This window comes from Gavia stellata, chromosome 18, assembly GCF_030936135.1.
Source record: "Gavia stellata isolate bGavSte3 chromosome 18, bGavSte3.hap2, whole genome shotgun sequence".
Classification (NCBI taxonomy): domain Eukaryota; kingdom Metazoa; phylum Chordata; class Aves; order Gaviiformes; family Gaviidae; genus Gavia; species Gavia stellata.
The window spans coordinates 4,459,721-4,520,668 of record NC_082611.1 but is presented as its reverse complement, the minus strand read 5'-3'; the positions used below and the strand labels follow the sequence as shown (position 1 = coordinate 4,520,668).

Genomic DNA, 60,948 nt, shown 5'->3' with positions numbered 1-60,948 from the left:
GGTCTCGGAATACTGTGTGAAAACCTGACCTTCCTCCAGTCGTCTTTGGGGGAACGGGCGCAGCTCCAGAGGCAGAAACACCCCTCAGACACCTCCATTCTAGGAACACTGTGTACATTAGCACTCCCAGCATTTGCTCTCTCTCCCACCAAGCTGAGCCAGCACTCAAATCAATAGGGAGAGGGGGGAAGAGGAGGAGGAGTATCTCTTACACAGATCCCTCCACTCTGAGGACAGCTGTGCTTTGGGTTTCTTTTCTGCAGCAGCTCCCACAGCAGATGCCTGAAATGTCAAGATCTCCCAACGGCACCAAGTGTTTACACAACAAGACGGGGGTCAGAAGAGAAGAACAACCTTTATATTCGCCTTTCCCCACCAGCTCCGCAGCCAACGTTATTTTTCTTCCCGAATATAAACACACAGACCGGGATGCCTGGAACGAGCGGGTGAAGAGAGCCCACGGAAAGCGGCGCCGGGAAACTATACCTGGGGGTCCCCCGCCCTCTTTTCCTTAAGGGGGGACACACACACGGGACTTCAGCAGGACCCCGGGGCCGGGAGAGAGGCGAGGGCCGCACCGGGGCCAGCCACTGACCCCGGGGGGAGAAGGGAGCGGGGCCGGCCCCGGGGAGGGGCAGAAGGGACGGGGGGGACCCCGGCCTAGGGCGGGGGGGGACCCCGGCCCTGAGACGAGGACACGCGAGGCAGGACCCCAGCCGGGGGCAGCGACCGCCCCCCCACCGAGGGGGCAGGCGAGGCCCAGGGGACGAGGCCCAGGGGACGAGGCCCAGGGGAGCCCCGGCGTGAACCCCGGCGCCCGGAGCGAGCCCCTCCCCGCCGCCCGGCTACCGCCGCTCTCCCCCGCCCCGCCCGGGACGCAGAGACCGCACCAAGCCCGCGGGGGAGGCCCACGACCGGCACTCACCAGGCCCGTCCGCCCCCGCGCCACCCCTCCGGCCCCGCTTCATTTAGCCGCCGCTGCCCGGCTCCTTCCGGCCTGCCCGCGCCACGTGACCGCGCCGCCCCGCACCATAGAGAGGAGCGGCGGGGAGCGGAGAGCGGCGAGGGAGAGACGGGCGGCCCGAGCGGTCCCGTCTCGGCAAACCTACCATAGAGGCGGGGAAGGGCGGTCCTCCAGCGGCACCGCCCCCTGCCGGCCGCCCTGTGCTGGCGGGGAGGGGGCGGGGCCTGATGGGAAGGGGCGGGGCTAGCAGCTGCACGTGGTTGCTGGGTGGGGGTGCTCTGCGGGGAGGGGGCAGGTCTGCTATGGGGGTGCTTCTCCATGGGGGGGTCAGGACCCCCCTGGGGGTGCAGGGGCAGGTCCCTATGGGGGGGCTGTGCCGGGGGAGGGAGCCAGGTCCCCTATGGGGCGCACGTCCCCTGGGGGGGTGCTCCGCCGCGGGGGACAGGTCCCCTCTGGGGGTGCTCTGCCATGGGGGGGGCAGGTCCCTATGGGGTGCAGGTGTGCAGTCCCGCTGCGGTGGTTAAGCTGCTGGAAGGGAAACCGGGGCACACGGCCCAGCTCGGCCGCCCTGGGAGCCAGACCCCGGGGGTGACCCCCCGCGAGGGCTCTGCGGCCTTTTGGAGGTGTTAAGGTGTGGGTTTGGGGTGCAGGGGGGCTCTCACACAGACCCCCGGGGCTCCCTGCGCCCTCGCTGCCTGCGGACCGGGGCGGGTTTACTTCCCCCATCACCAGCGCTGCTCATTCAGCCCGAAAGCGTGGGTGAAGCCGGGAGCTTTCTGTCTCCCGTATGCTGCTCATAAGGACTCAGACTGGTCCGTGGGCTCTTCTCGCCTCCCTGGGACCCTCGAGCTGCCTCCTTCCCAGCACCAACCCGGGGGGGCTGGTTCCCATCCCAAAAGCCACCTAAAATCCATCCACCCTCATCCCCCCCTGCCTGGCCACGCGACAGAGCAGCTTTGGGGACAAGGCACCACTGTGAATTTTTGGTGACGTTGATTTCTCCTTTGAGACATGGTTACGGGGAGCTGAGCCCCCCCGGGGAGGGCGAGGGCTGGGCCACATCTCGCTCCCGTGAAGCCCGAGGTCAACCCAGCACCACAGACCTGGAGAGACCTGGGAGATGGGGAAAAATAAAAAAGAATAGTAATTAAAACCAAATCTCACAGAAAATGATCGGTCTGCAGCAATGCCCGTTACAGAAGGAGCGGGGCAGGTGCCCAGGGGCAGCGGGAAGGCTGGTGGGCACCTGGGGCATCCTGGCACCCCCGTCGCAAGGGCAGAGGGACAAATCCCACCTCCACTGAGGCTGGTCCCCCTCCTCGCTGTGTGCGGGGAAGGCAAATGGCTTTTCCAGGCAGCGCCGGGGAGAGCTGCGCTCACCGGAGCAGAGAGCTGCTGCTGCCGCCCCGTCCCGCTGCCGGCCCACCGCCGGGATGGCTCAGCCGGCAGCTCCCGCGGATTTCCTCCAGAAGAGCTCCCAGGGGCGGCTCTCAGCAAGAGAGGATGGAGCCATCACGTGCGTCTCGGTGCGCTGCCACCCTGAAAATGCCACCACTCAGCCCAACGCCTCTTCCGAAAGTGCCAGCGACCTCTTGGTCACCTCCATCCTTAGCTGCATCCTGGCCACCACGTGTGCGGTGGGAGTGGTGGGAAACATCTACGTGCTGGTGGTCACCACTGTCTCCACGAGGTGCACCAGCTGCATGTACGGGTACATCGTCACCTTGGCCCTGGCCGATCTGTACCTACCCACCATCCCCGTCGTGGTCTGCTTGTACTTCGTGGGGGACTGGCACTTTGGAGACCTGGGCTGCAGCATCCTCTTCAGCCTCAACCTCCTCACCATGCACGCCAGCATCTTCATCCTCACACCATCACGAGCACTGAGCGCTACCTGGCGCGTTGTCAGGCCTCTGGACACCCTGCACAGGTCGAGGGACCACCGGCGGGTGGCCACCTGCCTGGTGTGGCTGGTGGCCTTCTTCCTCACCCTCCCCACCACAATCCCCATCGACCTGCCCACCAGCCGCCGTGACGGGGGGACCAAGCGTAGGTGCCACGCCACATGGCAGATGGGGACCTACAAGGTGTATCTCATCGTCCTCTTCAACACCCGCATCCTCGCTCCAGGCGTTGTCATCCGCTGCTTGTACACCGAGCTGGCTAGGACCTACTGGAGGTCCCAGCGGGCTCTTGTTCTCAGCACCGAGGAAACCAGCTGATGTCCCAGGCAGAAGGTCCCGTGTATCATCTTCAGCATTGCGGAATAATTGCTGGAGGTAATTTGGGAATTAAATTTATATTAAAGGTACAGCATTGAAGAAATCTTCAGGGTGGAGTGTGGCGAATACGCAAGGAATCCATCCCCCAGAAGTTCCCTAGGCAAGCTTAGATGTTGGCAACACCGGGGGAGTTTGGTGCGCTGACTCGAAGAGAAACTACACGGAGGGTGGAGCGGAGTGAAGACACCGCGGCCAGGCTCTGTGATAAGATGGGAAATGGAAGGTACTATGGAGCTGACAAGCTGCATATTTACCACCCTGAGCTGCATATGTACCACCCTGAGCCAACAGTCTGTCATTTTTTGACAAAATACTATCCTTTGGGTGAACTTTGCTCATTATAATCTCATTATAATACCAGAAAACACACTTCCATCCCAAAGCTACCCACCTCCAAGGTGCGACCACCCCTCACTGAGCTTGCGCTCTGAATTTTTCTTAGTCTATACCTTTAAAAGCAGAACGAGAAACTTTTACACCAATTACAGTAGAGCTATGTATGACTAGAGTCACTCAAGCTCCACCTGTAAGGACAAATAATATAAAAATGGCTTAAGAGAGGGAGGATGCCAGGGAAGATACCATCGCAGACCACCTTTGACACCTGGGATCAGTCGACGGGCTGAGCCTCTCTTCCCCCCCACAGGGACGCCTTTGGGTAAGATTCGAACACTTGGTTATACCGAGTGCTTCCCCGGGAAACTTAGAAATCTCTATAGAGTCGCTTTATAACTTAACGCGTTTGTAGCCAGGCTATATTACTCGTATTCTTGGTATTTGCACATGCTTTGCAAGCAGTAATTTTATCACCGGCAATCCAAAAGAACTTGTTGCTTCAATAAACTGCAGCATTCACTAATCTAGCCGTGAGAGTTCTCATTGAACGCCACCAAATCCCTTAAGTGTGGCCGTGCTAGTTCATGGAACACGACTAGACTGAAAGTGTATGGTGTTACGAGTGCATCTGTAATCATGAGAGTTCAATACATTGAACGTGACTGGACTTGTAACACAGAAAAATTGGGCATCACTCAGAACCTAAGCCTCGCCGCCCCCAGCCCCTCTGACATCTGAGGACAAGCTGGAACGCGAGGGGGTTTATTTTCTGCCAAATTGCCTTGCCCTTTAACGCGACAAGCATCGTGCTCGCTTACTGGGCTCGCTTCACGCCCTTCTGGCTGCGGCAGCTCTTCAGCATCCCTTGGTACGAGCAGGGGGACCGGGGTGGCACCGCCGTTGTCTCCATCAACTTCCTCGTGACCTGCCCAGCCTACGGCAACAGCTGCCTCAACCCCTTCCTCTACACGCTGCTCCCCAAAAACCACAGCGAGTACCTGCAGAGCCGGCACCGGGCTGCCGTCAGCCTGCCCGGCCCCCGGAGTCGTCCCCCCCAGCCATCGCCCGGCTCCCCAGGGGCTCTGGAGAGGACGGGTGCTCCCTGTGAGAGGTGGGTGCCCACGTTCTATGCCGGTGGGCGTTTGCGTTCAGCCCTTCTGCCGGGGGACACAGTGCTGTTGCTGCCTGGGTGAGGCTGGTAATAGATACTGAGTACAGGAATAAATAAAAGGATAATATAGATATTGAGTACAGGAATAAATAAAAGGATAAAAGTCGGCTCCCCCGCAGCGGAGCAGCTCTGATCACCGACCTCACCTTGCGCCTTTTGCTAAATGTCTTTCTCGCAGTTAAGTTTTTATCTAGGAGCTCTATTGAAAACTCATTTATTGCCAGATCAGTCCGAAAAACAATTTCCTGGAGGGAATCGGGGCTCCGGGTTCCCACTACAAGTCCTCTGGAAACCGCTTTTCCGGATCGTTTCAGCCAAACCCTTGGAGATGAGCCGTTTGCCGAGGGCTCCTCGCGGACCATCCTCCCACGCTGCCCACGTGCCACCACCGTCTGCCCCATCCTGCAAAAGGGGGATGAAATTTCAGTCCTGCCAGGGGTGCTGAGGGAGCGGGGAGCTCCCCTTGGATCCTGGGGTGGGTTGACCCTGGCTGGACATCAGGTGCCCACCAGAGCCGCTCCGTCACTCCCCTCCCTCAGCGGGACAGGGGGGAGAAAATCCAAGGAAAGGCTCGTGGGTCAAGGTAAGGACAGGGAGAGATCATTCACTAATTGCTGTTGCGAGCAAAACAGACTTGACTTGGGGAAATTAGTTTAATTTATTACCAATCAAATCAGAGTAGGGTAATGAGAAAATAAAAACTGTATCTTTAAACACCTTCCTCCCACCCCTCCCTTCTTCCTGGGCTCAACTTTAGTCCCGATTTTCTCTACCTCCTCTGCACCAGCGGTGCAGGGGAATGGGGAATGGGGCGGCAGTCAGTTCCTCACACGTTGTTTCTGCCACTCCTTCCTCCTCAGGGGAGGACTCCTCACACTCTTCCCCTGCTCCAGCGTGGGGTCCCTCCCACAGGACACAGTTCTCCACGAACTTCTCCAGTGTGGGTCCTTCCCACAGGCTACAGTTCTTCACGAACTGCTCCAGCGTGGGTCCTTTCCACGGGATGCAGTCCTTCAGGATCAGGCTGCTCCGGCGTGGGTCACCCATGGGGTCACAAGTCCTGCCAGCAAACCTGCTCCAGCGTGGGCTCCTCTCTCCACAGGTCCTGCCAGGAGCCTGCTCCAGCACAGGCTTCCCACAGGGTCACAGTCTCCTTCGGGCATCCACCTGCGTCGGCGTGGGGTCCTCCACAGGCCGCAGGTGATCTGCTCCACCGTGGACCTCCATGGGCTGCAGGGGCACAGCCTGCCTCACCATGGTCTTCACCACGGGCTGCCGGGGAATCTCTGCTCCGGCACCTGGAGCCCCTCCTCCCCTCCTCTTCACAGACCTTGGTGTCTGCAGAGTCGTCTCTCTCACACATTCTCGCTCCTCCCTCCAGCTGCAATTGCGTAGAGTTTTTTCCCCCCCTTTCTTAACTATGTTATCCCAGAGGCGCTACCACTGTCGCTGATGGCCTTGGCCAGCGGCGGGTCCATCTTGGAGCTGGCTGGCATTGGCTTTATTGGACATGGGGGAAGCTTCTAGCAGCTTCTCACAGAAGCCACCCCTGTAGCCCTCCCCGCTACCAAAACCTTGCCACTCAAACCCAATACAGATTTCCACCAAAAAGCAAAGGCGTAAGGAGCCCCAGCACCGGGGGGGCCCCACTCTGAGCAATGCATGTGGGTGCTGGGGGACCCCACCCTGTCCCCCTCCCACGGCCATCGGTGCTCGTGGAGGTGAAGCAGGTGACATGGAGCCACCCAGGACGTTGGATTTGCCTCCCGGCCAGTGGCTGTCTCAGGCGGGGACCCCGTTACGGGGCAGTGCCGGGAGGCGGCAGGGGCTCACGCAGGAGGTGGGCTCAGCCCACCCATGGCTGCAGGAGGTCAGCCCCGGCCCCCCCCAAAGCCCAAACACGAGGCTGTGTCAAAGGAGACTACAGGCAGGCGGTGACGGTCGAGGCAGCCCACGTCAGAGAGCAGGGATCAGCCCCTTCGGGTGAAGGACGTTCGCTTGCCCCCCTCCTGCAGACCCAGACCAAGGAAATCTATGCATTGAAGCATCCAGCCCAGATCTGCGTTGGGCAGACATGTCACCGTCACCACCCCTTCCAGATCCGTACCGAGATACAAAGCATCAGTCTCACACGTCCTCGGAACGCTCAGGAAAATCTGCCCAAGCCAGGCATCACTGGCCACCCCCTCTTTGGGATCAGCGGGGGCCGGACACTCTCCCGGACCCGACCCCTGCGGGACTTCGATAGCAGGTTGTGCCTGGATGTGTCCGAGATGGGAACCAGGGGAGACAGCTGGGCACATTTCATCACCATCCAGTTAAAATTTAATTTCCAAATCTCCCGGACGAAATGCTTTAAACCAGCCCAGGAAGGTTCAACGTACCTTAGCTCTCTGACCAAGGTTACCTCTGCAGAAGGGACAAGGCTGGGCCAGCAAGACTCAAGTTTCTTGCTTATGTTTTCAGCCTCATCACCACATCCAGAAGGTTGTTCTTGGAGATCTTGTCCTAAAACCTGGCCAAATACCATGACCAGTGCCAAGGTCTCCCTGCCCCTCAGGAGCATTTCTCTCCCCCCTCCCTGCACAGGGACCACTGTGACTGAGCCATATGGCTTCCAGCCGCAGCCTGACCTCCGTTCCAGGTGCCAGCTGCTTCTGGATCTGGGACAGAGATCGGCAAACTTGGCACGACTCTCCCACGGCCATCTGCGAAGCCATACTTACCCGCCCCTGAAACACCGCCCTTCCACGGGCCATAAAAGCCAGGTCGTGGTGCAAGAAAACATCTGTCCTTCTCAACCTGCTGGTGCCTATCCTCCTTCCCGTCATCTTACATCCAGCCGAGAGCTCTCCAGCCAGGCAGATTTTCTTTTATTGCATGTCTGTGCAACACAACAGTGTCCTGGTCCCACGTCAAGGGCTCTTACTCTCTAGAGGGATATAAGCAATACAATCACGCTGCGGCCAAGGCTGGGAGATGGCCCACAGAAGAGGTGGGCATTGTTCACATCATCCATCCAGCAACTAATTGTGAGATTTACAATAATTATATACATTTATATAACCCTCTTCTGATCTTGTTTGATCTTGTTTCAAATTAGCAAGATCAGAAAGAGAGGCAGCATCCTCTCCTCCTGTCCTCCATCTCCCTCCACACGTGAAAGGATTTCATCTGCCATTACCTAAAGACAAAGCTTTGGGGGTTTAGTTCTACCCCAAGCCACCTGTGAAGAAAGGCTGAAAAGGGAAGCGAGAGGGAGGGTTTAGCTAGGCATCAAACTGTAAAGCACCATCAGAAAATACAGAGAGGTTTGCTTGTGAATTAAAACCCATTCTGCCGTGTCTTTTTAAAGCACATAACGGTGGGCAGGGGCTGTCTTTCCCCAAGCAGGTAGAGTGCCCAGGACACAGAAGCATCATCATAAATCAGAGAAGAAATTGCCACTACGAGACCAGTGCTCCTGCTCATAGTTTGGCTTTGTATGTCCTGCAGAAAGAGGCAGAAGCTGGAAAATTTAACTTGAAGAATTTAATTGACTTGCCAAGCTTCATAAAAGAGACAGTCAATTACTTGAGCTCTGCAAGATTTCTTCGGAGAAATATTAATTTCTTATCATGTCTTCAAAAAGCTCACATAGTACAGATGTCCTACAGCAACCCCTCTACAGCATACCACAGGCACTGGGGCAGGCTACAGGAATCCTCTTTTCTCTTAGCTATGTCCACATACCAACAGGATACCAGAAATCAGGAATACTTCCCAAAAAAGTATTTATTAAAGAAAACAGAAAGAACCGGTGTTTGACACAGCACTGAAGGACTGACAGCATTTCTTGCTCTGAACCATCAAGCAGAAATTCTTCAATCCCTGCTGCCGCCTGGAACGAGGGCATGGGCAAAACCAGCTCCGCAGTCATTCGCTCATTATGTATTAGTGCATTTGATCATATTATGAAGTTACTCAAAGAATAAAAAACATTATCAAATTATTCCCCCCCCTTTTTTTTAAAAAAAATGAAACAAAATATACACAGATTAAAGAAATCCGAGCTTTCAGCTTTAGAGAGGGGAGGCTCTGCTGCAGTGCACACCCCGATACCCAGCACTGTATGATCACTGCCAGCACTGTCCTCAGACTCGTACCTGTCTTTCTCCACTTGCAAAACACTACTAACTAGGAAAAAACCCCAAAAAAGAGGAAAGCAGAGAATCCATCAGCATTAATCAATCTTTCTCCAACTCTCATTATAATTTCTTCCCTGAAAACTGAGAGTTTGGAAAAATAACAGGACAAATAATAAGGTAAGAAGGGAAAAAGATAAAGGTTGGTAATTAATCAGTTAAAGAATGAATGAAAAAAAGCATTCTAACTGCAAAGGAGGAGTTTTATCTGAGCAGTCCCTATAAATCTGTTAAATCAGTTACATTTCCACACCTTGCCCACTGAATCAACTACCACAAGCACAATCCCACCGCAGAGGTGCTGGTACTCAGAACAGCGTGAGCCAGTTTTGGTAGCAAACGCTGATGTTCAATATTCATGAGCCCAGTCACCGCTAACACCAGGACAGCTTCATCACACAGAACTCTGGGTCTGTCAAACAAATGACTATTTTCTTTTTAACCTTACTCAGTATTTCGTAATACTACAGCATTTTTAATGACAGCGTTTTGCTGTTGCTGCCTTTAACACTCTGCCTTTATCCTCCACCCCCATCTCCAGCTAAGCTAAGCACAGCTCTACCACACTCTTTAATTAATAAGTGTATCAATTTTCCCACGACTTCCATAAATATTTTAACAAACAAAATGGTGGATACCAAGAGTTTAAAGTTGTGAGTTTATTGCATATGTAACAAAAATGAACATGACCTCCTGGGTCCAGCCTACTATACAATCACTGTTTATTCCAGCTGGTTCCATAACCACATTAAATAGAACTAGTATTTCTTTAAATACTTTGATTTAGACATAAAATGAAACATTAGTGTACAACTTTCACAAAATAAATCTGCAATAAAAACAGTGGGAAGAATAACAAGGATAGCAGCAATACTTAAACATGACATTACAAAATAATAAATTAAAAAAATACATTATAAAGTGGTTGAGGAACAAAAAATTAACAAATTAAAAACAGATCCATACTGTGTTTCTGGGAACTTGCTGTGCCACCCGGCCCTGAACCTGGGCGCCGGCTCCGGAGGGCCCGGTGGCTGGATCACTAATTTACAAAATCTATTGGATTTCATAACCACCTCGACTTGAACTAAGTACATACTGCTGAGCAAACGCTGATTTCACCATCCGGAGCTTCGAGCAGCCTTTTTGAAGCAGGGTCTCATCTAACATAATGCCCAAGTTAACGCTAACATTCATAAAACAGTCTCGTTTCCTCCCGATTTAAAACACGAGCGAAGTGGTGGTTTCCTACATCCCTGAGCATATAGTATAGGCTGATGAGCAGTATCAGGGCAAGCACTGAAGGTCTGTGCCAATGGACCAGCTTTTAGGTTTGCCTTTAGGACAGGAACAAAAGACACACTGTACCTTGTATTTCCTTCAGGTCAGATCCAAGAGTATCTGCGTACAAGGTGGAACGTGTAATGACAAAACGAACACCAGACTTGATGTTATTCTTTGGGCAAGTTTGAGAAGTACCAACCAGTTCAAGTGCTGGCAGACCAAGTGGGAATGAACATACAAATTCAGACAGCTGAGGTTATCCGAACAGCTCCCGAGACCTCAGAGAGTCAATGGCTCAAGCCAGGCAAACTCTTGTTTGCATTTCATCCTCCCCTGGCCTTGAAACCGGCCACGGGAAGAACAAGCCATCGCTTAAAACCCATTCTGCCTCACTTCTTTCTTCCATCTACCCAACCAGCTTTAAGGCCTGCCTCAAATGCATGTACAGAACAATACAAAAAGATGTCTTCCTCGTCACTGAAGTGGCACAAAATTGCAAAGACAACACGATGGGAGAGGTGGTGAAGCTGTTTAAAAGAGAACTGAAATAATTAAAAAGACAGTGCCCTATTCTCATTACCGTCAGCATGGAGGAGGTACCTTGACAAGGGCTTTTAAATACAGCAAAAAACAGACGGACTTTTCAAAACAACAATCCTTGCCTATTCTTATTTTGTGCATTCAATAAAACACTGACCTAGCAAAGACATTAGGAACTATCATATGTCAACTGTGTCATTGACATAAAGCTACTTGACCTATAGATCTCCAAATCAAGGGCCTTTACCTTCACCTTGCTTGGTTTTCACTGAGCCAGTTGTGCTGTATGTAGAGCTTGCGTGATAGGATTTTTGTTATCGGTGGGCTTTAGTATCCGTTTTTTTTAAACTCTTCTAGTGAAAAATCCACATGAGACTGCATGCAAAGCTTTTGGGCAATAATCCATTTTGCGTTTTTTCCTATCTGACTGGTTTATTGCACATTCAAACGTACTGAAAGGATTAAATACACTCTATGAACAGGTACGACTTCACAGCCATTTTGAAGAGCCAGGGCTGTGGGGATTCTGCTACTCAGCCCAAGACCGTACAGACGCTTCTCTGCAGACAGTTGCATTTCCCCTCTTTTCTGCAAGACAGTCGCATAGTTTCACTCACATCCCAACAGCCAGTACTGCAGAAACTGGTCCCCAAGTGACAAAAGATTCCTACAGAACATGGGTCTAAATACGCCTCTCCTGTACAGTCTTGCCGGATGAGCGCCTTTAGCCACCCCGTGCAAATCTCACAATATGGTACAATTTTACACCTCCAATGCAATCCTTACTTCCAACAACAAATCACAAGAATTATGGTCAATGGAAAAAAAGAAAACCACAAACAAACAAAACAGAGAAAGATGCTGGGGTTTTGACAAGTGTCTACTTTCTGTCCTATCACAGTTTAAAGCTATTATCAAATTCAATTAAAAAAAGACAAAATAGAAGTATTCCAGTAGACTTCTAAAAACGATCTCTTACCCACAGCTGAAATTCAATGCACTATTCCATGAACATAACATCTGTTAAATGTTTCAGTAATGAACCTCTCTAAAAATCAGGCTTGCCACAGAAAAAAAATCCTATACAAGCAAGTCTGCTTTACTTAAGTTTAGACATGTTTGATACATAACTGGGTCTTTCTGAAGCTGTGTTATTTGTTAAAATACTGTCTCATCTTGGTGTGCAAACTGGAAGAAATGTTAGTGATTCAGGTATTTGATTTGCTTTTGTTTCCCCTGGGCAGTCGTTTTAGCAATGTGTTAGAGAACAAACCTTTTAATATTAGTTTCAAATATTTGAAAAAATAGCCTTATATGGCTCTCTGGAGAAATTTTCATCCCTACAGAACTGCAGTCATAAATTCTTCCAATAGCTTTCCATAACATGTAAAATGTACTCACTGTAGAGTCACCCTTTTACCTCAACCTCCAAATAAACTTCTCCCAAGGCCAAAAACTTCAGAACAGAACAGAAGTCTGCTCTGTCAACCTAGCTTTTAGCGATTTCCATGTGAGTCTTAGAATTTGAAGTCACACAAACACATCTCGGGCAGAACAGTGGCACAGAAATCACAGCTTTAGGACTGAATAGATTTTTATCCTCTGTCTCCTCCTTACAAGGCTTCTCTGCGAGGTACTTACATCTGAATGAACTATGGAAAGTAATTCTGCAGGAGGAAATAATTGTTTTCATGTGCAAAACAATTAGATTTCAGCCAGGGCAACCAAAAAGAAATCATACAATACCATTTAAGCTGTCCCACATTCCTTGACTTTTCTCACGGTGAGCCACAGCTTCTACTGGGAGCTTCCTGCTAAGGCAGAGCTTGGATTTCTTTACCTTTCAGTTAAATGTTCATGTGGAGGTATTTTCTGCTAGGAGTTTACTTTTTAAACAGGTGTTTAAAATGTGCAATGCAAATTCCAGTGCCAGTCAGACACTTTGCACCCGCCGGACTCTACAAGGGCTCAAGCTTGATTTAAGACAAACTAACCAGGTACACCTACCAGTTGCAAGTCCTCAGCAAATCAAGCTCATTCTTAATTACACTTTGATTCTCCTATTTAAAAAAACCCACAGGTCACTGACCCTATCACAATATGTGTTACAAATCTAGCAGAATATCCTGTGTAACCAAAGCCAAATGCTGAACTTGGCTGCATTTCATTTTATGGGGGATGGAAGAAGAGGGAAGGGGTTATTGTAACAAAGGGGAGAAAATAAGAGTTGGAAACCACCAACAAAAGCCCCTACCCCCACCCTCATCCACCAGTGGCGGAAGGGAAACAGCCCCATCTCTAAGTTGTCCAGAGTTCCGATGCTTCAGACAGCTTAGCAGGAAGTTCACAGCAAGCTTCTTCTAGCTTTTGATTTGGTGGTCCATGAGCTAGCATCTGTTTCCTTTGGTTGCTTTTTCACTCCACAGCAAACCCACATGTCTCTTCCACAGCTGTCAACAGCTTCTCATAAAGCTTCTCATATGACTCATAAGGCGGAATGTCAATCCGGTTAAAGCTAGAGGTAAAACAACAACACATTGCAGCATATGAATCTAAAATATTTATTGGGAAAAAAATTTCTAGATCAGCTACATATAGATAGAATCTGTAAAAATCAAAGTCAGCCTCAGCCACTTCAGTGGCCAAAGGAGACAAGATAAACAACTGTATTTCTGCAGCAGGAATGCACGACTTAATCAGGCAGCGTTTGGGAGGAGGAGGCAGGTGGCAGATGCAGGAGACTTGCAAATAAAGCAAGACATCAGACAGGCCTACTCCCTGCTCTGCCTGCAGACAATCTGTGCCACTGCTGAAATGATTTCCTGTCTCTGACAGAGTGAGACTTCCGTACAAGAGCTCAGTTCTGTGCCTATACTGTACCAACAGCACATTTTTCCTACATTTCACATCTGAAAACTACTCTTTGTAATCCTGCATGAGGACTCATTGCTGTGAGTCATGAATACTTGTGCTGAACACGTAGAAATAAACTCACAAACCTCTCACTATCCAGAATAATCAAGTCTGGGATAACTGAAAATCACAGATGGTATAGAAGACAAATCAAGCTATAAGAAGAGAAGTCGATTATTTTGCTGGCTGCAGAGTACAGATATTTCCAAGCTAGCAAAGCACACTTGGGAGTCATCTATGCATATCACATGGCTAGTCCATACCCAGGACAAACAGAGATGACTCCTTTAAACCACTGCAAAGGAAAAGCAAGCACTGACATGCAGAATGTTTTCATCTTACCAAGTGTGGGCTTTTGGAAGGTTGTCTGTGTTTGCATCTATTAAATGGATGGTAAACAGTCTGGGTCCTGCAGCGCCTGTAGAACCTTACAGACAGACATTCTAGTTAATGCACTTCAACAAAACATCATTCATGCACCCAGATTTTGCTACTTACAAAAATGCAAGAGAGAAAATTACAGTTCCAGCTGCAAACATAAGTATGTCATAGGCTAAATCTGTAGATCAGATTTGCAGCTGATGAAGGGATGGCAGAAGCAACAGAGCTGTTCATGACAATTATTTGCAGACTAGTATTTTGCTAAATTTTATATTAACAAAGTTGCTCCTTCAAAAATGAAAATACCTAAGTGCAAGAAGGTTTTCCTTGTAAAACTGAACTACATATTTTGAACGTCAGTTTACTGTCAGTTAACAGATGGACCGTTACCAGGAGAACCACAACAGCCTAGGACACTCCCACCTTTTCCGATAACAAAAATTGCAATTTTCAAGAGCTTGTTTTAAAGTCTAATGGTTTGTTGCCAAACAATGAAGGGAATACAATTTTCATGCGAAAAAGTTGTTCAGTCAGCTCTATAATCATGTGTGTGCTCGCATGCATTATTTTAACAGTCCACAGAATTGTAGGAGACTGATAAGCCAGTATTGACACCAAAGTGCTACACGATGACAGATTGACCAGCTTGTATCACTATCAGCAACGGCTAAAGTGTTCGCCATCAGCAGAGCTGCTGACAAATGAAAAACCGCTCTTGGGATCAAAAGTTTGTAAGTACTTGAGTTATCCAGTAATACACTGATATTCTACAAGGGGCTAGTAAATACCAGACGATTTTTATCTTTCTCCCACCACAGATTAACTCAGCCTCCACATCAGTCACCTTGTAAAGCCTTGAAACCTTGAAGTGGGACACGCGTCGAACCCGTCACAAACTGCAGCAGCCTTGCCCTCCTTTCTTCATCAAATGTTTCCACTGCTTGCCAGAACCACTTCACAATATTGCTATCTGCCATGCAGTGCTTTAGACGTGTGTTTGACTTCCAGTCGTTCAGGTCTATCTTATCCAGGCCTCCTATGATTAGCTGTTAAAGGATTAGAAAACACTTGAACATTCACAGTCATTTCAGGTTTGCAGCTATAAATACATACCTCCAACCATTTCATGAAGCCTAGCATTCTTTACGTGCTTGAACCACCTTTCTGGTGCACGGTAACACTCTGAAACAGTTTGGAACAGGCAGTAAATCTCTCCAGTTAAACTGGAATGAAACTGGCCAAAGAGTACGCTTACCAGAGACAGAATTTTCACAAGAAATGAGAGTCAGAAGCCCATTCAAGACCTGCTTTGTTAAATCTATCCTACCTGGAAAGTACAGCGTATCTTTGTGAGGGTACAGCACAGACTGGGAAGAAGGCATGCCATCTGCTGCGCTACACAACATCACTGACCTGATGCAGGTTTGTCCTAGAGGTGCCAATACCAACTACGACAGAATCCTGCTTGGTTTATGGTAACATCCTAGTTGGTTTATTGCCCCACAACAAACTACAGAAACTTTGCATCTGTTTTCTGATGTCGTGTGTGAGAGGCTCTGACACAGACCAGCCATATTACTTCAGTCTCTTTTCCAGATGACACCAGGTTGCAAAATACTGTAAAAGGAAGTCACTGCTGGCCATGAATCTAACCACCTCCCCTGGCAACGACAAATAAATGGCAGAGAGAAAACGTCATCCCTCAAAACGTGTGTCATATTCTAAATTTCCCATAATATTCCATACTGAGGATCACATTTCTGAACACTACCATTTAGCAGCTGCCTTTTTGTGCCACCAAGACAGCACCCACTTATGCTCATTTACATTATTAGGATGGTTGTGACTGTTCTGACACAGACAGTATTGAAATATTTAATGGATTTTTAATCTGCCTTTTCAAGCAGCTAGCAAATGGAATGCAATAACTTCATGGGATTAATCAGTATGCATGAACAACTAGCACGAAGCTAATGCTTCCAATACCACAAATGGTCCATATTCCACAGATTGCCTTATTTTTTAAAAAGGCAAACCCAGACAAAAAATTGCTCTAACAGGAATTCTTTTAAGAGGTAGCATTCTGCATCTCAGGATTAAATGAGAAAAGACAAATTCATTTCTTTTCTACATGCTCTACACTTCTATTTTAGTCCCTGTAAACCATGCCCTGCGTGAATATAGAAACAGCCATGAATGAAAACAGTTACTGGAGAAAAACAAGTTCTGGGGTAGATAACACGTTAGGTCTTGCCAACAATTCCTCAAACTTGCAGTACTCCCTCCCTGCTCAGACCACCTGCTTTGAGCGTTAGTCCTCGGTTAGGCAACATGGTGTATTTGTCTTTCCCTGTTTAAGTAGCCCTCTCAATAATGTTAACTCAAAGAATGTCTAGAATAAACCAAAAAGAGTTTGGTTAACCAAATACACAGCTTTCTGGTATGTAAATTGGAATAAGTTTAGTGGGTTTGTTTTTTGTTTGCTTTGTTTTTTAAAATCAGTGCTTGACTGGGATTCAAACAATTTACAAAACAATATTCCATGTGGATAAAACATATACCTCAAGTTCCTTCTGGTCAAAAGGCTTAAGCAGATGTTGAGGAATAAGTTCATTAAAACCCTTCTGCAGAGCCAGGAACTGTGCCTCTATTCCTCTCATAAATCGCCAGTTTACATACAACCTGGGGGCCAAAAGGAAGAGTTAGGGATGATGAGCTAGATAGGACTGGCCTTTTCATAGCAGAGCTGGAAAAGGCTTGTTTTACAGAGGAACTTGTTTTAATACACACATTTTGTATTATGAAAGAAGTGCTTATCAGTTCCTTTTCCCATCAACAATTAATATACTGCACCATCAACAAAAAAACAAAGTACAATTCACCACTTCATCTTCCCAGGTCTCACAATAGGGCATTGTGTGAAAATGCTCATGTCATTTAGGACTCAGGTATTTCCCCCCAAAATACTTATTTCATTAGTTTCGCTATACAAAAAAATTAATCTGTTTACTACCTTCTTTCCACTACATTTGCAGGATATATTTTTGTTCTGCAATACCTGACATATTCTTTCTTGTTCTCTTCTGTCACTGGAATATTCCTGCCATTTGGTTTGAGTTCGTGCTGTAAAATCCGCCCAAAGGCATTGTGTTCCACACAAAAAGTATGGTCCAGAACTGGGGTGATATCGTTCTCTCTGGCAATGGAAAGATAAAAGGTAAACCTACTATTTTTGTTATTTTGATAGCTCTCAGTGGTGATGTTGGCATTTTGCTATTTGAAATATTAGTTAGTTAGTTATTAGTTAGTCTTCAGGATAAACCTAGTACTATCTACCTGCATTTCACACCACTAGAGGAATATTGCCACAATCACCAATTTCTGTATAGCTTAATGCATGTTGAAGAGCTTGACCAGATATGAGTCACCCATCTAATTCTAGTAGTATTCAGGATGAATGAATGAAACTCTCTATACATAAACACACACATATACATACAGTAAAAATCTGATTTGCTGTCATGTATCGGTGTGACACACAGAAGAGATCAAATGCAGGGAAAAGAAATCGAGATAATGCAAAGCAGTGCTGAAGAGTCCCAAAGCTACACCAAATGTTAGATCTTGTTCTGAACCGTAAATGTACAGAAGCCCAAATTAATCCCATTTATTTCCTTTTTAATCAAAGTTGGCTTTCTTTTGCAGAAGGCTCTACTTTCCCTCAGAACCCTGTCCTGAGTTTGGATTTTGATACTGTGATATTCTACTGCACCCACACAATGTTTAATGATTTAGTATCTGCTTTGCTGCAAGGAGAGCTAACACAGAGTTTGCAATAAGAACTTTTCCTCAAGTACCTTGAGCTTTCTGACATAGAAGCAGTAGTTTAATAATTTTGTACATCTCCCCTATTACGAGACTTTTGCAAACATTTTCTATTAAGCATTATCTCACTATTGCCAACATACTCTACCCCACCTTCTCTACAGTGAGGCAATAGATAAATACAGTACTTACAAGATCCAGACTAAACTTTTGTGTAATTCTGGGTCGACAGATTCCAGATCGGAGAGCTGAATGGGCTTCCCCAGAAGCTGTTTGTAAAAGGGAACCGTGAAACCCCCATTGATATAGTGTCCATGGAACACAGCCAGACCCATTATCCGACCAACAAAATGGAAATAAGACAAATGGTCCTGCAGGGAGAGGAGAGAAAATCAGGCAGCGGGAGGACACTGACATCTTGTGGTTATGTCTGCGCCATCAGCTTATGTTCAGCGCAAGTTATCTGGGAAAGAGGAGCCACCGTTTTTCCTCATAACATAACCAAGAACAGAAGCATTTAATGATTAAATGTCTCAAACAAGTATCTGTGCACTACCTGACTAATAAATTGGATGCAAGTCCTCCAGACTTCTCAAAGGGCTAAACTTGGGAAAAGAAAATCCCCACAATCCAAGATACGACAATTCCAAACAAATTAGTTTGTTCTTTGTTTAACCATCAAAATCCTTTTGCTCTTGAGGAAGCAGTCCATCAGCTCGCTTCCTTCATCTCTTTCATGTTGTTTATAAACTGACTTTTGAAAACTGAGGCATAACTCCTATGGTTGAGATTCTTCCAATCTATCTCCCCCATCTTACAGAGCAAATGTCAGAGAATGTCATGTCAGGAAAAATTCCCCTGTACTAATACAGAATTGCTGCTCCTTTTAGGGTCTGCATCAAAACAAATCCTCCAGTAAGAAAAAAAAACAAGCACAGCAGCTTATGGGGAAAGGGCAAGCAAGGCATACAAGCCCCTACAGGCAAACACTGCTTAGGATGCAATGCTGTTTACACAGCCACCTGCATTCACAGTGAAGATGAATTTCACCTACGTATATCTTTTCAGAATCACCATCCATCCCAGTCAGTACCGAGGAGTCTCAAAGAAATCAGATACTTATCAAAGGATACCTCCTCTCTCATGTTTTTAATTTCTGAACTAAAGCCCTCTGTTTCATACTATGTCAACATAAGACTCATTAACACATTCTTATTCTGCTTTACCCTTCAAGTTTACACTCCTGTCATGGAAGAACAGCTGTAACAAAAAACTGCAGGGGACCTCTGTTAAAATAGGTACGTCACTCAGAAGTTAATACTTACAGGATTGATAGAAGAGTCTGGATTGATTTGCAGCATGTAAATATTATCTGTGGAGTACTGGAAGAGTCCGTAATAGGGATTCAACATTTCATGGCACAATAAATACAACCATTCCCTGGAGGGGGGTGGGGGTGGTAGGAGGAAAAAAAGAAGTATTTTAGAAGGGTGCAACTTCCACTTAAGTTTCAGACAATACAATTATTGTGAATCATCAAACTAGTCATCAGTTATGAAATGCTTATTTCAAACTCAGATCAGCTTGCACTGCCCTCCATTTGCAGGCCACAAAGGTATGCTTAAAAACCTGTAAAGCGTCTTACTCCAATCACAGGCAGACTTGGTTTAGTTTAGAAGTACTGAAGGGATTAACATCAACTAGAGAAGCTATAGCAAGCTGTTAGGAAACAGCATTACACTCCTCACCTGTTCCCTGAACACTATTAGAGACATGCTTAAACAAATTGAGTCTGAACAAGACCCACTTCCAAAAAAGCTTGACTTAGTCTCCAAAATATCTGAACTCTGTACAAAGAGATCCGCTCCTCTGCAACCTGTATAGTATAGAGAAATATTGAAGACCTCGGTTGTTTAAAATCAGTTCATAGAAAAACTGTTTTTCTGCAAATGCTTGCTGACTAGAGAATCTCTGCTTTCAGCAGAGAACCCAGAAGGGGTAGAGAGACTAAATGCATTAAAAGAGGAGAGGTTAGGTAAATTCTCTCACCTCAGTAACATACAAGGACAGGAATGCAACTAAAGCTATTTCTGACCTCCCAACTCACCATGACAAATACCCCTTTATTATTAAATTTGGACACCCATCCCAGGTCCAAAATACTCTGTGAGAACTATCAACTTCAATGCTTAGAAGTGGAGCTGGTACTGATCTGAAAGAGTCTGTTGCAGCAAATGGGCAATTATGAAAGCCATCAGGGCAACAGGATGTCAACAGCAGAGACACTCAAGGTTGCCTCAGGTAAGGCAGCTCAGAATGTTTCAACTTCTTTCCTTTGTCCAGCGATGGGTTACTGAAAGACACCTTAATGGGTGATGCGCTTTTGTGGATTTGAGAAATCTCTCAGTGAATTTACACCATGCATCTGAGCCACTGCAAAGATGAGCATTTTGATGATGATATTACAATCAACTCCAGAACTTCAGATCTGGTGCGATCCACAGGGAATTATTATTTTTAAGAGGGAAGCAAGCCTTCTCTAAAATGTTAGCCTTTGTTTAGAATTAGTTCATTCCCACTCCTGCTTGAACAGATCAGAAGACTCTCCTGAATGTGGCTGAGACATAACAAAAAGGACCCCCTATCATCTTGCAATCCATTCACTGGAAATCAGAGAGGTGGATTTAACAAAACCTTTACTGTGATTTGGATCTTACTTCATAGTCTACATGCTTCTTCAAAAACCTCACAATTTGAGCTGATCACACTTTCAGTTATGAAACTGGAGCCTGTTGCTGGGATCAGCACTTTCTCAGATAAGATCAATAGCCTATCCTAAATAAGCATTTTACACTCACTGGGTAATGGTGATGAAACCAGAGTACCTATGGGGAAGAGGGGAAACACCTCAATCTGGCGTTAATTCCAGTAATGTTCCCAAATACAAGGCATACCAAGTCATTTAGTATGAGCCTTTGACACCAGGAGTGCTTTGGGACAACTGTTAAACCACATGCTTCTTCCACTTCCCAGTCTACCATGATACGAACACTGAAGCTACAACCACTACCTACAAACTAGATCACAAATAACTTACACGTACCATTAACAGATAATTTGAAAGGGAGTATCAGCCACGGGTCACTTTAAGGACAATTTTACAGTTAAAAAGTGTCAGACAAACACCCAAATCTCACCTTGCTACTCCTCCATAATCCAGGCCTTCCTCTCCTCGAAATTTCACCATCAGCCTCTTTTTCAAATCCTTTGGCCTCATTTTCATTATCTGACGGTAGGATTCCTACACATGTATTTTTACAATTAGACATTTTATTTCCTTCCTGTAATTAAGTCTACTAAGATGCATTACTATAATACATAGATTGTTACTCAACTACAGAAAAGATTATTCTATTAAAGTGCTAATCTGAAGCAAATTCCAGTGACAAGTCTGTAACACTTGGAGGTATTCACTACCCCTCTCTCTCCTGAAGCAAACTTGCTATAATCAAAGATCAGTTTTACTTAACTCTTGAGTGACAAAAGCTGCTATTAGTAGTAAACAGTCAATCAAATACCTCAAATATTTCCTCTCTGGATACTTCAATGCGACAGTGACCTGCCTGGGGTTGCTGAAGAGACAGCTCATGTCTAAGAACTTTCAACTTTTGTACCAAGTCTCTTTCATATCTCTGTGCAGGCAACTCCTCACCATCTTCTAGTGACCCCTCATTTGGAGCTGGCAGAGGCTGCTGGCTGGGCTCTTTTAGCTGGCATTGATGGCTTTGAAAGAAAAGTAAAATATTTATTCTAGAAGCATAACAATAAGGAATATGTAAAATAACGATGGAAAAAATGATTAGGCTTCTCTAAGAGGAACCTGGAGTGAAATGTGTATTCAGCTGGGTAATTCCTATAGCACCTTACCCTACATTCAGGGACGTAAGGAATACAGATATTTACAATAAAGAGTTTCAGCATTTTTCAGCTCAGTTTTTATATGGCAATACATTGTGGAAGGCTGCGGAGCATGATCACTGAATGCTGACTAAGCAGTAATTAAAAAGTTTGTGTGATATTCCTCCTATATGGAGACAACTTTCAAGAGCATAACACAAAAAGAGACCTCTAATGAAACAAGCAACAGCTTTGTAAGTGGAACCATCTAACAACTGCAATGAATTTTATTCCAGCTCTATTTAAAATAAGGCTGGGGATTCTTGACATAGTAAAAAAAGTACTGCATCTATGGTTATTAAAAGAGAAAGATGTACTTGTCCCAAATAGTTACAGCTTCATACATTCAACTATCCTTATCTGTTAGTGCTTTATTTGGGCTGTGGAGCAATGATTTTTTAGATACAGAAATTCCCGAGCTGGCTTCAAGCACAGACAACTCAGATCCAGGAAAAAGTCTGATCTTGGGCACGAGCAGCACTGCCAGACTGCTTCCAGGGTCAGTCCTCTAACAGTTCAGCTGCCTTTGCAAGATGCAGAGCTTGAGCTTATTAAATCCTGCTAAATCCGAGCTGGCTGTGCACAGCACCAGGCCACCAGACTCCAGCTGGCTGTATATTCCTGTTGTCTGGAGCTGAAGGGAGCACGAAGCCAGTTCAGGTCTAGCATGGCTAGCACAGAGCTAGAACTACTAAACCAGAGGGACACGAGCTGACTGCTGTGGAACTGCCTGGCAGACCCTCTACCCCACACCCCAGCATTTCGAGAACTGCCTATTTGCCCCAGCACAGTTTGGGGCAATTCTGTCAAAGGAGCTTAAAGAGATCAGTGTTGTGCCAAAATAAGCAAGCCCTCCCTTAAACCTGAGGACTTCAAAGCATATTAAAAACATTTTTGAAGAGTGTCTGCAAAGAGATTAGATAAAACCAGTACTGAGAACCAATGCTTGGACCCTGACTAGAGGACTGGTTGCATCTGTTCCCCAACATCATCGTCATGCAGTTTTTCAGCCCCTCATGACTCCCAGACTGTAGTTAAAATTGGACAAAAATAAAAGGTTAAGAATCCAAATTTGAAATGAATTATTTATCAGGCAAGGTTCTTACTTCATGATGTGATGTAGTCGTGGATCTGTGAATTGTGTGGTTCTGTTGTTATGATCTACAAAATATATTCTTCCTGAAACTGTACTTCTAACTTCCCAACCTGGAGGCAAAGGTCCTAGTTCATCACAATTCACACTGTTAAGGTCTCTAAGGAGAAAAGCAAACAAAAAGTTAAAGCATGCCTAAAGTTCAGATGAAACCAATTTACATTCAGGGGAGAGGGGAAATGAATTTGGTGCTCAGTGATTATAGGCTATGGAGGTCTTAGGAAGGACAGAATAGCTGTTTTAATGCTGTCTTTTTAGAATCCTCAATCTAAGCACTGCAACTCCCTATGTACGCATGGTGCACAGATAGAAAGGTAAATCAGCAAAACATCTTCTGTCTTTGAAAGGCTTTGAAAGTAACAAATCCATACAGCTTAAAAGTAACTTCGGTATGAAACAACATCATTTAGGTGATGACAGGGCTTCTGAGGGCTGTAAAAGGAGGAAGAGACATTTTTTCGTAGCAAAAATTTCACACAAAAATTCCCATTAACACTAATACGCTCCACATGCAGAAAACCAAACAGTTAAGCAAAGGCCTCTGCACCATCCACTGTCTCCGAAGACCCAACAATAAGTTAAGAGGCTAAGGCAGCCAAATACTAAAATTATCTAAAAAAAAAAAAATCACCTCTTTAATTAGACAAGGTTAGAATCCTAACTGTTTGACTTATACATCATTGAGAGGAAGGCTTTACCAACACATTCACCCCTTTCATCCTACATCACTTTTGGGTATCATTCTAAGTACTGCTAAAGGTAGTCACTCACTTTCAGGTAGCATTTGAATTCAATATGTAGGATGTATTTACACCTGGAAAATTGAAAACGTTTAAGGCCCCAGCCACCTAACAGAGGAAAATACTAACAGTGGCAAGAAAAGGAAGGAGGGAAACCTGAAGATTATTTTTAGACAGAAAAGCTGTCGTTAAATAAAGTATTCTCTAGGCAGCTGGCATGGATTCATCTATTATCCAGGGTTGAAGGCACCACTCTATATATTTCCGTACCTAAATCTAACCATGCAACATCAGTATAAATGAGTAAACTGAGAGGCTTTAGAAAAGGTAGAAACACTTTGTACACCCAAGGCTTCATTAGTGTCAGAGTGACTATAAGCCAGCAGGAGTACCCAGGAAGACAGACAAGCCTTTGTTAGGCTCCTTAAAGAAGATTACGGTTGTAACCATTTGTTTCAATCAGCTGTGCATCTGAAAGTACTTTAGAGATGTGATTACAGCAAGTTTTAACCTAAATCTGTGCTAAATGCCAAGGTTAGGTTTTTGCACAGTAACTTGGTAATAAGAAAGCCACCTTTAACTAAAATAAGAGTGACCTGTGACTCATAAGACACTGTTGTGTCCACTTACTTTGCTGGTCCTGAAAACCTGACTCTAAAATTTGTTGAGAGAAGAAGCAATACCTTTCATTATGTCAACCAGCATCACTGGACGAAGAGACAAGGCTTTGGGCACACAAGCCTGACACGAGTGACATGAAGAATGAGCATTGTCATTTCTTCTTCCAACGATACCAGCTAATCTAACATCAGCTATTTTCTCTCTCTCTCAACTTCATTTTTCATATCCTTCCATATACTGTGGTTTTATCAACACTTTTGCCTACAGTACTTTATATCATTTTTCTAATATCCTGTATCACATTCATGTATTATCCAGCCAGTGCAGCAGCTGAAGAGTTACAAACTTTGTGTTTCACTCTGGAATCTGGTGTGCAGGTGGTCCAGCAAAACAGCCCAGATTCAGAGCTCCTCACGGAAGAGCGCCAGACCTTAGTCACAAAGACCTGGATTAACTGCAGGTTAAAGAGGCTTTACTAAATTAATCAGATGGAGGATTCAAATTTTCTAGCTGCAAATCATCGGTCTAAAGCATAAAAAACCCCCCTCAATACCACTTCAAGTTTAAAGATGACAAGTAATCTCTGCTTCAGTTATACATAAGTGAGCACGATTAAAGCAAAAATTACAAGTTCAATACTCAAGAAACAATGGCCTTAAGAAAGTAGCCACTTTTTTCTTCAATTTGCAGTCCAAACTGTTTTCATACCAAAAAAAAAAAAATCAGGTAAGATTCAGAAATCTGTAGCTTCACCAAAAACCAAAAGTCACATTGACATTTTAGGAATAATTTGTCAAGTGGGCTACATATTTTTATGAATCATGTAAAACAAAAGGGAATAAGTAGATAATTCTTTCTTTCAAAAAGAGCAATCCTTAATGTTTGGCGAAAAGGGAACCAGAAAGATCCAAAATTACTCCTCTGCTCATAGCTCTTCCTTTAAATTTAGACAGGCCATTTCATAGATTTTTGCTCTTAAAGATTCAGCTTACTGCCATACACACACACCAAAACCCCCTGACTTTGTAACTGCAAATACATACCTTGGTATTCTAGGGTCATGCCATGTGCTAACTCCAGTCTGTGTGTGCAAAAAATAAACCTGTCCCTGTACCGTTGTTCTTTGTTCTATGAAAAAGGAAGAAAGATTATTCTAAATTACAAATCTGAAAAAATCTGAATAAACAGTTTGTTTAAAGCCATTAGAATATTATCAGATAGATCAGAAGATTGTCAGATCTAGGAGAAAGTACTTGAGCTATCCACCTGATCTCTTGCAGTGTGGACTGTTTTGCCTTTCATAAATTTACTTTCACTATGCATTTCAACGTTCTTTTTGAAACTCACAAACCTATGCACCAACGTGTTTTAGTTTGTATTTTTATTTTTAGATTTTGAGACAATCCAAACCCCCGAACTAGATTTCTTTACTCCTAGATTTGGTGTGCTCTTTTCCGAGATTTAAATTCTCCTTAATCTTATCCTCCTTAATCTTCTGTACTACTAGCTTCTTTGTTGCTTTTGTATTTTCCTGATCTTTTCTCAAATGTGGGCTCAAACCTACACAACATGCCAAGGGGGAAGGAAAAAATAGCATTACTGCTCTAGTTTAAAGAGCTCTTTACATTTGTTCTCCCTAGATACACAGCCAAGATTAGCAGTAAATTTTCTGTAACAGCTTCATACCACAAACTCATGTTTAATTTACCATCAACCCCTCAGTGTATCCTGGCATAGCCAACTGCTAATTAGCCAATCTCAAACTCCCATCTGCACTGCTTAGTTCTTTTTCCAAAATGCAGACCATTTCATGCACATGGATGCTGCGTGTTCTAACAGGTAAACCACATCTATGTATTAAAATGGGAGAATTTTTCTCTGAAGTCTTTTGAAAAACCTTCAATTTTATAGTTCTGGAAAACTCTTACCGTAGCCTTCTGGTAGGTCAGGCGACTGGTGACCATGCGGTCTGTTCTGAGGTGTCTGTACATGACCTCTGACTTCAGGAGTCCGAAGTCGCTGTGCCTGAAGCCTCTGATCTTGGCTGGGGGACTCTACGAAGCGACAGTTGCCTCCGCCAGCAGCCCCCGTAGTGTCTGTATACGGTGCTGGTTCCTCCATAAAACAGCTCAGCGGCCTTCCTGGTCCAGAATCTTCATAAACCGTTCTGAAAATGGGGAAACTTCAAGAGTTTCCATCACAAGAGAAGTGAATGCAGAAATAACTGTTTCTCCCCCTCTCTCCATTACTTCAAGTACTGTAGCTTTTAACCCAAGATAGGCCACTTTCTTAATGTTTTTGTACCCCAAATTTCTCATGGAAGTGCCATAAGCACTGGTAAGAAAAAATATCAAGTCCTACTCAGTTTAGCTTATTTTCTTCAAGTACGTATCCAGCTATAACCTTACTACCTGATAAATATTCCCAGACAATATAGTAGTCACATTGATACTTAGTATTTCTATTGTTAATTACATTCTTTCCACATAGAAACCATTTTTCTAATTAAGTGTAAAGAAAACAATCCTTACCCTTCATTCTCCAAAAGCCCTCTACAGTCTACTACAGAACCTCCTGTGCCTATTCTGTCCCGCGTCTGTAAACTGACTGAAATAAATAAAAAAACCAAACACAAGTCAGTAATAAAAAGGACAACTATTCCCTTAAAAACAACATAAAGCCAAACAACCCACATTTATACAGGGTAAAATATTAAGGAAAGCTATATCCTACACACGAGAGCACACCACTTGCCGAAACTCCTTCTATAACTTTAAAGCATTACTGGGAGAAGAGAAACCAGAGGCATCACCCGCTCAAAACTTAAGCTGAGTCTATTTCTGTAAATACCAAACATGTCAGGTTCTACATCTGTGTTTTGTGAGGATCCAGAAAGGTAAGCTGGAAAGAAATTGCTCACCACTAGATGTCATCATTATGGTGAGAATTTGGGGTTTGCCAAATATATTTATATATCAATGAAAAGCTTGGGTTGGGGGGGCAGCAAAACGTGGTAAGATGGGGTAAATTAACCATAAAACTAGCACCGCTTTGTTGAAATTTGGAATTGGGTTACATGAGTCACAGGTATTAAAAAAGAGCAATTTGCAAAATCTCTTTTAACTCCTCCAGATCCCCTTTTCCATGTAAGATTCTCTTTGTTTGTCACCTTGGTCCAAGGCAATCAGTTTCACAGTAACATTTACCCTTCCAGAGCTGCATTAGAAACCTTCCCAGATGCATTCCCTCTTTTTAATGTTGTTTCCCATCATCAACTGAGAGAAAACAAACTCCTACATAGGAGTACAATGAAAATTTTCAGGTGATGTAATTTAATCTCATTGAAGTCAGAAGAAACAACACAGAAAAGACGCAGAAACAATAATGACTACAGGTTTCTTTTTTAATACAACATTCGTCCATATAGTATATTTACCCAAGAAGATGAAAGTTTAGCTGAGAGTATTCTTACCCACTATTTGGCCTCGTACAGCATCGGTGTCCGTGGGATTTAGTTTGCATAGATCCAAACGCTGGTCTGCAAATGAGAATAGGAAAGATCAACAAAACGCTGGCGGGGGTGGGAATACTATTTGCTACGCAGATACAAGGCACCGAAGGTTCTTGATTGCACCAGGTAGGAATTGCTCTTACATCCAGTATCTTTTAGCCTGCTGATGGCATTGGAGAGGAGTCGGACACACCCCAGGAAGCCAGCTCCCTGTTTCTTGTGGATTTTTTTATGGTTCCATACGCTGATGGTTATGGAATCTGTCTTCCCAACGTATCTAGAAAAATACATATTAGAAGAGTAATTTTAGAAAAAATTACCTTTTTATTCCACAGAATTTATGCTTTATTTGGTACAAATTTTGATACATTTTAGTGCATTGGTCATGCTGCTTTATTACAAATACAGAAGTGCTTAAGCCTGAAACGGTGTTATTAATGAATTACTGCACTATGATTTCACATAGCATGTTAAATTGATACTGCTGCAGCATGAATTTAACTACAGACAGCCTCATTAAAAGCTATGCAACAAGCTGATTAACATACAAAACTTTAAAATTTATGTTTCTAGTAATTTAAAGAAAATAAATCACTACAACAAGGCCAATCTTTTGTAAAAGCTGGACTGCACTGCTCCAGTAGAGCTTACTCTAAGCAGTTGTGCTGTGTACCTGACACACAATCATTTCCAAATTCAAACACCTAAAAGCAAAGTACCACTCCTTTACCAACAGGTTATTTCTTGTTGCAAAAAATCAGTCCTCCTCAGCAAATAGAGACTCTTCTTGCTAGCACAAAATGAAGCTGCAGTGCCAACCCTTGCATTCCATTTACTAGATAAATCCCTGGAATATTTTTCACTTAGGACTTTATGAACAACTCACAGATCATAATGTTGGTTCCATTTGGGGTCCAATGTGTTCTTCACAGTGTCAGTTGAATGGCACTGACCTGACCCATCAACAACTATTTTTGCAAATGGGTCAGGAAGTCCTGTGGAAGGGAAAAGCTGCTATTAAAGATAATGGTTTGTTTGTTTCTTCCAAGATAAGGCTATCAAGAGCTCCTGCTTGTTCCCCCTCCCCGAAAGAAAGCAAAGTTGCCATTATCCTAAAACTACTTTAGTAAATCCAAAATAGATAACTGAGTTCCTAATTAGATAACACACTTCTGTCATACAGATTGATACTTGCCATAAATTGTGAAAGTTTTTAGAAAACAAAAGATTAAACATTCTTAATTTAACAGTGCTTAAGTGACCTGTGCATACTGAGAATTAGTAATTTTTATTCAGTCCTTAACATAATATCGAGACTGCAGCACTGGGATATTTTACTCTTATCCTTGGCATGCTTTACAGATAGACCCGTCTTTCAGATGGATGCTGTTGGTACCCCCCAACACAGAATTGTAACCAGCAACCTGCTGGCGGTCTCATCAGCCACAGTTTCAACTAGAATTTGTAAGTCCTCGGTCTTTCCAACCCTAGAGTCTATGCTACCTAAATACAATTCAAGGTAATGTGTACTCATGTAGTAATGCAATGTTACTGCAAGAATGGAACCACAGAACAAATGACATGCATAGATGAGCCATGACAGTAATGCACAATCTACAAATAAATCTGATTAATCAAGAGCAGAAAGTTATACGATTAGGGTATACTTACTGAAGAAATCTTTCTTTGCAAGATTCTTGGCACATAATACTGCAAAACAAAGTATCAGATAAAGAAATCTTAAAACCATTTAAAAAAAAAGCTTTCCGGCACTCATACCAGCTACAATATTACCTGATCATAATTCATAACAAACCACCCAAATATTAAATGTGAGCATTGTTTTCTTTATCTGTGATTGGAAAATGTATTTACATAAAGAAAAAAATTCCTTTGCTTTTGTTCTATTGTTACAATATACAGAAGATTTAATGAACGTCCCTTTGTGTTAAAACCTCCTGATTTTCTATACTGCATGCTTACACAAATGCTAAACCAGGATTTTGTTGTGTTGTTTCAGAACCCACACATTTTAGAACAGGGACTAAACAGTTTCTGCACCAAGAATGGTTCTGGGACTCCTGGAGGAGACCTCTATGCTACCTCCCATCAAATAAAGTGCAAACTGCTGCTCTTTGCACACAAAAGGTACGTGCTACATCGTGAAACAAAACATGGGAGGTGTGCTCTAGCAGCAAAAGCAGTTTGCAAATGCAAAAAGCCTTTGTGGTAAGTATGACAGGACCTCACTCAGGAGAAAAAAAAAACTACAGAGAAAAAAAAGTTGCATCAATATGTTTTCCTTTGAAAGGGCCACAAATGAGACATCATTTCCCTCTCTCCAATTCTACTGAATAGCACAGTAGTTTAAGCAAAAATTAGATCAGGAAACTCGCATCAATCTCCATTTCTACTAGGTCTATTACCAGCTACAAGCCTAATATTGCTTTTCAATAAGGACTGCTCAGTATGATCTCAGCAATCTAAGTTGTTCAGTATCCATTAAACTCCTATAACAGGCCAGGAAAAATAACTACAGAGCCAAAGATGAAAATATTAGAGCTCTAACTTATCTAAAACTAGGATCCAAGAGAGGAAGATAACTATAAAAGATCTAACTGTTTCTGAGGTAGTCTCTTTTCCACCAAGTTCAGATCTTTCAGCAGGAGAATAAATGCTCAGAAAATACTCAAATGGCCATTTCCCCTGGTACAGACCCCTTCTCATCTCTGTCTCACCTTGCTCCTAACAGTCAATTTGGGGCATTTACACACCTTAACTCTATATTGGGGAAAGTGAAGACATGGTAGCAAAAATATGGTAACAATTTTTTTTTTTTTTTAACACTTCTACTAGAACTCCAGAGCAACGTTCGCCACCTAACATAGCCAGCAGAATAAAAACTGCCTCACCTCACATGTCAAGCAAATAGACCAAAGTCGTCCCCGGATGTTCATGGGGGGAAAAAAAACCCCAAACCACAAATCCTCTGTCTTAGTAATAATTAAAGCAGCCACACCAGGAAACTAGTTTTAGAATGGATTAAAAATTACTGATTTTTACATTGGCAAACTGCATAATCAGGGAAAGCTTCTCTTGTACATTATCTTTTTTGTAACAACTGACCAAAAAAGAGAAGTCTGTAGGACTATGGCAATTCAATTTGAAACAAAACAGGATTACAGAATCACGGTCCGCTGTTCTGTGGAAGCATGACAGAGCAACCTTAATTTCCCCTTCCTGTTGTGAGTGCTTCAGAGGAAAAAATACCAGAAAAACAGGGAATAAGTACAGGTAAAAAAATCAGAACTTGTATGTTCTAGTACTAGCCAAAAGGAACTTTAAAGTTCCCATGAGTGGTGATGCTTTTATTATTTTTTTTTAAATCAAATAACTCATTTTACTTCCCCATCCCCAATTTTAAGAACACACTATTGAGCTGGAAAAGTATGCCATCTGTAACTATCTGCATATAGTCTGACTATGTAATTATTACCTTTATTCTGTATTTCAGGTGTGCTTTCTAGAGCTAACTAGCAGCATACTTTTCTAAAGCTATTATTGAAGAATTCTATTTTTTCATTTAACTCTTCCACGGGCTTTTAGTCTACACTAGAGGAGCACGGCTGCCAATTTTCCAGTTGCAGCCTGTGAAACCCTCAATTTTAGGTTGCAAAAATCATTACTCTTTCTTGTAAGAAAAACATTGGCACAACAGCTAATAGCCGAAAGAAACCTTTATGGAGCAATCTCTAGATTCAGGCTGCCCGAGATGGACCATTGGCTCGGTTTCACTATTTGCATATTAAATGCACTAGAGCAAAAAATATTTTCAAGTGCCCTATCACTTAAAAGCCACAGATTTCTAAATTCCAGTAAAGAAACAGGTGACAAAGGTCAGCAACAGAAGACTTGGACATGAAACCATGCCAGCGGTGGAGCAGACAGCCCCTCCCTGCTCTGCAAAGCTGTGGATATGCCAGATTTTCTTAAACACATTGCCTCCAACAGGACTTCAGCAAGACTGCTAGCAGGATCTGACTGCTGCTACTTCAAGCCTGAAACCCGTGAACTTGGGCAGGTTTAGCTATAAAGGCTTAAAAAGTTATTAATTTTATCCCTGCATCAGAGGTGGCGTAGGAGAATGGGATGGATACTTACCTGCAAACCAGGCACTTGAGACGTGCTTTGCACAAAACCCATCTTTGCCTACCTTCCATCTTTCCAAAGAGCTTTTTCTTTCTTTTAAACAAGAAAGGTTTAGGGCTTATCAGCAGAAGCAATCTCCCTGCATTTGTTGCAACGTTACAAAAGGTACTAATTCTCCTGACTTGGGCATTTACATTCTGCCTTCTCAAAGTCAACCGACTTGTTTCAGCTTGACATAGTATTTGTTTATACTCCGCTCTGGATTGCTGCACAGCACTGAAGAACTATTTTTTTTAATACAACAGATCCCAAACAGCACTGAAACAATGTCTTTACATCTAGATTATAATATTTATAAAGGGATGGGAATGTTTTTTTAAGTACCTGACATTATTGAGATAATTTCAAAGGCCAAATTAGCCAGCTGGGTGAAGTACTAGTGTGAAAGCATATTTGGCAGGAGGTGAAGAAAGGACGAGCCTTATACAAAGTCAGTATTCACCCTGGGGATGTCTTCAATGCAGATGTAACTTGAGCGAGTTGAGTGGTTCCTCTGCCAGCCCCTGGTTGTCCACCCTGCTTCCAAAGCAGAAATGAATCATCTGCTGTGGTTCAGGAGGTGCCGCAGGAGCAAACTACAGACGGGTGTAGTAAGGAAAGCACGGAGTGGCAGCAATGTCTGAACAACCCGTCCGAGAATTGCATCAGAAAGCTGCTGCTTTTTTTTTTTTCATCACCAAGACACCTATCTCTGCAGCAAGACCAACATTTTCAGAAAGGAGGCAGAGAAAAGACAGCCTGGGTGAGGAACTGTTTCAAACATTCCCCAGTAAACAGACCCAGCCTACAAAATCAGAGCCTTCATGTGCAAGTTGCTCCTCCTGAATTGTCAGTGCTGAAAGGATGGCTGCTTGTCTGCACGAGAGTCCTCACATTGCTGTCTCTGCATCAACACTGGATTTATTCACAGACAACATAGCCCATCCCATAGCACAGTGCCAAGACGCTACAACGATTTTCAGCTGCACAGTGCTAAGATGCTACAACTCTTTTCAGCTGCACAGTGTAAAAACTAGGTGGTTGTGTTTTGAGACCTAGGAGAAGGGGAAAAAAAAAAAAAAGGTAAGCGATGAAAATATTCCATAGGTCCCAGCCTGTACCAATGCAAAATAGCAGGCAAATTTGCACCTGGGACTGCATTCATTCACACTTTGTGAGTTAAAGGTAAGAGCCTCCCTGCTCAAATTAAGGACTTTTACACGTGGACAGGATCTGAGCTAACGACGGCCTTCAGTTTAGTACTCAAGTTAATTTTGAAGACAAGACAAACCAGCAGTGCGCCCACATCTTCCTTAGGAAAGGGGAGGGAAGGTCATACTGAATGATGCTAGCAAATACACCTTTCAGTCATCTTTGGCCTTCCCCTTTGATATTCCAGATTAATCATTTGCGCTTGTACAAACAGGCAGCTGGATTCCAGGATACATTCGTTTTACTTTCTGACAGAAGATAAACACAGGCCAGGAGGCTGACGACGTAGAAAGGACTTTACTTAATATTTACTTCTGTGTAGACCATCTTTAATCATAGAGATATGTAGCATAATCATTAAAAGCATCACAGGGTGGTTGGTTTATTTTAAGATAGAAGCAAGAAGCAAAGAAGAACAATGAGGCTTTGGAGGAGAGAGGGATAAAGACCTTGACATAAAATGAAACTAAAGTTACTGCATACCATTGAAAAATAAAAAAGGCCACAAAGCAGGTCAAATTTGATGCATCCGAGTAATGGAAACATCTCTGATAACGCTTCAAAGTCTGCCCAGCTTTTGACTTGTGAAGTTGGTAACCTGTGTTGGAGGTAGGGTTGCTCCAGCCGTACTGTACGACAGCAGGACAGCCTGCCGTGCACGCTAGCTTACAGGCTGGTTTCCACAGCAAAAACTCTGCCATTCTGAAAAACAGCTTTCAGAAGGCTGCACAGCAAAAATACTGTGCTTGAAGTGTAAAAAAGCCTCAAAAAAAGAGAAAAAAGCAAACATCAGCTATTTACCACATGCTGCTCTAACGCCCCAAAGCGCTGTGGCCCACAATTAAAATCTTTGCTGAATCTGTTACATGAAATCACATCTCGTCCAAATGGTTCGGCGTATTTTGTGGAAAATACTCTGAATACCACAGGCCACCCCTTCTGAACTGCCTTTACGAATGACTCTGCTTACCATTCCTATTCTCTGCACATAAACTGAAATAAGACTTCACTGCAGATAAAACTTCTGTTTTTATTTCTACTACTAGGCAACCCATGAAGGTTTTAAGTATCCTGTTTTTTTAAGGGCGACACTCATTTATATTTGGGAGGGTACCAGAGAAAGGGTTTACTGGGAAAGGAAAGATGGGTGAAGGCACTAAGTGTGTAAAAATGCAGTTTCTTTAGAGCCAGCCACATCACTGAACTGAAATATACCACTACATTCTCAAATTGGAGTTTAAATTGTCACCACAAAGGCCAAGATTTCTATTCCAGTCCTTTTTTTGTTTGCTTTAGGAATACTTCTGGTGTTTCTCTCCGTCTGCTTGAGACTGAAATGCATAAATCCACGGGCTGCTTTAACTTCTCAGTAACCAAATCTGAATCACTGCAGCGCCTAGCATGCAGAAGATAAACAAAACTGAAGTCTTCCGTTACATTTGCCAAATAAACCAATTAGCTGTACAGAACTAATTTTAGAGGGGTGTGTACATTGAGCGGCCTTCACTAATGATCTTATCATCGTGGTGCCAACGAGATTTGCAATCTGACACGTAAGCCAAAGAACCCCCAAGACCCCTCAGACTTCAGGACCAGCATACATCATGCCCCGACACTGGAAGACTCTGCCTGAACTCATGCTAAAACAGACGTCGACTACCAGATTAAAGCAATGCTTCATTAAAAAAACCCCTCAATTCTCAAAGAGTTGCTAGATTTGATACATGAAGCCTTTTTGTGGCCCTTTTGTGTAGGCTGCAGTAAAAATCAAAGCCTCTTTTCAAGGCATGCTTTCCTTGTGGGCTGGAACTTGGCTTCGTGTAGCCAGTTGCAAACACTAGACAACTTTGAAGAGATCTTCAAAAAACCACACACCCAGAAAAAGCCATTTTTATTAGGCCATTAACATGTCATTAAAGTATCTACTTAGCCAGGAATCAAAATTCCATCCTACCTAAGCAGAAATCCGTCACGAATGAGAGTCAGTCCTCGTAGTGCAAATAACACCAAGTTGACAGAACAGAAGAGTTTCATCTCCAGGACTCCTAAGAATTACTCAAACTGAAAAATCCTCCTGGGCACTGACCAACAGTAAGTCTTCAAATACACACCACCAAAGGCTGATTTAGCCTTCAATAACAGAAATCATTAAAAAACCAGCATAGGACTATTGGAAGAACAAGACATTAAATTCCCGGTTAACTGAGACGGCATGCAACACAAGACCAGTAAAGCAAATTTAAGAATGAACTGACTGAGATGTAAAACTTGGAGAAACACTAAGAGTTATGGAATTAGCTGAAGAACTTTGCAGGGATAAAAAAGGGGAGATCAATAGGAAGCTGAATTACTGCTGACGTACAGAATCAGAGAAAGGCATACGAATCAGAGAGGTGGAAATAAGCAAATCCAATTATCACTCATACTAACTTTTCTTTCTCTCTTCCCCCTCTGCTCACTCATAACAAATGCCTGAGATAAAGGCTACCTCCCAGATTAAATCTTTCATTAAATCCTAGCTATTACATCAGTTTTCTTATGACTTTGCTATGCCTTCCTCTAATCCAGGCCAAGAACCTTCTCATACTCTACACAGTCTCCTATTTCCTAGATAGACATAAACCCCAAGCATCCCCGACTGCTTGAGTCTTATGGACGTGCCCTCAAACCAGCCTCAGCTCCGAAAGCAGCTGCCCATGGGATTTATTTGCCCCATGTACCACAGGGCAAACTTCAGCTACACCAAGTTCCTATTTCTCACTCAAACTGTACTTCCAGGGGCATTTTTTTTTTTTTTAAGTTTATTTTTTAGGGCAAACCTTTCATAAACCGCTGCTTCGCCACCTTCAGCTAATTATTCTTCTTGGCCCTACGGTGACTGCTCAGCTGTAAGAAATACAGCCAGAAACACTGGGACCAGAGTGAGATGGTAACAGGTGAAGCCTCCTCTGTCATCAAGAAGATGCCTTGAAGGACCGTCCTCCCTCACGTCCTTGCACCTTTTCTTTGCAGACTGTCTCCCAACACGTTCAAAGCACAACAACCTTCTTTGAGAACTGGAATTCAAGAGGTAAGTCAATTATTACTATCACCATTTTACAGCCATTCTCAAAAAACACCCCATCAATTACACAGTTTTACCAGAGAAAATGTTAACAGAACATAAAGTCATTTATATCCACTGTATGGTTTTTGAAACTCACTCCTCCACCCCCACCAACACATCTGCCAGAACCACAAGCAAGTGGAATAATAATTTTGTAGAGAGAGATTTCCCAAATTAAGTCAAGCTTTTCCGTTGTTAAAGTGTCCACAAATGGTCTCCCAACTCTCTGAAAACAAAGTATACGATCAGGCTTCAACTATAGCGTCAGCTTCTGTGTGCACTAGTAAGAAATAGAAGTATCTGGAAAGAACTCAAAATTTCTGTTAAACCCACACAGAATAATATCCCATTCTCAGGGCAAATACAATCTCTTAGCTGACAGCTAAACAAAACAATTTCAATAACAAAATTCCCACTCAAAATACAAAATGGCATTTTACATTTACTCCACACTTCAATGTGCAAGTTGTATTTACTGGGATCAACACAATTCTGGGTTTCTTCCTTTACATCTCATATCTCCAACCACGTGCACTTGCATTGAGCAATTCATATTTTCAAGCAAGTAGTGTCTATCACGATAGGCTTATCTACACAGCTTGCACATGTGTGCTCACATTTTGAAACAGACACCAATGTGCGCTGTGCAACATCATCACCATAATAAAGTTAAAAACACCCCACGAAACTATGTGGCTCAATTTCCTTAAATTACGTTAAAACTAAGGAATAAATCTATGCTGAAGTCTTAATACTTAGCTTTTATAGTTACCCAAGCGCTGAGAAAGCATCTGGAAAAAAATTCCTAAAGCATGAAAAACATGTTCCTCCACCCACATGCACTCATAACTCAGATTCCAAACTGAATTTTACTAAAGATTGCCAAAAATATTTTGCACTTTTAACACTTGGAGTTTTCAAAGCACCTTTTTCAAATCCCTACAAACGTCAACACTTAACAGGACCATATACTCAAGCTAACATTGCTCACAACAGGTCCCAGGCAGAGCTGGGGATCAAGCTCAAACCTAGCCCTACTCCCATACTCCCAGTAAAGAAAAGGTCCTTTCTAGAAATACTGTCCAAATCTTCAGACGTATAGATTTGTTGCTTTGGAAAATACTAGACAAACAACAGTGAATTACTAATCAAATATAGAAAAAAAGGCCCCGAACACTCTAGATACTACTTAGGCAGAAATTACACATTAAATAGTTGACACTCCTGTAACGGAGAATGAGAGCCCCTGTGCTGCACAGCCTACTGCTCAGTCAGCGTTTCATTTAGGTGTGTGTAATTTAACATGCCTCTAATCTCCACTTTCATAAGTTAAATGTATAAAGCGTTAAACACCTTATTTTCATTACCAAAAAGCAGCTTATAAGGACTCTCCCATGCAGCTGATCATTTGCTTACTAATTCAGTACATAAAAGGCTTTTCCAACAAAGATTATGCTCCCTGTAAAGCACAGAAATTTAGATTCCCCTTCTTCCCAGATATTCGCTATGGGGCTACCCATACCACGACTACAACTATATGTTTTATAACCAGTTCGTGAGACTCAAGTTACAAGTAGATTTCTGTATTAACAGCAGCTTCCCCCCCCCCCCCCCCCAAACACCATCCAATTAATGGCCTTTGAGATTTTACAAGACATTCATTTCCTAAGTCAGGGAGGAAAGCCCGCACAGCTGCTCTCTGCTGCTTTACAAAGGAGGAAAAAGTACAGAACAAGAGACCAAAACCAGAAGCAACACATTTGCGGATGCTTACCATAGACCTAGAATTAGTAGAAAGCCCAAGCAATCATACCAATTAAAACAGATCCAGCCTTGGGGTCCTGTCCATGGAACAAAACATTTTTGAAATGAACAGAACGCACAACTTTTGTACTTTCTAACCCAGTATTATCTCCAGCTCTCTTAGTATACATATTGTCTTGCCTCAAAATATCTGCCTGTTTTGCAGAAAGCAGAAAAAAGTCTGACCTTCCACTCCAAAACACGTAAAACCTGTGAAAGCAGAAACCTTGGTATTGAAAATCTTGGCAAAGTTTGACTAGATACAGCCAAGCAACATTTCAATAGAAACACTCAATTTCTGTCAAACAGTAAAAGGTCTAAAACGTCCAAGCTAAAATGAAGCAGATTTTTCAGTTTAGAACCTAAAACGTATGTTTTGTATCTCCAAAGAGCGGCTGGTGTTTACATCCCTTCACATACAGGTAGCGTCAATATTTCACCAAAGCAATTTGAATATTAAAAAACGATTGTAAAGGAGGAAAACTGAATGCAGTTTAACACATTCTCAATCTCAGTTCAAGAACTGAGATCGGTTTTTCCAGACAGAACCAGTATTTGGCTTCTTTGATATCTTACTGCAATTAAATAAGTTACAAAATCAACTTTATAGGAACAAAAGTTTCCAATGGGGGTATTTTAATAAACAGCACAAAATTAATGTCTGGTTTTCATCAAGCGCTAAGTAGATTGCTTAAAAGCAAGAACATTGTTATTTAAAAAATGAATGGCGTTAAGTTATGTGTAAGTTGTAAACTATGTAAACTATTAGTTCATCCCATGAGGGCTTAAATGTATCAGTAGAAGAGTTTTAGTTAAACAATTCACATGGAACATTGCCTTAAAGCTAAATATACAGGTTTGGCTCTGGTCAAAGTAGGACTGCTCAACTCGGTGTTAAACTAAAGCTGTGCTGTGAACCAAGAACAGGAAGCTGGCAAGAAAATTGCTCAGGTGACCTAGGATGCTGCTGATGTTGAAATTAACTGCCGGCAAAATGAAAAAGAAAAAAAAAAATCTTTAAACAGTGAAAATACGAAACAATGAGTTTTGCCAGAGTAATTCTTAGAAATCACACTTAAAAGTACAAAACACCGATGACCACCATTGTCACAATATTCAAGAATCCACATTTCTTTGTTCATTCTGAAACATTTGAGTGAAGAATCTCCAATACAGAAATTCCACAGAAAAAGAAATTTAGCCTATAGAATATTAGGTATATAAAAAGAACAAACCTCAGGAAAAACAATGCACTGGGCTTAAGCTGTTTTAGTAAAACTCAGACTGATTTTGCATTTCTTTAATAACTGGACAATCTTATAACAAGCAGTTGCTAGAAATTTACTGCAAAGAGTAACACTTACCAAGCACCTCTTCTAGCACTGCTAACAACTTCAGTAACTGCTACCAGGACAAATTCCAACAGGTACTGGATGACTTTTCAAGAGGCACAGTCAACACCCCAAATTTTTTTGCAAGTTAATGAAAAGCATTCTTTCTTTCAAGCAAGGCATCAGTACCGTATCATTGCTTTAAAACCACATACCTCAGGTTAACTAATGACTTACAAACTTTCCCTAATTTCTAGCGCATCTAGTTGTTTTCCATGATATATTTTACCTGAGGTATGCCGAGTGCTTTTTGGCATGTTTGGATAGAAACATCAAAAGCCTCAAGTCTTGTCATATAAAGCTTTTCAAAGCCATGGGCCTCACTGCCAAAGCAACTTTTTCATCCTCTTACAGCTTTTGCCTTCCTTATTCGCAAATCTGTTGTTCATTTTGCAGTAAGCTTGATAACAAACAGATGAGATGGAGTAGTACTTTCTGAACAGACCCAGAGCAAGCTCAGATTTAAAAATCAGGGCGGTGAAAGTCAATATTCAGTGAAGAGTTAACAGTGTACAAAAGCCTAGAGCAGTGAGTTCATTTTGTTCTAGGCTACTTAGCAAATGGACAGCCAAAAACTGAACGAGCTGGAATTCATTCAGAAATACTTCTTTCTTCCCATAGCTCCCCAGGCTGTCGTTACCAACCTGAGGATAACAAACATACGGATCATCAAGACTGAGCTGATGCTGGAAAGAAGTGGCATAGCCTAATAGCCCGTAATAAATGAAGTTTTGATCCTAACTTGGATCTTAGTACTGAGGTATAAATGCTTTTACTGTCTTGTGGGGAAAAGTGTAGGATTTGCCCAAGCTAGACGGAATTAAAACATTCCACTGACATCTCTTCTTGACGATTACCTTGTTACCAGCTCTTGCACATGTAATGTTTAGTGAACAGTTTTAACTTCCATTCTTTTGCTGGGTTTCAGCTGCTGTCAATACAGAACAGACAGTATAGATTACTGAAATGGGAAGATTGCATCGGTTTTAAAAATACTCAGTCAAGTAAAGCTATTACTGGAAAAAAAAGCCAGAGTTGTTCAAAATACCACCTGGATACCTCGCTGTAGCAAATCTGTGCTAAAAAGGAGGTGAGCAGTTTTACTCATCGCACACAACTGACACCGTATGTCAAGAACGGAGCAGGGTTTCACATAAAGCACCATCCAGTATTTTTTCAAAGTCCGTTCAGGCGGGCTGAGCAGAACTTGGTTGTTGGTACATGCACAGCCACCGCACGATCGGCACGGAGAAGGATCGCCCTTGCAGCCGCCACCATCAGACATGCATTCTGCAGGAACGCTAACTACGAGCTGGTTACAGCAACTCTGTGTACTGACATTGGGAAAATAGAGCCACACATCTATTTTTGTCTTCATTACCATTTCATATTCCAATTATATCCATCAGGTTCTACACGATTCAAGAGGCACATGCAAAAAAAACTGGAAAAATGACACCTTGACTGTCCAGGTAAAATTTAAAAAATAATTCAGACTGATTAAGTGCTTAGCTACAACAAGGAAGAAATTACTCTAGTAATTTCCAATACAAAAGCTAAAATAAAGGTGCAAAGTTTAAATTCAGGAAGAGGAAAGAAAAATTGTGTTCACCCAAATTAAATTCTTGCCATCACTTCTGATTTTGAATAAAGTACATCAGCTGTTTTAGAATATTGTTTTTAGTTCCTGGAAATTTTCAACTCTAAAATCTTCAGTAGTTTGTTTCGTGATTATTCGGCCTGTTACAACCCCTTTCAACATCTGCCCAAGAGGTTACAAACTGCTCTCCACTTTCTTTATGCAGTTTTTTCATTTATTCAGAGCACTCAGCTTAAACCCTCCTTGTTTACAAATGAAAAAGCACAGGAAGCACCAAACACACGACTGTATTTGTGAAGGGCACCGATGCTAAAAGGTGAGCAGCAGCGCTGGATACCTGCCAGTCAATAAGCTCGTCTCGGCTTGTTAGCCTGGGCCCCACGCCAGCGCTGCTGAACTCAGAGGGGGAGCGTGGAGCGGGAGGTGACAGCAGTGGCACCCATTAACGGGGATGGAGGGGGGTGCGTGTGTGTGTGCGGGAATAAGGAAGCTGTGGCAGAAGGGAAAGCAGTACAGGCCAGAAATGAGGCTTGTTCCAAAAAAGACTGCAATTACAGAGATATGAATAGCTTTCGGAAGCCAATTTTTTATCATTCATTCAGCTACTTTTGTTCTTTCTATTAACCCCAGTACAGAATCACTATTTTCTTCTATAGGACATCTGTCCCTCTATTGTGGAAAAACATCCCTATGTAACAAACCTTCTTAGGAATTAGTATGAAAGCTTTTATGTAGAGAAAAAAATTTCTGATTTAATAACCAGTCCTATTTAAAAGCTACAGTAAGAGAATGATGCGTAAGAGACTTTGTTGTTGCTGCCGTTGTTATACGGTAAGTCTTGTCTACAAGAAGCACATACACACACTCTCTACAATCCATCTAATCACGTATTAGTCACACAAGTGGTAAATCCCTAAAAGCACTTTGGCTCGGGTCATGCAAATGCTGGATGAACCAAGTTACATCAGTTCTCATCTGATTTCCAAGCAATGAGATGCACGTGACTGCTGCTCTGCCCGAGGAAATGTGGGTCAATAGGCGTGCATCCTACTGCTGAATTTGCACGCTCTCCAGGGACTTGCAGCAGTGTGACTCAGGAGCACCGGGCTGTCTGCAGGCGCACGCTGCACATATATTAAAGGGATTATCGCTGCTCCTTGCCGGCGTGTTCACACTACACTGCCAGTCGTCTGTAACGGATCTTCAAGGAGTCCAGCACGCATACAGCAAAATACTCCGTGTGTCTTACAGTCATGCTCAATCTAGAACGTTAAAATGATTTAGAAGGCTGACAGGCACATCACACGACAGTAGCCATTGAAAGGAAACATCTTCCTTCAGAAATAATTAATCACCCGTTGTGTTTGAGTATAAACACCCAGATCTAACAGGCATGTGTTTCTCTCAGCCGAGCAGCAGCGAGACGGACAATCAAAAACCGCTACTGCTTCAGAGCTGGAAGCAATGCTGCTCGCTTGGAGACGGAAGGCAATACTGAGCGGTATCCCTCCCCAGGACATGCTCTAGCTGGATGTGGTTAACCAATAACCTCACGTTAGCACCCCCTTCTTCCAAACACGATTTCCAATTAGTATCAAAGTTCAGCAGATCCACATTAGATCAGTGTCATCGCTCTCTTACACAAGCAAAGCCATCCTCTTCACTTCAGGTATTTTAGACAAAATGTCTAATTCTTGTGTGACCTACGGGAGGCACAAAACTGAGAGCTGAATAGCACCAAACAAGATTTCATGAAAAGAAGGCTTTTATTCAGAATAAAGCCGTATCAGCCTATGTGTTACTCCCTTGTTCTAATTATATAGGACAGCATCTATTTAAACTGCCAAGTTAATGACTTCAAATTTGATCAATAGTCTCTGTTTATTCAGGCCAGCGCTACTGACAGTCACCAGGGATGAACAACAAAACAACCAGACTGGTTAGAGCCAATTTATGGTTGAGCAAGAAAAACCAATCCGCAACAGCAAATACCCTTCGATTTAGTCAGGAGGTGGGGAGGGAGGTCTATTGCCTATGGACACGGACACAGTCCCTTTCCTTCGTGCCCATAAAACATTTATCCATGTTATTCTGCTAACAACTGACTCGTGAGTTGAGTGAGCTCAAGCAGAACTAACATCACTGATAGAGAGTGATTCCAACCCTTATCTTGTACCATCTAGCTATGTTAAGTATTTCCATTTGTTTCCAGATTAAGCATGGCAGGACATGACAACAGCAAGAAGTCACTAAGACTTTGGACCATAAGCAGTGACTTCCCTCGCTGTCACTGTACCTACTGCGGAAGGAAATTTCCTTTGAGGCAGCTTCAAGAAAGGCTGGAACCATGTTCTTGAAAGCAGGATGAAAAACGTTCTTGACTAAATTTCCAGCCAAAAGATGCTAGAAATGTTTGAGTTACAGGCTGACTTCAGAGAGCAAAATAAAAACAGTTTAGAATGAAAACAGGTAACATACATGTAGCATTCGAGCAAGGATTTTTTTTAAAATTAAAAAAACAAACGCTTTCATCACAAACTCAGTTTCTCAACAGTGACTTAACAGCAACATATGTGGACCTCCCCCCGCCCTGGCAACTTTTTTTAAGAACAATTTGCAAGCTACTCAATAAAGGAAATCCCCTTTCTAATCCCAAGTGAATCCGCAGTCACAAAGGCTGGGATCTTGATGAAAATGTTTTAGTGCATTATTCTGACCAAGATGTTTGGTTACAATTTTCTCAACATTATACATCCATCACTTTGCCTGCAATAGCAACTGTTTGCTATTTTCCTTGTACAAAACGTCAGTGTCCATTACATCAATAAATTACAATGCCACTACTGCTTCGAGATACCTTGATCAAAGGTATCATATAAATAAACCGGAGCTTGAATGAAAAGATACCGTGCCTCTTCCTATATAACCTTAATGTATGTCTTTCATACTCAGACATAGGATTTTATGCAAGTGACACCACTCGGCTTCAGGATCCTGCAACAAAAAATATGAAGAAAGTTCTCCTAAACAAAAAGTTCTTTATCAAACTACTATATTAACACATCCAAAGTCCAAAATCTAATATCTAAAAAAAAACAATACATGAGGACAGCTAGTTCAGTCAAAGCCTAAGATGTTTGCTTTCCATTTTAAAGTGATTAAATAGATTCAATACATTACATTTTGCACGGATGGTTAACAGTGCTAATATTCCAGATAAAATGAAATGCTGTATGAAGAGAATTCTCACCAGGGCTACCTCTCACTGGATATATTATTTGCTCTCACAGTAATTTAGTATAACGGAGGCCTAACAATTTCACTGAACAGGATTACAAAAACCATCCCTTCACAGTTCATGACACAGAAGCTCCCAGAAATATCTATTTCTTCACTACCTTCTCAACACAGGAGAATGCACTTGAAAACAGGCTAACGTGTTCTTTTTGGGAACCATAAAATAATATAATGTTTGTTTGTTTAAGAAGATGATGCCTATTTATCAAATAGTTGAGATATTAAAAGCAAGCCTTTTATTTGCATTCATATCACTAACAGGACTTGCACAGCTAGGAATTTGGTACTGTCCAAGCACTGAATGACAAACTACTAGATAGAACCAAAAGAGAGCAAAACTGAATAAACAATTTTCATAAGAGAAAAACATTTAAACACCATTTCACTCCTTACTAAAATAAGCTATGTGGCACTAATTTGAAGTCATAGTGCTGTTCTTTCAATTAAAAAATGCCAGTAGGAGGTTGAGGCATTGGCTGATACTGTAAGCAACATGCTCACCTGATGCAGATGAATCTTTGTGTGAGGAATTAACCCACAATTTCATCTGGGTTAAAAAGCTAAACAACCCCCTTAAGTCAAAACAAACATATAGGGAGTGTTATTACAGGTGCTTGATAAAGTCATCTAAATGTTTCCCTTCGAGAATGTTGTTAAGTTCTGGGGGAAAAAAAAACAAAAACCCAAAACACTCGAAGCCCAGTTGTGCAATTAGGAGTTTAATTCATGAAGCTTGATTTACCTGCAGGTGTGTGGTAGACTTAATACACATAGTTTTCTCCCCTTCCTACCTCAGAGCTCCTCTCCCGCTCTCCCAGGTTGTTCCTTCAACACCTCCTGGCTGCATGGCTGGGACCAGGACTGGGCACCCCTCCTTGCCCCCTCCGGCAGCACCGGCAGGCCGAGCGGGGGGTTCATTCTACCAAGCTACCCATCTACTACGAGTCTTGGAGACCCAGTATGTGTAACATCTCTGCCCTTATCAAATTTGACTGAAATCAGATGAAGAGCCACAAGTTAGTTAGAGGAGAATGACAGGTGTGATCCCTTTTTCAGCCTGGGAATTTTTTAGTCTGGAAAGAAGATTAAGCTTGTCCCGTAAGTTTATCCATCAGCCTGATGGTAAACTAAGGCAGCACTGTCTCCCAAAATCTGGAGACAGCTTCTGTGTGCCAGGTTTCACTGCTGATTTCTGAAACCAACAAAAGCCTAGAGAACTGATTAATACCAGCTTTCCAATGTAGCAGAAATCCCCGCAAAAATATTTGCTGGATCCTTTTCCCCTTGGTCTTTCAACATCTTAATTCCACCACCCTAGAAGAGGCTGGCAGCCACGACCGGGACCTCCTGTATGAGGCTGTGGTTGCTGCTGTCATAAAAAAAGAGCTCTACATCGGCATCTGGAAGCATGACCGTCCTTAAAACTGGCAGCTGCTCTGCCTGATACAGCCTCCCTGGTGAAGAAACATCACAGAAACAAGCAGGACATTTTGTCTTTAGTTGGCATACAGACTATCAAAGAGAAGTCAGTTTATCCAAAGGCTTCAAGTATATTTACTCACCACTCCTACAATGACTATTTCAATCATGTTTACTCTACCAGCATCATCTCAAACATCACAGATTGATCTGATTCCTTCTGGTGTTTCAAAGTCTGTTTTCTCTCTGCACACTTGTAGGATTTACATCCTAAGGCAATGATAAAAAAAACCTGGTACTACTTTCCAACTGGGCTTTCTTTTATTTTTTTTCCCCCTGCTATCAAAAATAGTTCTCATCTACGCTCTAGTTCGATTTGGAAGTAGCACATGCAGACTTGATAAGCATCCTGCGAAGGAAATGCCTTGAATTGCAGACTACTTACAACACATTTTCCCAAGCAACTTTTTATAAATCCCATTTGATGCCTGGTTTGCTAATTTCTATTGAAGTTTATCAAAACGTTATTTGTAGACAAGTCAAATTACTTCTGTGATTGAACAAAAAAAAAAAAGAACAAAAAAATCACTTGTGACTGCAAGTCCAAGCCAAGCTGTTGGATTCTACTGAAGTACTATTTATCCTGTTACCAGACAGACCTTTCTAACTCTGAGAAGGTATTTAATTTTAAACTAAAGAGCACAACACAGAAATGCGCCCATTTACATGTTTCTTTTGTTTGTCTAAGTCTCCTTCTAGACTAGGTAAAAGCACTACTAATAAGAGCTGGCGACAGCGCAATTATTGGAACTGATTACATTACCCTAAGCAGATCTAGAGGTTGCACGCCGGTGTCAGTCTGGCCGACTGACACTCATACTTGTGCTGGTTCATCATGCTCCAACAGACACATCTAATTAATATGTCTCGAAAAAAGTCGATTAACATTCAATTCCCTAAAAATCTTGGAAAGAGGGAATATAAGATGTAGGTGCTCCTATTATGGCATATTAGGTGTATGTGTAGCATACTGTAATTTAGGTAATTATTGCACAATATGCAGCAGTCTTACAAAGAGCCAGATATTTATTGCTATAGCCTGTACTTTTGCAGTAGCAAATTTAATGTTAGATTATTTAATGAATTATGGGATCTCTGGGAAAAGGTGCAGCGGCAGAGATTTAAACCCGAGTTCAACTTGGTTACATCACACAACTACCAAGTTCAACAAAGACATTAAAAAGTAAGTTCACAATTCGGACCCCTTCTCTGACTCCAGAACATTCACGGGCTGATGGACCACACCATGTTTCAAAGAGTTGTGCCGCTTGCCGGCACCTACTAGCTCCCTGACGTCACTTAGGCCTTCTAACCTTATCTCAGTGGTATTTCAGCACTCATCTGTGAAAGGGGCACCCCAACAGAAGTATTTTCACTCTGGTTAAAAACAATTTCAGGAGCGGGTTAAATGCATCAGCAGATCACAGCATAAGAACGCTTCACATAAGAAATAGCTGGGAGATGAAAACTTGGATACACAGAAGTTCTCCACAAATTCCAAAAACCCCAACACTTCAGGCTTCTTTTATTTTTTCACCAAGCCATTTCTGTTCTCTCTGCACTGTTGCTTAGCAGGGTATTTTCAGACACATGAAATATGAACATGCCCGTTGTAGTACTTAGCTTGATGGTTACCTGTCTGCAGACATTTAAGAGAGAGATACAAGAGATACTGCCTGGAATTTCTACTACTATATAACGCTGAAGTAACTATCATTTCAAGAGCCAAGAAAATTCACCCAATTATTCTTTCAAAGGCTGACATCAGAGCTTTCGCTTACATTCACCTACTCAATTCCAAACCCAAAGTTTACCAAATGTAATGGATTCTCTCCCCATTAACGCTAAAGAAGCCTTTCTCCACAACAAGGTATCCACTCATCAGACTTAAGCTTGCAGACTGTGACACCTCTGGATTTTAATTCTAAGTTTAAACTGAAGTTCCCACATGCTTATAAAAATGTCTGCACATGTAAAAAAAAACAAAACACATCAGCTGCAAGGATCAAAAGCAAGGCTTCCCCTGGAAGTATATCAATCACTGCAAGTCTGAATCAAACTGAAATTCCTCGCTTTTCTAAATTCTGCACTTGTGGAGTAAAAAAAAAAAAAAAAAAGATGTTAAAGCAACAGCACAATCCATATACTCCGTTAATTTTCACATGCAGTCTGGACTTTTTTTTTTTCCTTTTGCTCTTCAGGAAAATGGAGCACATGCATTTCAAAAGATGTTTCCTTTTCAAGAAACTTTTCGGGACATACATCCTGTGTACTAGAAGATGTAAAAACAGTGACCACAGGCACTGGCTTCTCTGCTGTAACATCCAGTTTACTTTGGGGATGCAATACAGACCACGTTCAAGGTGCAAGGAGGAAAAGTCAAGATGATGAAAAAAGAGAGTTCAGACTGATGTCAGCAGTTGCCTTGAATTCAAAATAAATAAAAAGGTAGCTATCTTCAATGGATTTTTAACCTTTATTTAATGGAGAAAAATACAAAGGAGAGCTTTTAATATAGCGTCCTGGAAACTAGGGAGATTAATTAGAAGAATATATTTCAACACATGCAAATTTAATTTGCCATTTTATGAAGTAAACAAGAGATGGAAACTTTAAATTGATAAGAATATACGCATTTTATTTTAGTCTAACCATTAGAGGAATGGGCAGATTTTTACAGAAGACAAAAATGCAAACATATGAAGAGGTCAAAGAAAACGCTGTTCCTCCTAATTCACTCATACAAAAAAGCCATTTTACTCCAAGTAATAAAACATATCAAGAAAGACCTCAGCAACTTGGGGAAAAAAAGAAGATTGTATCCTATCAAAAATATTTATTTTCCTACTACTGGCTACCAGTAAAAGCATAAACTACTGCAAGAGAAACATAACAACAGGTTATCTATGAAAGAAAGAGAAACAAATTTTATTTTCTTCAGCAGGGCTTCTTCATAATCAATTGGGAAAGAAGCATCTACCGTTCAAAAAAACCAACCATGGCTAAAACTGCACATTAGTGAGGACATTCAGGAACACGTAATATTCCTGGAGTATTCTAGTGGTCAATAATACTTGAAGTTAATAGTGTGGTTTAACATTGCCCTTTATTCCTAAATGGGCTGCTGTATATTCTTACGAGAGAATCAGGAAACACAGAAAGCTATTACAAACACCTAATTCCACAGGATTTTCCATCGTTTCTTATGGTCGTAACAGCACGATTTGGGATTATGAGCTTAACCTATCTGAACTGCTTCATCACACAACAGCCAACGTAAAGGGCTGGTGCTCACCGGGACATGATGCTGGAGCCAGTCCTCTGCCAAAGACAATTCCCTCCAGCTGTGGCGGAGGTGAGCACAGCTGGAACAGCAGAGCAGCCTGCAGCACCACGCAGTCACTGGGGGGATTGTGCATTATTTTAGCATTACTCCCAAACAATAATGGATTGTTTTACCCACAAACAGATGAACAAGCCTTCCATTTAAATACTTTTTGTTAAATTGTATTAGTATGCTTAATAGTGTCCACATCCTCAAAAAAAAAAAAAACCAGGCAAGAGGATTTTTCATGGGGGAGGGGAGGAAGAGTAAACCACGCTCTGCCAGCTTTATCTATCTATGCTGTGAATTGGGTAGCCTTGGGGATTTTTGCCTGCTGTGCTTAGTGTCCTTGACAACAAGCCAGTTTGAGTTTTGGCCTTTAACTTGACAAAAATGACTTACTGAAGAGGAAGGCATCAAGCTATTACAGCCCTGTGGAGAGATTCTTTGTAAAACAGCATGCATGCTTATTCTGCCAATTCAACTAGAGGATCGTCAAATTTATCATCCAGCTCCTATACCCCCAAATATTCCCAATGTAGTTGCCAGTTCATAAGAGAGTATTTGAAAGAAAAACTTTCAACATTTTTGTTCTGTCCTCCCATTGCGTATTACGACTTTCACAAAGAAAGACAGAGATGGAAAACAGAAAAATATCCTCAGGGATCTCCTCTCTGAAATTACTGAATTTCCCTTCAAAGAGATGTGACACAAAGTTTATAAATATGTAGCATCTTAACCTGCTATGGACCTACTGGCTCTTCTTTAGCAAACATATGTGCAGGTTTCTTCTTATATTACATTAATACTTCAATAAATTGTTTATAAATTGATACATACTAATAAACAAGCTCTAGTTTTGCTTGGTTTAACAAATCACTACTCTCTCTTTCTGGTTTTCCCTCCCAAAGTCAACTCCTCCTAACAGAAGGCAACGCGTGCTCATACCTCAGCTTTTCAAAGTCCAGCATCTTAGTTTAAATTCTTGAGCTAGACTTACATGGAGAAGCTGAATCTGAAGCAGCTGAAGTATGAGCGCAGGTTTTCTTCCACTGGTTTTCTTGCGGTGGGTGACAAATTTTTGGCAGTGGGGGTCAGCAGACTAGCAAAGAGGTAACAACTTGAGTTACTGCAGCAGTATCTGCAGAAATTAATTTGTAAGCACCTGAAACATCACAATCTGAGAGCAGTGCAGCTTCTGCTGCCAGCCATAACATGAGTGCTTAGTTGACCACCTGCATGCTTTCAGGCTTTCTTCAGGCTTTCCAATATACTTGCTAAAGGAGGTGAGATGATATCAACATAAAAATGCTGGAAGTCGATCAACTGTAGTGCTGTCCTCACCGTCAACAGAGGAGGCATCCTGGTGTTGGCAAGGGCATGGAGGACTATACGCAAGACCTCGACATGGACATACCCTAAAACCTAAACAGATCCACAACAGGACAAACAACGCGTTGGTTGTCAGCAAGTATCTCGAAACTCAAGAGCTCACTGACTCCTTTTCCCACCCCCAACTGCTGCTGTAGGAAAGAACAAACCATTTTCTGTTAATAGGGTAATATACGCTTGTTTCACTCTGGGAGAATAAATCAGCATCAGTTTTCACGAAAAGTATCGAAGCACTAATACAGGTAAAAGTTTTCAATGATATTCCAGAATTTGGTCCTTTTCACGGTAATATTTTGACCATTTCCAGAGGAATCATAATGGAAGAACATAACAAAAAAGATTCAATTCCTAATTTAGGGAAAAATATGACAGATGGAACTGTCAATTTTAGCCTTTTTTTTTTTTAATATTCTCTTCACTCAAGTCTTAAATGTGCTGCTCTGCTGTGTACATACCTAAACTTCACAAGTATACTACACCAACCAATTTAACCGCATCTTTTTCAAACCACTCTGCCTTATTATACTACCTCAACCAACGCGGCCCAAACCAACAAGGCAGCCGAGTGAGTAGTTAACTCTGGAACCAGAAATAGCAGCAAATAGTCTAACCAGATTAATCCAACATTAGGCGTGTCGACTGGACTGGCCTCAAGCTGGGCAGTGATGCAGGTAAACCTCCAAAACACACACACACACGGACGGTATTTCCATACAGTGCTACTTCATTCTGTGACCCACCGAGCACACCTCCAGCTAGCTACAGGAACAACTGAGGGGTCTCGTTTATCTTTATTTGCAGTGGCAGTTTTAGCAGTTTCCGAGTTGCTGTCAGTAAGAGGTCAGCTACCTGACACACACGTAACATGGAGGTGTAAAATTGACTTCCTTGCTGAGAAATTGGAAACACTGCTTATATTAGTCCGGAATTGATGCTTAATTTTGCAACACAAAGACAAAGTATGATGCTACAAAATTTTAGAAATGTGATAAAGCCGTTTAAGGAAATGGCTAAGAAAACTGTTCTTAGAAGAAATCATTAAGTAACTGCACCAACCACATCCCAAATTGCATTTCTTTATATGAAGACATTCAGTTTGAGAAAAGAAAGTTTCAAGTTAGGAATAAAGTAGTTATTGTTTCTACTTTCCCTGCCTGAGGGGGATATTCAAACAAACTCCTTCTGGAGATTTAATTTACTTCCACCAGGACAATGGTGCTGGCACAGCTTTGACTTACTGGGAGAAACAAAAAAGGAGACTCGCTACCCATAGCCTGCCCAGAGGAAAAGGCTGCTCTTTGGATTCCCATTCCGGCAGCCTAAAGATGCCAGCTGGCCGGCTGCAAAGGCTGCTCTCTGCACTTCCCCCCATGAAAGCAAGATTATTTCATTTTTTTTCCTTGAAGTCCCCTAGTTATATGCCCCAAGCCTCTCTGCCATCCCCATCTCCAAGGGCCTCTGAACAGACATGAATTTACCTTCACAAAAACTCTACTACTTCATAACACAAATGGGGAAGAGAGGCAGAGGGATTAAGCGCCTTGCTCAGCATTGCACAGGAAATCTGCGGCGAAACTCAGCACTGAGTTCCAGCCCAGCGCTCCAACCACAACCAGGCAACCCCGCGCCCAGAAGACGCGAAGCAGAGAAAACCCTTACGAGAAGAAAATAACGAAACATAGATTTCGACATGCTCCCAGATTACAATACAAAAATAAATTTGGAGCTACCCAACTGCTGCTTCCCACTGTGTTCCCCATTGGAATTTAACATTGTGCTGGTTTTATGCAAATGCCAAGGCAGGCTGGGCTGACCGGCCAGCCGTCTCTGCCTTCTCGCACCAGTGCTCGTAGCCTGTAACCCATAGTCTTTCAAATGTATGAACGTAAAACTACAGACAGCCTATGAAGTATTTACAATGTCTGATATAGAGATCCCTACACAGATATTCTTTGTTTCTAAACACGGGACATTAAACTGTCCAGGTCACCAATATTAGTGTTGCTATTGATCACTCAGTTAACTTTGCCGCATCGATCAATACATTAGTCATGAAAGGGAAGCAAAACATACTGACTTTTGTGACACATTTTAACCCGTGCCTTTATAACAATCCTACGTGAACACTGCTCTTAAGGTAATGTAACATTTTATTTTCTACTTGAAGTCGCTGTATTCTTTTATGTATTCCTTAAATTACAAATGCGTATCTGCAAAAAGACCCAAAGCCACCCATTTACCAGCTACTAACCGGTCAGGTTTTGTAGATGGGACTTCCCTAAACTGTGCTGACTACAGTGAACAGAAAGTGGCATTCAGGATACTCATCTGCATCACCTCTTTCCTCTTTCCCTTTCTTTGCAACTGCTAAGCACCACCACCTTTCCTGCAGGAATCAAACTTGTCACCTACAAATCCCCTCGGGCTCTTCCCCTCATCTCACAGAAACCGCCTGCTTCCTCATCATCTTCCTCACTCCTCCCAGATGCTTCCACACTGCACTTCCCTCCCCCTCATGCCTGGGAGGGCTCTCACAATACCCTCCCTCCAAAACTGCAACAACAACCAGCAGCCCAGCACCTTCCCAGACCCGGTCTGCCGAGGAGGAACACATTTTTACACTCTTGAATACTCTGAACCTCGCTAAGTGAGAGAACCTCACTGAGCTAAGTGCTGAAAAAGCCAGTACCGATGAAGCCAGAACACAACTTGCAGCTTTTTTTGGTAGAGAAGTTACATGTTTAGTCCACTTCTTCCGAGTCTTTCCAATTCCATCTGCAACCTTCACCTGCAAGCTACCTGGAATAGGAACGTCTCCAATACCCAGCACGATGAGACTGCAGCTTTCACGAGTACTTCTGGGTGATATAACAGTATGAGCAAGATGCACGTAAGCCTTGGAGATGATGAACCCTTTGGAACTTCCCCAGGGAGCAGCAGCTGCAGCAGCAAACAAAGGTTTCAGAGAAGCGCATCAGTAAAAAAGGGACACGTGCTCTGCAAAGGTCCCCTGGCCTGTGGATCGCGTTCCTCCCTGACACAGAAAATCCCGAGTACAGTTTTGACCACATGCACTCACAATATCACTTTATTATTTCCATCCCTGTTTTGGCAATTCCGCCACTGTTGTGCTACCCTGATGACAGGACGGATGCAGAGAGACCACGGACTTAACAATAAGTTTTACCTTACTTTGCCTAGAACTGCTCCCAGCGGCAAGAGGCAAGGCCACGAATATCTCTGGCTCCTGCATCATCAGCAGTGGTGAAAGCTCCAATGGAAATAAGAGGAACAGGCTTTTGGAGAAACTGAGATACAGTGAGAGATTAGCATGTTCGAGAACCACAGGACACAAAGTAATTTTAAACTGCCATCCAATTTACTTGCTGATGTTGCGGTTTTTTATATGTTTCTAAACAGGATGCGTTATTTGCCATTTTACTTCATTACAACTGGTATCAGGATAGGACTGACACCATTCTGTATAAGCTGGAAGATCATTTCTGATCGTCATCAGAGGATCCAGAACTTTTAGATATGTTCACGCAAATAAAATAATCCCAACACGCTGCTAATACAAATACCTTTCCAACAGACAAGAAAAGAATTATGTCTTTAAGCATGAAAGATTTTACCACCCTTCACTTCCCATTTTCAAAGTAACGCTCACAGGCACCTTCAGTCTAAGTGGTATTTACACAGCTATTTTCAGTAGTGCAAAACATAAATGGTTTCTAATCACGGGAAACAGTGCAGGTAGTAAATCATAACAGAAGAGGTCCTCTGTCTTGATTTAAATCTGCTCAAATCTCCCAATAGCAAAACAGATTTGAAAACAAAAGCCATGCTAGCTACAGCTATTTGAAACAGGTAAGTCAGCACACTAGTCCCCAGCAAAGCCAAGAATACAGCATTGCCTAATGGTTCTAAAGCTAAATCTCTCCCCTCTCCCAAAGCAATTTATTTTTTATTAAATACAGCAATTTTTGTCACACCACCCAGGTTTCCTGCTCACAAAAACAGAAGATGTGTTTGAGCAAGGAGGAGATTTCTTCGATACAGTTAAAAAAAAAAGAATTAAAAAAAATAATCCCCCAAGTTGCTCAATAAACTGAAAATTCAGCCTCTTCCAGAAAATGTTTTCAGCTAGGAGAGAAGACTAGTGCAGGCTAAAAGTAAAAAAGCGTTTTGATGGAGCATTCATCCTTTAAAATGAAAACCAACAGCTTCTGTCTGTTATTCAAATGATATCCTCCAGCTCAGAAAAAGGGCTACGACCAAGGCGTAAGTTACTTAACTCACAACATTTTTATTGACTGACTTGCATAAAAATAAGCCACATTAATGACTGAGTTGACATTTAGTATACATCACCACAAAACTAATTTCAGATCAAACATCATCCATACACCCTAAAAATATTTTCAGCCTTCTCACGTCCAAGAAAAGGATTTTCAGATTTACATTATCCTCACAAACTCTGGTCTTCTAAAGCACAAGCAGCAGAATCAAAAAAAGGATTAAAAGAAAACCAGGATTTTCTTTGAAGAGCTGCTTCTGACTGATTGCGTTATATGCCAGAAGCAAGTTAACCTGTAACTGAAGTTTAACTAGCGCCGTTTTCTCATTATTTGACAATGTTTTATACACCCACAGAAACAGCTCTATATAGATTTGGAGGAGCACGGGGCTCCTTCAGCCCGAGAGATCTCCAAGCATTCACCTGTTGCCTTTGAAAGACTGGATTGGGCCTTATTTATTAATAATTCACACAGTAGTCTCAAGAAGCAGAAACTGTGTCTCTTCCCATTAAAGAAGCAGTCTCGGCATCGACCGGAGCAGCTTCCGGAAGACTTAATCCGGATCTTTCAGGGTGCAACAGAAGTTGGCTTATCCATACGTGCACCCTCGCAGAGGCCTCGGAAGGAGGCATGACACACACACCACTTTTGGTGTCACCTCTCGCTCCGGGAAAGGGACTTCAAAAGTTGAATGAGTGATTTGCCAAGTGAGGGCAAGTTGTGAGGAAGGAGGAGGAAAAAAAACCAAAACCACCACTAAAAAAAGCTAAAAGCAACTAAATGTGTGTTTCCTCACCAGCAACCGAGTTCTCATCCTCAGCACATGGGAAGCTGGGCGGGGGGGGGTATTAAGTAAAGCGAAGGAAGGCAAATTATGAAAGGTTTTGCTGAAAGCCAGTCTGTGGGAGGGGTGGCCTTGGAAACCCTCCCCAGGGAAGGTGCAGAAAAGACCCCAGGAAGGGGCAGGGTGTCTTGGCCGGCTGGGGGGGGTGTCACATGGACCCCCCCATGGGGAAGGTGCAGAAGAGACCCCAGAAAGTAGCAGGGTGCTCTGGCTGGCTGGGGGGGGGGGGGGGGGGGGGGGGGAGTTTACACAGGGCCACCCCCCCCCCCGAGGAAGGTGCAAACGAGACCCCAGGAAGGGGCAGGGTGCTGGGAGGGGGGGTGCACTGGGACCCCCCCAAGGGGAAAGTGCAGAAGAGACCCCAGGAAGGAGCAGGGTGCCCTGGCCTGCTGGAAGGAGACGGGGAGACAGGAGCACCACCCCCCCCCCCCAAAAAGCCCCCCCTCCCCCTAAATTTGTGTCAGCCCAAGAAGGTTGAAACAGCTGGTGGAGTCCACACCGGGGCGGGGGGGGGGGGGGGGGGGCAGGGAAAAAAAGATAAATAAATAAGACTTAAGAGAGGCTCCACCGAGCCGCGGAGGTGGAAGCGGGACTAAAAAACGGCAGGTAAAAGTTAAGTAGCGATGGGAGCTCGGTCGCCGCCGCCTCGGCCCCACGGCCTCCCCTCACGCCGCCGCTCCCCCCCCCCACCTTGGGCCCGGCCTCCCCTCCCCTCAGGCCGCCAGGCCGGGGAGGGGGCGGCCGCCCCCTCCCCGGCCTGGCGGCCTGAGGGGAGGGGAGACCGGGCCCCAGGCGCGGTGAGGGGGGAAACACAGCGTCGCCGCCGCCGCCCCGTTACCTGTGAGGCGGATCTTGATGCTGGAGCCGTTCCGACGGGTACCGGGATTCGACATCGCGCCGGGAGGCGGCGGCGGCAGCGCCGAGATCAACCGACGGCCCCACGCACCCCCCCCATGCGGACCCCCCCGCTCGTCGCGATGCCGTTGATCTCCGGCCTCCGCGCTCCGCCGCTCGCCTCAACCGCCGCCAGACCGACGCGCCCGCCCGGCCCGGCCCGGCCGCGGAGAGCGCGTTGGCCACGCCTCCGCCCCCGCCCCGCGCACGCCGGAGGGCGGTGACGTCAGCGCGCGGCGCGGCGCGGCCGCACCGAGCCGCCATCATGGGAAGGTCGGAGGGTGGGTGGGACACAGGCGTTGAGGGAGGGGCAGCGCCCCCTGGCGAAGGGGAGGTGGCTGCGGGTGGCATGTGGGGGGGGTGGCACAGGGAGTATAGGGGTGCCTGGGGGGGGCGTGGAGGGTGTATAAGGGTCCCCGGGGGTGCACGGGGGTGACATGCAGGGTGACACTGGGGGTGAATAGGGGTTCTCGGGGTGGCGGGGGGGGGCTGACATGCAGGGTGGCGTGGAGGGTGTATAGGGGCGTACGGGGGTGGCCTATAGGGTGACATGCAGGGTGTATAGGGGCATATGGGGGTGGCCTATAGGGTGACATGCAGGGTGTATAGGGGTGTATGGGGGTGGCCTATAGGGTGACATGCAGGGTGTATAGGGGCGTATGGGGGTGGCCTATAGGGTGACATGCAGGGTGTATAGGGGCATATGGGGGTGGCCTATAGGGTGACATGCAGGGTGTATAGGGGTGTATGGGGGTGGCCTATAGGGTGACATGCAGGGTGTATAGGGGCGTATGGGGGTGGCCTATAGGGTGACATGCAGGGCACACAAGGGTGCCTGGGGGTGACATGGAAGGAGGCATAGGGGTGACATGGCTGTGGCGTGGACGGTGCATGGGGACAGCATGGAAGGTGACATCGCTATGGCATGGAGGGTGCATGGGGGTGACATGCAGGGTGACACTAGGGTGGCATGGAGGGTATATAGGGGTACATGGGAGTGGCATGCTGGGTGCATAGGGGTGCATGGAGGTGATGTGGAAGGTGGCACGGAGGTGTCGTGGAGGGTGAAGACGGGTGCATGGGGAAGACATGCTGGGTGGCATTCAGGAAGGTGAATAGGGGTGCCCAGGGGTGGCATGGAAGATGGCAAGGGGACGTGTGTGAACACGTGTGAATCAAGCATGTGTGGTCTGGGAGCAACATCCGCAGCCCTGGGCAGCTGGGACCACCGGCTCAGCCCCCAGGACCCACCCTGGATGGTCCCCACATCCCCGTGTCCCCACGTCCCCTCCCCGCAGGCTAACAGCCGCTAACATTGGGTGCTGCTGCCCCCCAGCTCCACCGTGCCCCGTCCCTCCATCCTCGTGACCCAACCCCACTATTGATTTATGAACTGCCAAAAAAACCCCCAAAGCACCCCATAAACCAGGCCTCCCACTCCCACCAGAAATGAAATCACATCCATTGGAAAAATCCCTAAATCCTGAACCCCTCCTGATGCACGAGCATCCTCCCAGCTCCCTGTACGGAGGCAAAGCTTGGGACCAGCCTTGTTTCACACCGAGCCGCTGAGGCTGGGCTGGGCTCTCTGCTCCGGCGCGTGCCGAGAGTACCCGGCACAAGAAGTAAATACCACCGGGGAGCAAGTGTCCCCTATTTTGACTGCAGGCAGAGTGATGCCCCAGTTGCCCAGCCCCGCTGATGTATTGAACCGGGAGCGGGACGACGTGTGCTGGGCTCGGCATTGCTCCTGCCTGCGTCCGAGCGGGGACCATCGCTGGGTGCTGCGGGGTGAAAGCGGCAGGGCTGCGGAGTCATCATCTCCAACCGTCCCCGCTTTTCAGCACAAAAATAGAAGCAAGGGCAGCTGAGTGCAGGTTTTGGAGGGGAGTTAGTGGCGAAGTTTGTTATCCCCACCTGCAAACAGTAACTCTGGCTTTCAAGGTGCTGCCGCTGTGCTGAGCAGAGGCAATCTTCCCTTTTAAACCCCAGCTTTTATTTCGTTGCTCTGCCCACCCCTTACCCAGGGGCAAGAGGATGAAAAAGCCCTTCCCCAAAAATTCCAGGGAGAAAGCAAAATAGCGATGAGGGAGAGGAGAAAGCCTCAACGATTTACAGCCAAGCATCAGGTGCAGCAGCAGACCTGGAAGCTTGGGCAGTGCTTTTCACCATCCAGATTCTTCCTTAAAATCCCCCTCCCCAGCCTTCCTCTGCCCCGCAGCACTAACTCGGCTCCATCCCTGCACCGGGATGCTGCCCGTCCTGGGCAGACCCCTGCCTACTGCCCGGCCAAATTTGCCCAAAGCTATTTCTCCCACCTCCTCTTCCTTCTCACCAACCACGGGATTTCGGCTCACGCAGCTCCCCGAACCGGCTCCCGCAGGCTCCGGGTGTGCCACCGCAGAGACAGCCACAGAAACCCCCTTCCACCCGCTCCTGCAAAGCCAGACCCGGGTAACGAGGCTGCGCCATGCTGGGGAGGCTGCAGGCTGAAATGAAGGATTAGGTGTAAAAGTGCTTTAGAAGAGACCCTGCTTCATATGCATAAATTAATTGGGTCCTAATGTGGGGCAAACGGCCACCACGGGCACCGGCAGTGCCTTTTCCAGCTCTCCAGCGACATGGGGACCGAGCAACCATCACCGTGCTCCTCTGGGATCAGGACACGGGATGCTTTAATTAGAAAAACTACTTTTTTTGTGCATCTCTAGAGGGAGGTTGAGCTGCTCTGGGGAAGCACTGGGGAAGCGGCACAGCAGCATCTCACCCTCGCTGGTCCCCACGGATGCCCCACCCCATCCCACGGGGAGAAGCGGGTGGCTCCAACCCCCCAGAGCGGAGCACCGAAGCCAAAATTGCCATGGCGGCTGCTGCCTGCGCCCCGGGCAGGAGAGCCGGGGCTGGCAGTGATCAGAGGAGAGCAGCTCCAATTAACCAGGCAAGCAGATGCCTGTAGGTCGCTCGCACGCCCACGACGCAGCAGCAGGCAGGTACAGCCCAGCAGCCTCGCCGTTCCGGCAGGCACCGGTCCCGGTTCTCCGGCCACCGTGGGATGACAGCAGCGGTGCCGCCCCAAACACCTCCTCCGCTTTGCTTGCCCTGTGGCACAGGCCAGTAGGCACATACCGATACTCTTTAGAAAAGGGGCATGTTTTTCTCTCCATCACGGTCAGCGCTACAGGGACACTATTTTCTTGCAGCTTAAGGACATGACAGTGGAAGCGAGCAGTTGCGGTCCCAGGGCTCTGCGTAACACCATCTACTGCAGCATGATGTTACTCACCTCCAGCACATGCAGGAAAGAAGGAAAAAAGTCAAATAGCCCTGCCCTTTCTCTTTTATTTTGCTTTAGGTCAGCAGAGCATCAGCAAACAGCAGCCCCGCTGCCCAAGCGCCCGTAAGGGACAGCCCTGCCCGACCGTGGGAAAAGCCACGTGGGATGCCCCATGCCGGACCACGGTCCAAAGTCAGGGCAGCCGCACGGACCCCAGCTCCGGTCTGCGTCTCCATTTACACTGAGGAAGCACCTGCCTCAGATTCGTTTTACCTGGTGAAATCTGACGCTTTCCAGATGCCGTATACAGCCTCGTCAGCAGCAGTGTGCTACGAGAAGGCGCACGCAGCAGAGCAGAGCCCTTTGTGTTAACCCATGGGCACAAACAAAGGATTTTCACCGGCACTTCCTTCAGCCGCGTGTTCAGGCATTGCTTTGTCGCACTTTTAAGTACATAGCTTCAGATCCAAGAAATAAAAACCGAGAATCACTTTGCAATTCATCAGCTCTGGCATTTTAATATTAAATAAGCGATACCCAGCTCCGGCACACATGGCCAGGGCTACACGCCTCCTTGCAGCACATGGAGCACAACCAGACTTTAACTACTTAACTCCCTTCTTCCCTAGGTGGCCCAGAGGAGAAATGCATAAATCCTCTGGTGAACAGATCCTGGGTGGAGGAAGAGGTTCTGCTTCCTGGAGAGCAGCTTTTCCTTTCAAATTAAGTTTATCTGTCACATCACCTCCCACTGCATCTGAGGAAGCAAAACCCTGAGCCCACCCAGGGTTATTTTGAAGAGTCAAACCCACCAGAGCAGGGAGGAGGAAGCTGCCACCCCCATCTTGCATGGAGCAAAGCCCTTGAGATAGCTTCAAACCCCAGGGACTGAAGGGTCCTAGCAGAACCTTCTACAACCCACCAACACTACAAGGGTGGAGCAGGGTCCAGCAGCTTGTTATGAACCTGCAGCACACGTT

The 60,948-nt window shown here is 44.3% G+C and overlaps 2 protein-coding genes across 2 annotated transcripts; one reads left to right on the top strand and one right to left on the bottom strand.

Annotated features, from left to right (window-relative positions):
* The first annotated feature begins 2,652 nt into the window (after positions 1 to 2,652).
* On the top strand, positions 2,653 to 10,409 carry LOC104259436 (urotensin-2 receptor-like). The gene is given in 3 exon segments (XM_059826222.1): positions 2,653 to 3,219; positions 4,383 to 4,576; positions 10,334 to 10,409. Coding segments are annotated over 3 exon segments (822 nt in total). The 5' UTR covers positions 2,653 to 2,667.
* A 2,762-nt stretch (positions 10,410 to 13,171) lies between these two features.
* On the bottom strand, positions 13,172 to 29,639 carry SMURF1 (SMAD specific E3 ubiquitin protein ligase 1). The gene is given in 17 exon segments (XM_059826581.1): positions 13,172 to 13,276; positions 14,017 to 14,101; positions 14,900 to 15,101; positions 16,617 to 16,737; positions 17,114 to 17,251; positions 18,073 to 18,251; positions 19,206 to 19,320; positions 21,078 to 21,181; positions 21,459 to 21,663; positions 22,944 to 23,090; positions 25,395 to 25,479; positions 26,280 to 26,533; positions 26,883 to 26,958; positions 27,824 to 27,889; positions 28,006 to 28,139; positions 28,749 to 28,857; positions 29,534 to 29,639. Coding segments are annotated over 17 exon segments (2,226 nt in total). The 3' UTR covers positions 13,172 to 13,176.
* Positions 29,640 to 60,948: the final 31,309 nt, after the last annotated feature.